The sequence below is a fragment of the Lissotriton helveticus genome, chromosome 4_1, assembly GCF_964261635.1.
Source record: "Lissotriton helveticus chromosome 4_1, aLisHel1.1, whole genome shotgun sequence".
Classification (NCBI taxonomy): Eukaryota; Metazoa; Chordata; class Amphibia; order Caudata; family Salamandridae; genus Lissotriton; species Lissotriton helveticus.
In genome coordinates this window covers 571,345,242-571,417,330 of record NC_136063.1, presented here as the reverse complement: position 1 = coordinate 571,417,330, position 72,089 = coordinate 571,345,242, and the positions used below count along the sequence as shown (strand labels likewise).

The window sequence follows — 72,089 nt, the reverse complement described above, 5'->3', positions numbered from 1 at the left end:
CTGTCCATCATAGCTGGGAAAGGGCGGGAAGACGGTTGACACCGCTGGTGTGTGGTGCGGGGCCATACGGGCCGAGCTTCTATGCGTGTCAACATGCAAAGGGTCAGAGAGCGAGCAGGGCAGCAGGTAAGGAAAAAGCTGCGTCCTGGTCACAGGAACTACAAGGGGATCACGCTCGAGAAACTCATGGATACAAAGACCTCCCAGAAGTATTAAAGCTCATTTTCGACGTCAGAGACGGGGTTAAAGCACACTTGCCCAGCCTCGACCGTGCTCACTAATGTTTTGGGATGATTAAAACGTTACTGAATTTGAGCTTCAACTCGGGCACCTGCTTTATTTATATCTGTAAGTGCTTCCTGTTGAGGTTTAATTTTTGTGACAGGAGCCTCGTGCCAGAATGAATCCTGCCCTGCATAGTTCTCCACGAAGATGCCACCGTTTTGTGCAATACCTCTACTCAACTGGAGTACTTTCTACTGGCTAATCAGTAAGTGCTACCTCGCTGGGTAATGTATAGTGCTTTTCCTACACTGCAGCTGCGCAAAGGGCCAGAAGATTTGCCTCCAGTGACCATGTGTGCCTGTAACTTTGCCACCACGCCAAAAGGCGCCGAGGTCCCTTGAGTGAGCTGTCTATCATAGTTGGGAAAGGGCGGGAAGACGTTTGATACCGCTAGTGTGTGGTGTGGGGCTTCTATGCGTGTCAACATGCCTCTTGTGTATAAAGGGTCAGAGAGCGAGCAGGGCAGCAGGTGAGGAGAAAGCAGCCTTCCTGGTCACAGGAACTACACGGGGATTGCGCTCGAGAAACTCATGGATTCAAAGACCTCCCTCGAGTATTACAGCTAATTTTCGATGGCAGATATGGGGTTAAAGCACACTTGCCCAGCCTTGACCGTGCTCACTAATGTTTTAGGCTGATTAAAACGTTACTGAATTTGAGCTTCAACTTGGGACCTGCTTTATTTATATCTGTAAGTGCTTCCTGTTGAGGTTTAATTTTTGGCCCACAGGAAGCACTTACAGTGTTAAGGCAGGTGCCCCTGTTGAAGCTAACTTTGTGACCATTTTAGAATGGTGCCGGCAAGCTGCCAGAGTTGAAGTTGCTTACTTGCAAGTTGCAACTATTCTCTGACCCTGCCTTGGGCACCCGGCTGTTTAGGGTCAGGATAGGATCAGAGAATAGTTGCAACTTGCAAGTAAGCAACTTCAACTCTGGCAGCTTGCCGGCGCCATTCTAAAATGGTTACAAAGTTAGCTTCTACTCGAGCACCTGCCTTAACTGTAAGTGCTTCCTGTGGGCCAAAAAAAAATCCGCCCGCGAGCGGATTTTTGGGCAATTTCACGAGATTCACGGATCGCGAAATTGCCGGAAATCCGCAAATTCCGTGAGCGGAACAGATTTTTGGCCTACACTTAGTTAATAGACCCCAGAGCCACCCTGAGAGGGACCATGAACCATTATCCTGGTGGATGTCCGAGGCAAGTCTGTGTAATTTCTGTATTGAAGAGTATACAGTAGGGACGCTATCAGGGATGTATATACAGCAACTACTGCCGATGGCGTGTCAGGCTCCACCCCTATCAGCCAGAATGACGTCTAAAACGACCTGGTTTTGAAGAGCAACAAGTCTTGTAGCCTGAAGCTCGACTGTTATATTGGTCAGTATACCTGCAGTAGTATCAATGACTCCCTCAACTATTCTGGCCAAGCGCTGAATAATACGGCTATTGAACAGGGTACCCCAGAATGGCAGGATTCCTTTCATTATGTCAGTGAATTGTTGTAAAGAGGTATCTGTCTGATCAATATCATCTGTATTGACTATTCTCTGAAACTGGGGAGCCAGGGCACTCCTGCTCTGTAGGCGGTGAGTCATGTGGTAGTTGGGAGGGTCTATATAGACTGGGGGAAGGAGGTAGGAAAGGTAGTACCTCCCAGACCATCCTTTAGGGAGCCACACATAACCACGAGCACCACAAACAAAATAAACATTAGGTGGTGGAAACAAGGGCGGACTTTTGGGCATTCTCAATATGGAAGTGGTGTTGCATCTACTGTCCTCCACCTCTACGTCTCCCATCCCTTGAAAACTAAAAGGAGCCAGTGCATCAACCACTGCCAGGTGTATGGGTAATATTCTGATACCCTGACCTGCAAAAACCTATCTCTATCCATCTCTGTTCTGTTTGCCTTCCTACCTTGATCTGCGACCCTGAGGCAAGAATTCAAGAATACTCGAGCAAACTGCCCAGCTGCAGGGCAAACACCAGGTGGTAACCTATGATGGGAATACACATTCTTTTGTCAAAGAACGAGAATTGGTACTTCTTTTGTCCAAGGATTCAACTTGCGAGGAGGGGCAGATCAAACTAAGTAAAGTGGACTACCCCTCACAACTATGAACATAAGATAACGGCATAGGCCGCAAATTCTCACTTCGATGCGTGACAGAAGGTAACAACCCGCACACCCAACATTTAGTTATATTATTAACAGCATGTGTTTGGTGCAATCTTTGAATAAAAACATTATCCTTGTAGGACTTCGAGTGTTCCTCTTTGTGAGGTGCTAAGGTACCAAAAATATGTTCAGAAGGTGTTGGCATAGTACTTATCCAAGCATGCACAGGATATTTCTCTTCTAAGAAGAACAGTTCCCAAATACAACCAGCAGCGGAAGCAACATTATTACAACAAACACTATCTTATTCTTAGTGGACCAAGAGGACCAAACAGGCCCATCTGAAGTGGGACACAGAGCCACAAAGGGTTGCTCCTCATCCCAGATAGGACGACCAATGGGATACATTTAGAAAACTTCAAGAGCAACTTATATGTGTCACAAGGGAAAGACATATTCACAGGCTCGGACAACTATTGCAACAACAGCACCAGAGGGGCAAATGTCTTCCAGTGTCCTTCTAAGCCTTACTGGCAGGCTCCTATTGTTCATCAACGCCGGTGCTATGCAGCACTACCACGGGGGAGCTGCGCCAATGCAGCCCTTGCTGAAAAAATAAATCCTCTTCTTTCTGGTGTATTGGAAACAGCCCTTATCTCCGGGGGAATCGCCTCAAACAGAACTGTGTCACTCTCTTTGTACGTCTGTGCCCACCTCAATCGGGGGTCAGAGAAGGGAACAAAGCGTGGCACCTTTCCGCACTCCTGATCAGCGATGCTGTTGTTGACCCAGCAGTCTTACAGGAGTGGAAGGGGCACCCGCTTCACGTGAGAGGCATGAATCCAGTGCTTTCTGTCGTCTACCTTAACAGCGGTGCAAGTGACGAGTAGAACTATGAGAGGTCCTTTCCACCTCTGCTCCAAACATTTTTTCTTTGAATGTTTTTAATTAGAACGTAATCCCTGGGCTGGATCCAGTGCACGGGCCCCTATGGTACTGGCTGCAACATGGCACGTACCTGTTGGTGAAGAGAACAGAGGTCTTTAGACAATTCGTATAAATAGTCCACAAGCAGGGGGTACTCTATCTCGGAAAAGCGCTTGGGTCTTGGGACGCCCCAGACATTAGCAGGTCATCCGAAGACCACTTCGTACGGGGACAACCCTGTTCTAGAGTGCGCTGTCGCTCTGGTAGATAACAAGGCCAAGGGTAACGCATCTGGCCATCGCAATCCTGTGTTTTCTTGTATCTTTGCTATTTTATGCTTCGAGGTAGCATTATCCTTTTCATCTAGGCCTGCTGACTGGGGGTGGTGCGCTGCATGAAACTTCTGCTTAATATGCAAGCCGTTGCACACCGATTAAATTACTTTTGAATTGAAGTGACTTCTGTTGTCTTTCCAAATCACGCGTGGCAATCCATAGCATGGGAAGAACTCTTCTAAAAGTGCCTTCGCCATCACCATGGCTGTATTTTCATTAGTGGGGTAAGCCTCAATCCATTTACTGAATGCGCAAATCACTAACAGCACATACTTCAAGTTATTCACTTGTTCCATTTCGATGAAATCCACCTGGAGAACCTCGAAAGGGAAGGAAGGCGGTGCAAAGATACCAGTGGGTGTAGGAGTACCTTTTCCAGGATTATGCTTCAAACAAATGATACAATGCTTGACTAAGTAAGTGGCTACCTTAGCGATATTATCATTCTGCCATACTGGGTCTAGTAGGTTACATATTCCTTTGACACTGATATGCGCTGAGCCATGGGCCATAGTAACAACAGGGAGCACGTAGGAATTAGGCAGTAACCATCGCTGTTTTTCAGACAAGTCAGTCCAACACCCATCCTCGTCCAAACGACCTATTCTCTCCTCCCACATTGCCAATTCATGTAGAGGTGCCTCAGCCTGAATTTCCCTGACATTTTCCAATGTGTCCTTGAACATTCCATTGTCTGGGACCCACCTAGCAGGACCTGCCACAAACATCTTTTTCATCTTTGATCGAGCTGTCTCCTTAGATGTCTGGTCCGCAAACAAATTCCCTCTCCCAACATCATCTGTGATGGCTTTATGAGCACTACATTTTACTATTGCTAACTTATCAGGAAGTGTCAATGCGGCCAGCAATCTGTGTATCAATGGGCCGTTCTGTATTCGCAGTCCGTGCGAGGTTAAGAACCCTCTCTCCACCCAGAGGCACCCAAAATTATGCCCCCCCCCCGAAGGCGTACTGGCTGTCAGTGTAGATATTAACAGCCAGTCCCTCACTCAACTCACAAGCCCTAAGAAGGGCAACCAACTCCGCAGCTTGGGCAGATGGGTTTTGGATATGGGATGTCTCAACTACAGTGTGTAACATTGTGATTACATAGGCTGCAGTGGTGGTGCCATCTGGTAGCTTAAAACAAGAGCCATCGACATATAGTTCCCCTTGGGGGTCAGGTAAGGGAACATCAATCAGGTCTACCCGACCTTTAGTTTCTTCCTCAGCCCGAAATAAACAATCATGGACATCATTGTCCTTTTCTTCCGAAGGGAGGGATAGTAACGTGGCTCAGTTCAGAGTGGCACATCATTTGATGTTAATGTGCGGAGAAAACAAAGTCAGCTCATATCCAGTAAGACGTGCACTAGTAAGGTACTGTGTCTTTGTCTTGTTCAAAAGCGTATCCACAGCATGAGGTACCATTACTGTGAGATCAGTATCAAGGACGAGCCCTGCCAATTGTCTGATAGAAACTGCCACTGCTTCTGCAGCTCTTAGACAGCTCCGAGAGCTTTGGCGACATTATCAAGCATGGCTGAGAAGTAGGTGCAGGGTCTCTGTTTACCACCAAAACCCTGTGTTAGAATAAAAAGTATGAAACCGTCTGCCTCATGCACATAGAGCACAAAAGGCTTCTGGTAATCAGGAGTACCAAGCACAGGAGCAGAGCAAAGTGCAACCTTTAATTGCTCAAGAGCTTGCTGGTATGAAGGTGTCCAAGGCAGGGGTTCATGCACACCTTTGGTGGTCAGGTAAAGAAGGGATTTTATTAGTAGGGAGTAGTCAGGGATCTAATGCCGACAATACGGGTCTCAGGAACAGGCATATTAGTAATAGCAGCTATGCATTCAGGTGTTAGTCTGTGACCCTCCTTCGACAGTAGGTGACCTAAGTAGGTGACCTCCTGTTGACAATATTGAAATTTCGAAAGCGACACCGTGTGTTCATGATGAGCCAAATGCAACAATAGTTTAACTGTGGCCTCTTTGCAACCATCCTCAGTGTCCAAAGCCACAAGGAGGTCATCAATGTACTGCAACAGCACATTTCCAGGGGGAAGCTCCAAAGAATCCAATAGAGCTTTCAAAGCTTGGCTATAAATACTAGGACTTTCTGTATAGCCTTGTGGAGCAATGCAGAATCTAATCTTCCGACCGGCTATTGCAAAACCGGACAGATATCGGCTATCTGTGTGGATCGGTATGCTGAAGAAAGCATTCTTTAAGTCAATGACAGAAAATAATTTTGCAGATGGGGGAATCATTGTCAGGATCGCGTTAATGTCTGGGACCACAGGGTACTGAGGAACCACTATTTTATTGACCCCTGTGAGGTCTATCACAAAACCGTAAATGTCAGGGTGAGAATCAGAAGAATCCAAAGGCGTCTTTTTAAGAATAGGAAGAATAGGGCTATTACACAAATTTGACACTGTCTCTTCAACCACACCAGACTTAATCAGATCCTGAATTATTTGTAATAAGGCCTTTTCTCCTGTCTGCGAGATCTTGTACTGGGGAATGCATGGCAATTTGGCATTGTCCTTTATCTGGATAGAGACTGGTGGAATCTAAAGCAACCCCACATCCGTGTCCCCTGTAGCCCACAATGTACAGGGCACATTCTTGAACTCTGCAGTAAGGGGAGCGTCTTTTGCGAAACATTGCTTTGCATGGGCCACCTGTGGTCCAATAGTCATGTATGCACCATCAGGGGAACAAAATATCGTCGCATGTACCCAATTTAGCAAATCTACCCACAACACATTTTCCCCACAGTTGGATGTCAATAGAATTGGTGAGTCACCCGTGAAGGGACCAATAGTCAAGGCAAGAGGTTTGTAAATGGGGCTAACAACCGGCACACCTAAGAAACCCACTAAAATATCATTTTGGCCAGACAGAGCTGCCCCCAGTGAAAGGGAAACAGAGCTATTCATAGCCCCTGTATCAATTAGAAATTTCTCTGTGGTGCCCTGTAAATCAGCAGTGACGTAGGGTCTGAACTGATGTATAGGCATCGGAACAGGTCCCTCGCCCTGTCCTTGGCTGTCCTAGCTTTGAGACAACCCAGTCACCTTGTCCATGTCGTAGTCATCGTGATAGTACTGTCAGCTCGGGGGGTCATCAAAATAGTTCCCGCTCTGCCTATTGTACTATGTAACCTCTGACTGCGTCCCTTCGCAACCTCCTCCTCCTCTTCCACGTCCTCGAAACCCTCGACCTCTCGAGACCTCTCCTTTCTGCAACAACTCAGGAGACTCATTTTGCAAATGTCCCTCCTTCTTACAATATGCACATTGATTAAGCCTAAGGGGCGCACTTGAAGCACCACCCCTATTGGACCTGGGCAATCGCTGAGCTGAGCCCGAACCTCTACCTCTACCTCTTCCCCTCGCAACCTCCTGCATCAACACCCTCGTCTTCAAATCCTTTTACTTTTTCTCCATCTTCTCTTTGTCCTCATTCTCTCCATGCTCATAGTACTGTGACATACTCAAAATCATGACGGGGATGATGTCATCCAAGTACTTTCTGAAGCCTGCAACCTGGTTGCAATCTTGGAAAGCAAATTAGTGGCAAATCTGTTAACAAACAACTGAACACCACCGTCCTGTGACAGGTCCTGACCACTAAAGTCTAGAAACACCCCTTCCAATCTAGTAAAGAAATCCAACACACGTTCATCCTTCTTCTGGCAACACGCAGTCAACTTATCCCAATCCACTCTTTTTGGTGGGATGAGGGAGTGCATGCAAGTGATAATATGCCCAAGCAAAGCTAGGAGCTCCGCTTTTGGCTTATGCTCCTTATCTCATGCCTCCGTATGTCCACCGATACCTGCAGACCAAAGAACAATTCAATATCAGCTAACGTAATTACAGTTCCTTATAATATGCAGTGGGTTTTTTCCGGGAGTCTGGCAGCTGACTCTTTAGGGATAGGACCTCACTCCTCTTCCAAGGAGTATAAATCCACTGCTCCTGGAACTGAGCATCAACCCGTGGACTAAAGACCGTGTCCTTTGAGTTACGCAATTCTGGTATTTCAGGATGGTAAATTGGATGGACCTCCCTCATAGGGTATTGTGCCCCTATTGTCGGAACCTTTTGGAGCAGTCAGCCACAGTACCCCACCAGTGTCATTACATTGACAAAAACCTCATTAGGAGCCATACCTGTAGCGCATACCCTGCCCCTTATGTCGTAGGAGATCTGCGGTGCAATACCCTGAAAACACTGTTCCCACAGTCCTATTAGCGTGGCGGACATTTGCTTAAGAGCATGTTGCTGCACAAAAAGCTCATAATTTTTCTTCACACTCCACACATCTTCCACACTATAGATCAGGTTCTGAGCCCACTGAGCTCCTTGACTCGCCACCATCTGCTTTTCTTCATCACCCACAGCAGAATGCACCAACCATTTCTCCATGTGGTCTCGCACTGCTGCCCAATTCACTTCATGCATCCCACGCACAGGCGTCTCATCATTTGACAGTATTTGGGGGGGTCACACCCAAGCAGAAAAGAGCAGATGCAGAGGCATATCGCCATTGTCTAACCCAGGGTGGTGTGGAGTGGAAAAACGATGGATTTGGGCCCAGATCTTTGGACTGGGGTGAATGTGTGACATTGATCCACTTTCTGTCCATCACTGTTGTGTTTGCAATCATGTAGGGTGTAGCAGTTGAAACAGAACTAATAGACAGGACAGGAGAGCTAACTGCTCCCGCCCTGTAGCTGGCGTGGGTGAAGGAGAAGCGAGTGGGGCCAGGGCTGAAGCAGTAGTGCCAGAAAAGGAAACACTAGAAAGAGCGGCACTAGGGGCCGGAGACTTGGATGATGCGACTGTCGGGTATAACTGTTCAAAGGCATAAGGAGGTGGGGGAGAGAATCCAATAGCTCTTCAACAAAATCATCACCTTCCTCTCTACTAACATAACATTTATCAGTCTGCAATCAGAACTTTCTATCTGCACATTCTATACCATTCTCTACCCATTGCCTCTTGTAGGCCACTGCTTTATGTGTTACAGTTTGCATCTGTCTCTTCTGGGCCTCCTTCTCTAATCTCATACGGCACTGCTTTGCTTCTATCTGCCACACTCTTAGAGAATCAAAAATCGACTTCCTGCACTTTTTAGCAAACAATTTGTCCTGCAAGAAATTCAATTTCTGTTCATCAAATGAGCTAGTAGGCGGCCACTGCATTGTCCTTCGTATATTTATGCCACTACGCGCTAAACATAATAGGACCAATACCATGCTTGACGTATACATTAACATTTGGAGAACCCTCCGGAGGCGCAGGCTGACTCTTCCAATCGAGCATCAGTAGAACAACATCGACATCCAAAACATCCAAACTTACTTAAACAAGGCATCTTAATATAAGACACATACGCTGTCCTCAACGGACGAATACAACACTAACAAAAAAAGTAAGAAAATGAAAAAGAGAACAATTGTCCTAGAATCAAAACAAAACGGTCCGCAAACCGCTCACTTCAGTCTGGAGACTGTACCAAGTTCAAGAAGACAGGCTCTAGACCCAGACCTTTTGCGAGAAAAAGAAACCAAATTACCAGTTGGTCTGGCAGACTGTTCGCAAACACTCGAAAAAGGTCTGCAAACCAACCAAGTTCAAACCAGAACAGAGCAAGACACAGTCCGTTGTCTTGTGCCGCTCAATCAAGACAGTCAAGAGACTGTATCAAGACACAGCCCTCAGGATCATGCCTTTCAAGAATGGCGCCATTTGCCCAAGAATCAAATCAATCACCTGTGGCACTCAGGTCGAGTCAATCTATTTTTCACTGTCAACTCTTCGGACCAAACAGTCAACTCCAAGTTTTTGCCTTCTCAGGACCCCGGCCGGTGACCACCAGATGAGGAGTCGCCCGATCAGACAGGCGGGCCAGCTGCGAGAACTAAGCTTGGTCGTTGTGGGAAACACCAATCCGCCCGACCGACCAGATGCACCCCGACCCTGCAAATCACCTTGCGTGGTACCTGTTCGGGCACCAACTGAAGAACGTGGCCCTTAGGGGCTACGCGGGTTACTTACAACCACCTGGTAAGCCTTCCCAAGAATGAAGAGTTGGTCAGACAGTAGAGAATACAAATAGTTTGTTTATTAGCAATACCATGCAGAGGAGTCCATCATGATCTGCACCCTAAGATGTCTGGCGAGGGACTGGTCCCCCAACAGCCTACAGTGGATAATCATTCCTCTCGTGAAGCCCTCAACCACGTCCACCGTGGAAAACTACTGGCCAGGGCCGAACATGAACAAAGAGGCACAGTAGAATGAGCTTACACCTGCTAGATGGGTACACATGATCAAGGCCTCAAGACCATGGTGATGGGTCTCAGCATCTCCTAACGTGGGAGCAGAAACTAAACATTCAGATAAGTATGTGAGGGCAGAATAGCCTATTCATTAGCAAGTCGGAAAATAGCCTTGAGCAGCAGAGAACATAATAACGAAATGCAGTGTTCTGCTGAGGCAAGCTATATGAGCAATGAGGCCTAACTCGAGCACAGTCTAAGCAGCCTAATAGGGATTACAAAATGCAAAATGGAGTCACACTTGCTAACTGAAGCTTGCACATTACGGGGATAACTCAGTGGGTTGCATAATGTGAACATAAATGTCGTCTATTTAGCCATGCACTACTAACATAATGTAGCATGAAACTTGTGCATTGTAGGAATGGGGATTTTGAACCTAACAGGGACTCCCCGACTCAGTGGTTCCTCAGGTCTAAATCCACTGATTACAGTTTCTGTGGCACGTTACCTCACAACTTTGTATGAGCATTTAGTTCTTGTTTTCATTGTTGTGTTTAGTATTGTTTTGTTCATCCCCTCCTTCTCCTTTGCTCTTTTTGTCCTTTGTTTGCTCTCCTTTTTTTCTTTCTTCTGGTTAGCTATATCCCCTACCCCACCTGCCCTTCTCACCAACCATCCCTCTTTTCTCCTGCCTGACACGCGGGAACTCACCCTTTCCTTAGTCCTGCATCCCACGGTTAGCTTGCAGGATCTGACAAGTAGGCCCAACCAACTCGCATTCTTTGCAGGCCTCGGGCCCCCTCCTTCTAGGTTTCACAGCCGGAGATGTTTTCGCACTCAACTCGTTATATTATTTCTTGTAAAGTCAACAGCCTCACACACTATGTTAAGTATAAAAAGGTGCTGAAACACTTCCACTCCAAACACAATGTTGCCCTCCTCCAGGAGATGAACCTCATTGCAACAGAAGCAGAGAAGCTCCGGGGGTAATGGGTGGGCAAGGTGATCAATAGCAGCTGTCCCTCGCAGGCAGCAGATGGCTTGTCATCCCCAAAAGCATAGCGTACCTGCTCTGATCTGTAGGTCCCTCCCCATGTAGTACTAAAGGCCTGGTTTGACCCTGATGGGCGATATACGTTCGTCCAGCTCAAGATACGTGTGAAGGTGCTGTGTGTCTGCTTGGTGTATGCACCAATGAATAATAAGTGCCCCTTTTTACTTCAGCTTAGTGTTAACAGAAATTGACACAGCAAACATTCTGATAGGGGGTGACTAGAATGTAGACAGGGACGAGATCTTGGACCATTTGGGTCGTATTGATACCTTCATAACATGGACCAGGCTCTTCTAGCAGACATTTGGGATGACCATGGTCTCCAAGATGTGTGACACCTTCTATACCTGACGGACAGAGAGTACACCTATCTGTCCCTGGTCCATGGCATGCTATCCCCGTTAGACCTTTTTTTAATGGCCCAAGCCCAGCTCCCCCTCATACATGAGGCTTCCATTTTTAAGGGTGCAGTCTTGGACCACTCTCCGATCAGCTGTGGTCTGATATAGGCCTGACACGGGCGATCTGGAAACCCTGGTGCCTCAACCTATGCCGTTGCAATCATCCAACTTATTAGGAATTGTTAAAACAGCACTTCTGCACCTATCATGAGCACAATAATGACTCAGCTGACTCAGCCCAGACCGTATGAGTGGCAGCAAATTGGACCGTCAGGGGCCATCTGATGTGAGAGTCTGCCCTATTTAACTGCCAGATATAAGAACTGTTGGCTGCACTGGAAGGGGGTGTAGCCTGCCTCATTCATACCTACATGACCCACCCTCTCAGATCTTATCTGGCAAAGATTAGAGAGAGCACGCATGGAACTCAACATCCTTGTTACCTCCCAGGCAGAATACTCACTCCAGAAACTGAGGCACAGGCATTATGACCAAGGGAAGAAGGTGGGAAGGCTACTGGTAAAGCAGCTGAGACAGATGGAAGCAGGGATGGCTATACTCATCATCACCACTGACTCGGGGACCCTTGTCACAAAACCGCATGAAATCACAGATGCAGTCGCTTTCTACTACCGAGTCCTTTACACCTCAGAAGTAACCCCTAGGGAGACAAAGTAGCCATCTTCCTGGATGACGTCCATTTACCCTTCCTCGCGGATGAAGGCAGGGAACTGTTCTGACGTGCGATCTCCAAGGACGAAATCATGCAGGCCATCTCAAACATATCCTATCACAAGGCCCCAAGGGAGGATAGCTTTTCCACACATTCTACAGATGGACCACGTCCGAGGTAGTGGATCTTCTCCATGATGCCTTCCCTGAGGCTGATCGGATGGGTTCCATGGTTCTTACATCTAACAAGGCACTGATCTCGGTTCTCCCCGAGCTGGGGAAAGACCCCTCCTCTGCAGCAGCTACCATCCCATCCCTGCTGAACAGGGAAGGTAAAATACTGGCATACTGGCTACCTGTCTCAAGCAGATTCTCCCCTCTCTTATCCATCACACGTAAGTGAGGTTTACTACTGGCCTCTCATTGCGCAATCACCCATGAACTCTGGCCCACAATGTCTGGATGACGTAGCGGCAATAGCCAACGGAGAACCTGTATCCACCACCATGGTCTCCATCAACCCAGCGTGCAGCTGAGGAGACGAAGATGGAAGAACAGAAATGCCCAGGAGGGAGAGCCCCAAGAGGAGTTGAGATCAATCTATGATTCTTATCGCTACTTCATTGTAAAGTCGGAGATGGAAGAGCTCACGGCCGGCGTGCAAGCTGGCCGCCATGTTCCCCCATTCTCAGAACTTTGAGGAGGCCCTGGCACTCTTGTTGGGTGCTGAGAAGACCTTCAACAGGATAGAATGGACCTACCTGTTCACCACCCTCTGGAAATTTGGCCTAGGCGTGAATGTTATCTTCAGAGTGCGCTGTCTTACTCCCCAATGGTACAGGTTAACTGTGGTGGCTTCCTCTGTGACCATTTCCCAGAACGCCAGGGTGCATGACAAGGGTGTCCACTCTCCCCTCTGTTTTTTCGCCTCACAATGGAGCCCTTGCCGGTATCTTTGCACCAATTAGGCATGATCATGTGTATACCCATGCCAGGATGCCTCTCGATTCTATACCTATATGCAGATGACTTTCTGCTCACCCTGTTGGCCCTTCCCTCCTCCATCCCCGCGGTACTGTAGGTCATCAGTGCCTTTGCTGCGGTATCCAGCTATAAGGTCAAATGGGGTAAAAGCAAGGCCCTCCCGTTATCAAAAATTACCATGTGTGCTGTCGCCACCGCCAGATATCCATTAAAAAATTCTAATCTCTAATACCTGGGCATCTTTGTTATTAAAGTGAGAAGCACATGGTAGCGGACAACCTGGACCCACTTATGGGGTGTATGGGGCTGGATTTTGTTAAATGGTCCCAGCTGACTTTATTGCTGTGGAGTCAGACCCAGACGGTGAAAATGGTGGCCATCCAGCGATTCATGTATGTGTTGGGTATACTCCCTCAACTGATGCCCCACTTGACACTGCAGCAAGTGGACAAAGCCAGTGAAGCTGCGAGGCCTCGTCTGGCCATCAGGAAACTCATTGCCCATAGATCCGCAAGGGGCTTGAGCCTCCCTTTCTTGGAGCATTACTGCTTGCCCCTCCATCTGGCACATCTCACATGCATGTGTGCCTGGGTCCAAGACACCAAGCTTTGGTGGCACGATTGAGAAACGGCTCTAGGGCAGCTCTCCCTCTACCTACCTGGTCCTTCCAAACACCGGTACTCCGAATCCCATTCTCCTGGCAATGTTAAAAAGATATGCGCAAGCCGACAAGCTCCTCTTGGTAGACACACACCTGCATGATAAGGCACCCATCTGGAACAACCACAGTATCTATGTTGGGGTAACATGCTTAATTGGGGCCTCTGGCATGTGGCACACTCACACTTCTGCACTATCATGGCGAGCTCAAACCCTTCATGGTGCTGCAGGACAAATTTGGCCTGCTACCAAATCAACAGTGGAGGTATATGCAACTGTGTCACTGCCTGATGAGCACACTTGGCCCACAACCCTAGTCTGTTCCTCCTTCCTCAGTGCTCACATACCTTAACACCTGGGGCCAGTTCAGGAGTGTGATATCTGGTTTCTACAATATTCTGATTCGCTGTATGTGGCAGTGTCTGCTTCTGAGTCTTTCTCTATTTGGAAGTTGCTGATGCGGGTGGTCCTGGCAACCTACGGGGACAGGGCTGCTTTGTGTAATGCGGTCATCCTCTTCTTCCTCGTGACCACCTTCTTCTTCCATAACTATGAACTGAGCTGCTTCCTCTCTAATCACAACCACCAGCAGCATTGATCTTTTTAAGTTGCTCCCCCACTGGATTGTGGGTATGTTTTTTAGATGGGACTGTACTGTGAAACTGGCTTTCCTTGACGAACACTTGCATGGAAAATGGAGCATATTGCAATATTAACCTCCTTCTTGCTAACCATAAAGAAGTTGAAAACTCAGGAAGATATATTTTACAGTGTGCAACTGCCAATGCCTAAAGAACTGGAGGTAGGTGGCTGTGTCATTTGCCTCTCTGAAGGGCATACTTTGACTGTGGTAGTGTTGGAAGCAGGTCTTGATGGGCATCTTATAAATATGGAAGTAGGTGGTGGTGTAACCACACCCCTCTGAGCTGGCTGAATAGGAGGGGTCATCTTGGTGTCCTCTGAGGCACCCTCCCTACTAACAGTCACTGGCTCATCATTACCAATATCACTTTACACAATTTGAATGCTTTCAGGAACTTACCTTTTCCCTTATCCTTGGGGCGGGTCTCGGGCTAGGCCGGGATCCAATCCATATCATCAGGAGAGGGGCTTGAAGAAGCAAGTGGAAAACCCTTTTTTTTTTTTGCTGGAGATCGCGAAGTCAATGGTTGAAGAGCAACATATTGCTCAGTGGGAAGCTCAAACTCCTGTTATGCTACTACTCCAGGAAGAACTGTAGATGGCTGCAGCTCCTGTTGTCCACATTCCTGCAATGATTCAGTACTTTGCGGCTGAGGCAAATCCAGTTCAGACTCACTGCTTATTACCATGACTGCAATGGCTGCATTGCTGAGAGACAAGGGCTTGGGCTTAGCCTTAGGTTGGGGTAGTGCCATTGATGCAGGAGTGTTGCTCTCAGTGTTCTGCTGCCAAGAGGAGCAGGTGGCAGGTACACCACATTTCCTGAAAAAGATGGAGTTGGACTTCTTCTCCTCACTGTCCACATTCTTGGCAGAAATACATTTCTTTGGGACATCATCAAGTTCTTTCTCAGCTATGGGAGTTGCCACTTCGCTACACAAGCAGAAGCAGAGAGGGCTTGGTGGTATCTCTGCCGGCCTTATGTCTGGCCGTACTGTATGTGCTGTCTTTTTTTGTGCACCCAAAAACAAACAAACAATAAAATAATTTGATGACATGTGGCATTTGCAGTTTGAATCTATGGATAATATCATTAAGTGAGGTCTTCACAAATAATTTAAATACTCATTCCAAACCATACATAAGAATAATATTTCAATAACATACAGACTCAAAAAGGTTACCTTAAGTGCCACTAAGGCCTATGAGATGCCTGTGGCAGGCAAAGGTGCAGGGGACAATGGAATGATTCTTAAAGTATGATTGATGGTGTGTGTCTATGGCCTATGAAGCACCTTTAGCAGGCAGGGGGGTGCAGAGGGGAATGAAATAATCATAAAATAATTATTGCTACTGTGCCCCTTCGAGACACCTACTATGACAGGCTGGGAGTGGAGGGAAACATTTAATAATTCTTAAAAAACTTTGCTAGTGTTCACATTTGAGGCACCTATGGCAGGCCGGGGGAGCAGCAGAAAATGTAATAATCCTTAAAATAATTATTGCCGGTGTGTGCCTATGAGATACCTACTACGGCAGGCAGTGGATGCAGGGGATAATTGAATAGTCCTTAAAATATTATTAATGGTGTGCGTCTGTGTCCTGTTAGACACCAATGCCAGGCAGAGGGTTCAGAGGAAAATGGATTAATCCTTAAAATAATTATTGTTGGTGTGCATCTGTGGCCTATTTGACACTGATGGCAGGCAGCAGGTGAAGGGCAAAATTGAATCATTCTTACAAAAGTATTGCTTTTGTGCGCCTATGGCATATAAAAAACCTAGGGCAGTCAGGTAGTGCAGGGAAAATCAAATAATTGTAAAAAGAATTGCAGGTGACTCCATTGGAATTATGAGAATTCTTAAGGCATAAACAACAAAGAACACATGCAGGAATTGGCAAAAGCAAAGCACACTGGCTACATAAAAGGGCAGCTCTGCCACATGGCCACCAAAAGGGAAGGCATTGACAACAAAAAACACAAACAGGCCTATGGCAAAAGCAAAGCAAAATGGCTACACAAAATGTCCACCCAGCTACATGGCCACCAATTGCAAAGGCATGGACAGCAAAGATCACATGCAGGCCTATGGCAAACGCAAATCAATCTGGCTACACAAAATTGCCTCCCTGCCACATGTCACTGTGAACCAAGTAGGCCTACAATAAGGAAAAAATGATAGCCTAACACAAACGCACAGACTGGCCACACAAACATGGCCACTGTGCCGGCAAAGAAGGGAAAGGTGGCAGGGGCGGCTGGTGGAATTTGAAACTGGTGTGGCGTATCCAAACTAATTAACGTATGCAAGCGAGTGCAGCGAGGGTTGTTCGTGGTGGTTCTCCCCCGTGAAGATTTTTTTCTAAAATTGGCATCTTTTTGGTGCGATTTTCAGCACTATTTCTGTGATAAATGGACAATAAATTAAGTTCTTCTAGGCATTCATAAAAGAAACCTCATACATTATTTCAGAGAATTTCTGGGTTGCCAAGCAAGTCTGACTTCTGAAGAGGGCTAGGGTACTAAGCAAGACTACTTTTGGCTCTACCCTTTCTAATAGAAGACACTAGTTAGCGATGTGAACAAGTTCAACGGACAAACCTGGGGTCTAGGGAGAGTCCCTCTCCTGAGAAAGAAATTTAAAAAAGATTGGCAAATGGTGCATTTTAAAGCAAATGAATGCAGTGATAAAGCAAGGCTTATTAAGCAGTGGGAATGTATAGTCTTGAAATATTAAACACACTAAAAACTGCCCCGTATCTTCTTGCAATAATTTGTTCAACAGTTACTGCTATTTCTGTTTCCAGTAATTGTTGCATTTATCTCTCCGTTTTTTACTGGTGTGTTCTAAAAAAGGATTTCGATAATTGTGGCCTACAATCCAGATATAGTCCTTTATAGTGACCTAATGATTTCGAGGGAGACCAGATCGGTGATTTGAAGGTTTTTGAAGAAACTGGTTTATTAAGTTTGGAACAATTATCCAGCTGTTTGGACTCCCATGTTTGCGACTATTTCTCTCAGATTTCTTGAAACGTCTTAATCCTATTTCAAGCAAACATGTCTTCCAGATAGATGAATCCTGCTGTACAAAAGGTATGCTAGCTTAAGAGTTTGCTGCTGCATTGTATCACAACAGAATGAATGTAACATGTGTCAACATTAATATGTTTCCTGGCAGAGGGAATCTGACTTGAATCGAAAATAAATATGAAACCGGGCAAATTGAATATGCTACTTAGTGATTGATATGAGTAAAACGCAGTCCAAACTGAATAAGAGCAGTACCGAAATATATATCAATAATACTAAAATAAATATGGCCCTCACCGTAAATAACATAGCTATCACTGAAAAGTATACAATATGCATCCAACAGAATGGGACATTTCTTGAAATGACTGACATATGCCAAGATGTATACGGCATGCATTGAAATGAATATGACAGATTGAAATTAATGTAAGTTACTGAAATCAATATATTGTGTCCTGAATAGAATATAAAGCACATTAAAAATAATATAACATAAACTGAATTAAGCATTACACATGTTGCAATGAATATCAATTGTGGTGAAATGAATGTTACCCAAATTGTAATGAATATGAGATATACAGAAATAAATAAAAGATGATTTAAAATGCATATGGCTTGTGTTGAAATGATTATAAGCCCTATTGAATTGAAGTTGACATGCCTCAAAAAGAGTATGAACAAAGCTGAAATTCTTATGGCATTTCTCACAATGAATATGGCATGCATTGAAATGAATATGACTTATAGTCAAGTGAATATGATAAGTGCTAAAATGGAAAATTTGCATCTTAAAATTAATATGACAAGCGTTAATATGCATATGGTATCCATTGAAATAAATATAACCTTGATTGAAAAGAATATAACACATGTTAAAATGAATACGAAATGTGTTGAAATGAATATGAGCTCCGTTTAAATTATTTTGACATGTTTTAAAATTAATACAAGTAGCGTTAAAATGAACATGCTATGTATCAAAATGAATACGGGTTACATTAAAAGTATTATGATACACAATACCATGATTATGTTACGTGTTGAAATGAATATGTTTTATGTTAGAATTAATATAAAATGTGTTAATATGAAAGAGACATCTATTGAGAAAAGTATGACACTTGCTAAGATGACTATGACATGCAGTGAAATGAATATGAGCCCTATTGAAATAGTTTCAACATGTCTTCAAATGAGTATGAATAATGCTGAAATTAAATTGAAAGTTGTCAAAATGAATATATTAAGCTTTGAAATTAATCTGCTACACATCAAAATATATATTGCATGTACTAAAATGAATATGACCTATGTTGAAATGGATATGACTCTTGTTAAAAATATTATGGCGAGTGTTAAGGTGAATATGACATCCATTCAAATAAACATGACATTCATTGAAAGGAATAGGACACATGTTAAGATTAATATGAACCACTTTGAAATGAATCTGACACCTAGTGAAATTAATAAGGCCCACATCAAAATTAACATGACATTTCTTAAAATTAATATGAAATATTTTGAAATAAATATGAAACTACGTGAGATGAATGTAGCATGCTTTGAAATGAATAAACCACATTTCAAAATGAACACAAGCCATGTTTAAATGAATATGACCCCTGTTCAAATGAATATGGGTTGCATTGAACTTATGTTGATCAGCTTTAAAATTAATATTACATGTTGAAATTAATATTACATATTTTGAAATGATATGATAAGGACAAAAACGAAGTAACTAAAATTAATATAACACACAGGAACCAGCCTTTACCATACATCCATTACATGCATCCATTTGCCACACAGTTAAGTATTTCTACACTTGTCACACAGTACTTTATAAGGCAGGTAAGTATTTTTGCAAATAGGATATTTTTTTATGTGAGCATAGAGATAAAGGGCGTTAAGGATAATTTTAGGGTTTAAAGGTGGTTAGAGGTAAAGGGAGGTGAGGATAATTTGTGGTTGTAGGAAGTGGGTAGAGGTAAAGGGAGGAAAGAAATGAAAAAAGGGGGTTCTCCATTAAAGAATAAACACACACATATATTTGTATATATATATGCATAGATATATACATATATGTCCCACGCGCCTACGTGCAGACTAAAATGATTTCCCAGGTATTTTTGCACTGCAGTGCGAAAGGGATGACAAGAGGTGTTAAGTCTCCTCTTGCCAACTTGGGACTCTCTGGCATTGTGTTCAAAGATATGGTGATAGCATGGGCAGCACATCATGAGGACTTTAAACATGGAAGGTAAACGTTGCACAATTTATACGTGACATTTATGTTTTGAACATTACAGTGCACTCAGACTTTTAAACTGTGATTTGGGATGCTATCCAGCAAGATCTACATCACGTCACAGTCTAAGCACTGGGAAATGATTTTAATCAGACTTTGACATCAAGACGCTATATAGCATTATTGTACATCTACCAGAGTTTGCAGCAACACACCGGTTGCATTTTGGAAATTGTAGGATTGCCCCAGGTCACGTGATCATTGAGATTTAAATTGTGCAAGTTTATTCAATGAGACTTTCCTCACCTGTGAGCAAGGCCATGACCAATGGCCGAAACGCGTAAGGATTGATGCCCTGCCACCCTTGAGACACAATAAAGCCAGTGATTTATCGAGTTGGGCTTCACTTCTCTTTTTCTTTGGTGTGCCAAATCACGGGATGATCCATGCCCGTTTCTGTGAAGCCGCCCTGCAGGTATAGGGGCTCCTTTGTGTGTGTGTATATATATATATATATATATATATATACTCATATACATCTATGTGTGCACACAATTATGTATATATCTTTATCATTTCAGGATTAGAGTGCCGCATAAACTATGCAGAAACGGAAGCAGGGAACTCTGGGTAGTTCCCAAGTTTACGTGGAGAGCAGTTCCTTTCTATGGAGCACTCTACAACACCACCGACCACTGAATCTGCTTACCTCAAATCTACATTTTTCTATGAAAGTTGTTAAGCTTACGATTTGTAGACTTCCATCCACACCAAGCTAGAAAGTTACAAAGGGCCTCATTACAATGCCGGTTGGTCGAGTGTCCAACCTGCATCATGTCGGAAATGGGCCTGCCCGAGAAGGAGTCACGGTCCGGCTTCCCTAATTTGGATATGACCACCTTCACGTCAGTCAGAAAGTGCATATTTCTTATTGTGGCTCGTCCTGCGGGCTGCAGCAGGTGCCGCAATAGGAGAATTACACTTTTTAAACATCCATGCACTATCTGGCAGTCACCATGCGATGCCTGCCACACATTGCATTTATTTTTGAGGGGGGCACCAGGCCTCATTGTGAAGGGTGCGGAGGGACGGGGGCCCTGCTAGGTGCCCCCAAAGTCCATTTCTGACAGCATTTCTATAGCAGTTTGACCACCATATGAAGACTGCAGGAAATGTGCATCATAATCCCCACAGTGGTGCCTGAGCAGGCACCACCTCCATTTTGGGGATTACGATACGCCATCAGTCCCAATGGGCTCCTTGATCCTGTTGTAGGCAGATCGGATTCCCACCGCAGGCATCAATTAGACTGCCTGTATCCTAATATGGGGGTCGGACTGTTGCCTCAGATGTCGAGCAGAACGCTACCGACAAGCTGCCAGATGGCCTTCCGCATAAAATCGTAATGGGGCACTAAGTGTTTTCCCATTTTTAAAGTAAAGTCTTTAAACATATGATTAACTACTGCCATCCTTGCTGAGCTAAATACATTTCAGAAATGGCACCCGTTTGAGCAACGAGAAACTCTAAAATCTTAAAAGTTCTGCAAAGCACCAGAAATAGAAGGGCACTGAGGAAGTAAAGAGATAGCAAGGGACATGCTGAGTGGCAAAGAAGCATTCGCCCTCGCTGGTGGGAAGATGAGCAGCATGGGCACTGCACATGACCTAGAGTGCTTGCTTGTAAGCACTACCATCAGACACAAAAGAAACACCAGAGTGTGGAAGGGGGACAGCAGAGTTATAGAAATTATGACAGCGCTGTGATCAGTTGAGCCAGCAGAAACTTGAGCTCTATGCAGCCCATCCATGGCATAGAGAGGGAAATAAAGAGCGTGGCTGTGGTGGGGAAGCTTGGTTTCCTGGAAGTGTGAAGCGACCCGGGCTGCTTGCAGAGTTTAACAGTGATTTCTGCTCACCACCTACCATTCAATTGCAGCGAGCATTAAATGAAATGGGGCAATAAATGCATTTAACCATTTACAAACCATGAGCCTTCAGAACTCATTTTTTAGCACTTTAATATGGAGACGTTTTTGGTTTTAAAATACCAATAGTTACAATTTTTAAACCGTACATTCCTGTAAGAAGATATAAAAGTAAAACATTATTTGTGGCCATGAGCGGGAGCCAGTTTACCTTGTGGTGACAGGGAACTCACACTTTCAGTGTGAACTCCCAATCGCCCATAATACAAGTTAGAGGTGCCCGGGCTGACTCGACCACTTGCAACTGGATAGTTCAACCGCCAGGACTGACAAGTCCCATGCGGACTCATCTAAAACTTATTTATTAGTTGGTGACCAGTCCTGTATCACAGCCACTCTCACAATGAGGGCAGGAACCGGTCTCCCTGAATGTTTGTGCTAGAACTGGAGAGAAATCCACTTGACTGGTTGAGTGCAAGAATGTTGAATCCCATTGTTACAAGGAAGGGAGGGACCAGTCGCTCCAGTGAAACATATAATAATGGCCGCCCATCAACTCAAACTGGCTGTACAGATAAGCCTTAAGCTCTTTCTAAACAGAGGAAGAGACAGGACTGCTTACTGCGGTAAGGCACTTCGGAACATGGTTCCACGCAAATCTTAATCTGAACAGCTGTGCAAGCTCTGCGAGGAGCAACACTTTTGGGTGACAAACTCAGGCATTGCGATAATGCGGGGACATTACTGAAAATGTGTTATTCTAATGTTAAATGTGTGCCACTTGGCAGGGCTGATCAATAGCATCGTAACCGATTACAAATTTGGCCCAACTTGAAAAATGGAAGAGGAATGGAGGCTTGATGGGAATGTCTATACACACTTATTGCTGGACAAAAGCGCTAAAATTAATATTACCCAAAGTGCCACCTCGGCCACATTTCATCTTTGATTAATGCCACTGTGCTTTGGAGGTGCTATCCTGGGGTGCAAAAATATGTTGTGGGGAAAAAAGGGTTACTGCTGGACTGGTAATGTATTAAATGATATACAGCTTGGTGTGTTAAGGTGTTGTCATTTACTGCAGGCACTTTTACTGTTTTTCAAAAAAAACAAAAAATTACCATTACAGATTGGTTTTAATATGACACATTTTGAAATTGACATGAATAATAGTGACGCAACTAATTCTGCTTTCAAAATGAATATGGGCATCACTGAAATAGGAAACAAATCACATTGGTTTTCATAGCATGCTTCATGAACTGGATAAGAGTGTGAGTGAATTGGATACGGTGAATTGTGTGTATAACATGCACTGAAAAGCACATGACACTAACAGCCAATTACAGAGAACTTCAAGGCAAGCTCTGTAAGAGGAGGGGTTGTGGACAGGAGCACATTGAAAAACACGTGCAGAAACAAGAACACAGTCCAGTCACACCCATTTCTGCTGTGCTATTTGGATCACAGGGCTGTCAATCTCCTAGAGTCAAAGCTCTACCAATGAGGCCCCTGCATGTGGTCCTGCCCCCGCCCTCCAACCCATAATTCTATTCAGGCCTTCTTCGTTCTTTTGCAGTAGCACGAGGTCCCTTGCTGAAGTTTCCAGCCGTAGGCCTCATCTAAGAGGAGCATAAGACTTTGGTGGCAGTGGCACTGATCAACTGCCTGCCAGTGCCCAACAGCCGCACCCAGCCCCAGCCTAGCTGAGCCCCGCAGCCCCAGTGCTGTGTCGAAGCAGCAAGGACAGAAATTAGGACTGGAAGCCACGGTACGTAGATGGGATGCAGCCCTTTCCCAGAGGCCACAGTGTTAAGTGTGTGAGGGAGGAGGGGTTACATGGCAGGGTGGTGTGGGCTACGATAATCTTATTTCGTGGGAGAGCCCAGATGCTTCTCCCCGTCACAGGCAGCGCCGCTGTGCCGTTCTGGGGGCTACAGCTCAGTGGGCAGGCCTGCGGACGGAAAGAATGGACAAGCCACTCGGATCCGCCTGGAACAGTGCTGAGCATCGGTGTAAATGCACCAAAGCCCTGCCCAGGGCGGAGCGAGGGTGAGCGGAGAGTGTCACGAGATGCACGAAGCATATCGCGCAAATAACCACTCCACGCATCAGTTAGCGTAAAAGGCCATTTATTAGGACAGGCATGACGTTCAACAATAAACATAACCTCGTTAACTTGAACAATCCCCCCAACATCCTGCCATTCACTCCATCATCCACTCACGTGTTCCACCAGCCACTCCCAATTCACACCATGACCTCTTTGCATCTCATTCACTTTCCCCTTTCACTTTCCAACTCCTCCGTCATCTCCATCCATCACACTCCCGTCTACCACTCCCCCCATCCTGCACCTGTAACCCCCTCCCTGAAAGGGTGATTCTGCCCGTCATGGACTTCCCACCCCTCCCAGTTCCCGTCAGCACCCCTATCCCGCCATCCTGTCCTAAACTGGCACGTTGCCTAACATGACAACTTCCACAAAAACGCCCACGGCACCCCTTTTTAATGTAGGGTGGGTGGGTGGTACAATTCACTTCTCTCCCTGAGGCACCGGGGACAGAAAGAGGAAGTCCTTCCCCTTCCTGTCCCCTTAAATCCGCCTCCTAACCCCTCCCACCCCTGACCTAAACCCCCTAACTACTTCCTGCCTGTCCTGCTATCGCGCGAACTCCCCGGGGAAAAGACTGGTCTGCCGACCTGCTTTCCCCCGGGGGCCGCATCGCGCAAATAACCACTCCACGCATCAGTTAGCGTAAAAGGCCATTTATTAGGACAGGCATGACGTTCAACAATAAACATAACCTCGTTAACTTGAACAATCCCCCCAACATCCTGCCATTCACTCCATCATCCACTCACGTGTTCCACCAGCCACTCCCAATTCACACCATGACCTCTTTGCATCTCATTCACTTTCCCCTTTCACTTTCCAACTCCTCCGTCATCTCCATCCATCACACTCCCGTCTACCACTCCCCCCATCCTGCACCTGTAACCCCCTCCCTGAAAGGGTGATTCTGCCCGTCATGGACTTCCCACCCCTCCCAGTTCCCGCCACCCAGGGAACCCCCGGAGGGCGGTTACCTGCCCCACCACACGTGCACCTTTCGAACTCATACTCTCGGGCACCAGATAGATTCATTCCACAAATGGCTAATCAAGTCGCGCAACTCCATTAGGTAGAAGGCATTCCCCATGTGAGAAAGGTGCACGCCGTCGTCCCGGAAAAGAAGTGGCTGCTCCAGCTGAAGCCCGACATGAGCCAGCACGTGGATCCCTTTATCTGCACAAAAGAGTCTCATAGCCCTGTTCAGTTTCCTGCGTGCCCGTTCGACTGCCGCAGGCTTGAGCGCACCCCTCCAGATCCGTCGTGGAACAAACTCGGTCCACACAATACAGGCGCCAGCCAGATTGCGTTTCATCGCATCCAAATCCCTCTGCATCAAATGCAAAAGTGACACCCCCGACTGCTTCACTAAGTCATTCTCCCCCAAATGGATGATGAGCATGTCCGGGCAGCCCAGCTGCGCCACTTTCTTTGTGAGCCATGGTAGCAATTCTCCCCAGCGCATTCCGCTCTTACCCCACCATTGAACTTCATGATGGCTGCTCCTCAGGCCCAGGTTACGGCCGTACACCCGCCTGGCAGCATACTTCTCCCCCCAGTGCACGAAAGAGTGCCCAACGACCCAGGTGACCGTCTTGGCCCCCGGCCCACGAACACAACCTACGAAGAGAAAGAGATTAGTACCTCAGCAGCACAAGAGAAACAACAACAAAAAACAGTGCAGCCGGCCAAGCAGCACGCCCCACCCTCTATTTACGCACATAGCGCTCGCAGCAACGCGACCTCCACCGACCAATCCTCCGGATCTCCTCCCATGACCAACCCAGACCCGCCGCAGCCGTGGCCGCCCCGATTCGAAACGAGTGCGTGCCAAAACGCGCCGGGTCCCTGCCCAACTTCCGCAAAGCCATCCGCAAAACCGCCAACAACTGAGAGGACGTCAATCGCTTTCGCGACACATGCACAAAAATCTCCCCTTCCAAGTTCCGTACTCGACCACAAAATGCCAACCACTCACGCACCGGGCACACACCCTCATACCCGCTCTCCGACAACCACACCCATTTGCCCCGACCCAACTGGTCTGTCTTTGAACGTCCCAACCATATACCCAAACGAACCCCATCCACACGCACGTCCGCAAACACTCGGCCCGGCGCCCCCCGCGACCCCAGCAACTCTGACACCCGAAATGCACCAAAAAACATCCAAATCATGCATAAACGAAAGAGCGCCACCTCTTCCCCGTCATAACAACAGAAATGCAACTCCCTCAAAACCTGCACCAATAAATCAAACGTGACCGCCTCCCGTGGCAATTCCCCCCCACCCATCTCCGCCCTCACCCGACCCCAACCTTTTAACATTCGGCTCAGCAGATCCGCCCTAGCCGGATCAAAACCCAAATACACCATGCTGTAGAAAGATACGCCCGCCAACTTGCCAGCAATCGTCGTCTGCGACAGCCCTTTATCCATGCAATCCAACACAAAGCGCACCACCCCCCGCTCACACTCTTCCTTGGACAATCGTCCCACTCCCAGCTCTCCCCCCACCAAGGACCCAAACTCAGCCCACGCCAACCTGTACGCCCGCCTAGTGGACCCCGCTATCGACCTCTTAACCAACCCAACCACTCTCACTCCCCCCAGGCCCAGATACCCTCCGGCACCTTGGTCTTGCAAGCTTCCGCTCCCGGCGCCAGCTCCCTGAAGCGCTGCCACTGCGAACGAGATAACGCATCCGCAATTTCGTTACTCACTCCAGGCACATGTTGCGCGCGGAACAGCACATTGTAACGCAGACACAGCAGCATGAAACTTCGCAGCAAGCGCAGCACCCGCAGGTCCCTTTCCTTTTGATTGTTCACCAAGTCCACCACAGTCATGTTGTCCACATGAAACAACACTGACCTGTTCCTGAACTCCGGGCCCCACACCAGCAAAGCAACCAACAAGGGGAAGAACTCCAAAAACGCAATGCTCCTGCCCTGCCGCAGCCAATGAGCCGGCCACTGCTCTGCACACCAGCGGCCGTCCCAGAAAATTCCGAAACCGGCAGCACCCGCCGCGTCAGAGTAGAGCTGAATCTGCCACACCATCCGGTCACGCGCAAAATCCAAGGACACACCATTGAAGTCCTCCAGGAAAACCAGCCACACTCGCAAGTCCGACCGGACCCCCAGCGTGATCCTGATCCTGTGATGCGGGAGGGCCGCCCCCGACATGGCCATGCCGAGCCGCCTGCAAAACGTCCTTCCTGCCCTCACCACCCGGCACGCAAAGGTCAACAACCCCAACAGTCGCTGCACAGACCTCAACTCCAGCTTCTGAACCTCGATCGCACTCCTCAAAGCCTCCTGCATCTCCCCCACCTTCCGTACCGGGAGCCGCGCCTGCCAAGCCACCGAATCCAACTCAATCCCGAGAAAAGTCAGGCAACAACTAGGCCCTTCAGTCTTCTCCGGTGCCAAAGGCACCCCAAAATCCTGTGCCAACAACTGAAACTGCCGCAAGGCCGCGCCACAAGCGCCAGAGTGACCCGCGCCCACAAACAGAAAGTCATCCAAATAGTGAGACACCAGCCGGTGTCCACTGCGGTCCACAAAGGCCCACTGCAAAAAGGAGCTGAAAGTCTCGAAAAGCGCGCAGGAAATCGCACAACCCATCGGGAGAACCATGTCCACGAAGATGGACCCGTCAAACTGCATACCCAACAGTGAAAAATCAGCGGGGTGAATGGGGAGGAGGCGAAAGGCCGACTTGATGTCACATTTGGCCAACTCCGCCCCCTTCCCACAGGACCTTACCAAGCCTATGGCATCATCCACCGACGCATACAGTACTCTTGAGTCCTCTTCAGCAATGAAATCATTCACCGACCCTCCCTCAGGCCAAGACAAGTGATGAATCAATCGAAACTCGCCAGGTTCTTTCTTGGGCACCACTCCAAGAGGTGAGACAATGAGATCCGACATCGGCCAATCCGCAAAAGGACCTGCAATCCTGCCCTCCGAAACCTCCTTCTCCAATTTACGAGCCACTACCTCCGGCAACTCCTTGGCTGACCGCAAGTTCTCAGCCCAACGTCTCTCCCTCGGCCCCTGATAACCAATCCGAAAACCTTCCATGAAGCCCCAGTATAAACGCAGCGCCGCTTCCTTATCAGGGTACCGGGAGAGCCATGGACACATGGCCTCCAACCTAACCGGAGTATGGGCCCTTCGGCCCAGGCTGACCCCTACCCTTGGCAAGCTTCCACTGCTCTGACGGCGAAGCCAACGTGAGGCACTGTGTAACTGCATGCCGCCCCCCGCACTTTGAACACTCATGCTTGAACTTACAGGAGGGGCGGTTGCAGAAACCCTTATTAAAACCCCAACAGGCCCCTGAAGACACTGGCTTGTACTGTTGTCCTGCAGCCCCGGACCACACTGCCTGGTTTCCCGAACCTCCTGAACTCCCTTGGCTACCCGCCCCAGACTGGGCGGGGCGCGACTGAAAAGACCGATAAGTCACCGGAAGACCGCTAGCCGTATGAGTAGAAGCCGCCGCCTGCGTCGAAGACATCCATTGAATCCAAAGCTCCTGGTCCACCTCCCCCCATGGCTTGTCCGGATTGACGCTGATCCTGGCCCTAAACTCCTCGTCGTAGCTCAGCCAAGCAAAACCCCCGAAATGCAGCTGCGCCTTCCTAATCACGTCCATATACTTGAACAGAGCAATCGCCCGGTCACCATGCTTCTCGCAATATATACTCGCGTAAATCAAGAAAGCCGACGTCCAATTCTCCATCGTAACCGGCACCCTCGGCCGCCTGGTCAACTCCCATTCCTCCTCCTTAGACCCTTCCTTCGCCTGAATCTCCCTATGTAGCAGTTTAAAAACATCCACATACTCATGCCTCCAAATTTTCCCTCTCGTTTTCTCTGACAGATGCGATCCCAGGGGCACGGCCAAACCCATATAAGGCAACTTCTTGGGGAGCTTCCCCACTCCATCATCTTTGCCCCCCAAATCCTCCACCTTGTCGGTTTGTGCACTGGCCGTCGTGACCTGCTTCCCCCCGGCAGCCGCCACCGGCTCCTCCCCAACATAGGCCCCCGTCCTCACAGACCCATCCCCCACCCCCACCGACCGGCAGGGTTTCTTCCTCCCTCCTTTCCCCCCATCAGTCCATGCGTTCCACCAAGAGCCCTCACCTGATAAGGTTGCAGGAGCGTCCGTCTCCCGTCGCCGTGCGTCCGCCGGCTTCATGGTCCCCTTGGTGGCCCGACTGGCGCCATCTCGTGCCTCATGGGAAACACCTACCGTGGCGGATGCCACCTTAGCCCTGTCCACACACTCCGACTCGCGCAACTCACCCTCTTCCAACTCATCCTCCTCATCCCCATAGTCCAACCACTCATCCTGAACATCCAGCGGCACCACTTCCGTCACCACTCTCTTGGCACCCTTCCCTTTCACACCAGGCATAAACTCGCATTCCAGCATCGATGGTGCCCGCTCCCTCGATGGAGGGCAGGCCGCCGCGGACCCCCCTGCTGCTTCGTCCCGGCGTTTGGAGGCCGTTTTGCGCCCCGCCGGCCCACCCCGGCCTCTGCCAGCTGACCCCGCTGGCTTGTCTCCCCCCCCCCCCCGAGCCGTATGCGCTCGGGGAGGCCCCGGTGCCAACAGGTCTCTGATCCGTCAAGGCAGTCCCTGAACCTTCCACCCAGACCCACTGCCCGCGCTGCCCGGGGGATCCCCTGCCTCCACCTCCAGACGCCCCCCTGCCACGCGCAGGCGCCAGGACCCCATCGCCCTTGAGCGCCCCACCCGCCTTCGCCTCACTGACCTCCTGCAAACGCTGCCACTCCTGCTCATACTCGGCAATGATGCGCCGCTGATCGCGGGCCCTCTCCTCCTCGGACATGTGCACCCACCTGTCATAGATGGACGACCGACCAGGCACCCCCAGGCCTCCCCCCCCGGGCACGGGTGCCGCAGCACCCTTCGCCCCAGTCTGCTGCTGCGCCTTCAACGGGCCTTTGCCCTTGGAACCCTGCTGTTTGACAACCCCCTTACGGCCCCCCGAAAGGTCGACCGGCTGATCCAGGACGGAGAACTCCTCCTCCCCCCCAGACTCCTCACCAGACAGCGTGAGTGCGAAATCCTCACCAGCCGCCACCTCCCACTCACCCAGGTCCTCCCCCCCGCTACCCTCACTACTCTCATCGTACCCCACCAGCTGGCCCACACTCCCCGACCCCCCGGCACGGGACGCCAGCGGAGTCCCGTCCGCCCCGCCCGCCCCACCGGGAACCGCATCCTTGGCCTCGATCTTGGCCGGGAGGCTCAGACGCCGTCCCCCTTTCTTGGGTGCCTCCTGCTGTTTCTTGCCCTTAGATCTCCTAGGCGCGCCCCCCCGAGCCCCAGCGGGCTCGTCCAGGCATGCAGCGACAACCGCAGCCACCCCCGCCGACGCTGACCGGGGCGTGCGGGTCATTCCGACCCAAGCCTGTTCCAAGACACCGGGCTGGAGGAGGTCTGTCCTCCCCGCCCGGCCAAGCACGAGCAGGGCAGCCCTCACCGCCTCCGCATCAGGCGTTGCCATGCTTCAGCTATAGTTTACAGACCTTCCTCGAGATGAGTGAGGTTCGGCACCCTAAATTCCAGCCCGTCCGCGAGATGCGTGAGGTTTGGCACCCCGCGAGATGCGTGAGCTTTCGCCCCGCCGCGCACCGCACCGAGATAACAAGGGGTCACGCTCCGCAAATCAACTAAAATGGCAAGCCACCTAACTAAACTCAACTCAACCTGCCTAACACGTCGCTCTGGGGCACCAGAAGACGACCTAAGCAGTAACTCACACACCGCCTACCTAAGAGCTCCCTACAATTCACTTCTCTCCCTGAGGCACCGGGGACAGAAAGAGGAAGTCCTTCCCCTTCCTGTCCCCTTAAATCCGCCTCCTAACCCCTCCCACCCCTGACCTAAACCCCCTAACTACTTCCTGCCTGTCCTGCTATCGCGCGAACTCCCCGGGGAAAAGACTGGTCTGCCGACCTGCTTTCCCCCGGGGGCCGCAATGTGACCATAGGAGATGCCGGTCTAGGCAACGGTGTGCGTGGCCGTTACACTTGACTCGAACACATTTTAGAATGATGAGCAAACAAAACCCGTTCCCCTACATTTTTTTCATTTTCAAAATGTGTTCTAGGACGGCAGAATTAGCGAAGGCCGTTCGATAAGGCTCGGCCTTTCGAGATGGTGGGTGCGCAGCACCCGTGTAGCTAGGTGGGTGGGGGGGGGGCGGACCGCCCCAGGCGGCACTGTTTTGGAGGTGGCAAGCCAGTGTACAGTGCGTGCGGAGGAATGTGAAGTGACCCGCCGCGATGCACAACTCCGTGAGGGCCCTTGGCACGTGCAGGAATGCGCCCCACATTTCACTCTAAACTCCGGGAAAGCAGGCCGCGCACATCTCCCAGCAGGCTGAAGAAAATGAAGGTTTATTCAGACAGGTAAGACTCACGTGAAACATCCGCAAATATACAATGTGCACGCCTTATTGCAAAATATGCTTAATTCTTGTGTAATCGCAATCTTACAGAAAATACATTTCTCAGCAAGTGTATAGTTTACACACAAAACTTACGCCTGCAACCGGCAGGATACAGGTTCCAGAAGAAAATGTCTTTTTGCAGAAATGCTGTCTCTCAGCAGACATTTTCTGCTCAAGCCAGCCAACTACAGGAAAAAACTACTAAATCATGTTTTGGCAACTTTTCTATGAACTGGGCATTGTGGGTAGCGTTTGCACAGGCCTGCTTCTGAGTCGATGCAAAGACGAGGTTGTCTCTGGTTATTTATTATGAGATATTTTGGTAGTGGGGCTGAGAGAGAAACACTACAGGATGGGGTGCCTTTGGTTAATAAACTCATGTCTGCACACTATGCGAGGCTCACTCCCAGCGCCGCAATAAGCAAAAAATCAGTTCATTACATTTTGTGGACTAGCAAGAAGGACCCCAAACATGTCTCACGTGGAAACCGGAAGCACTCCCACAGCCACAGAGGAAAACAGACTGCTGGGTAAATAGAACAGGAAAAGAAAGAAGGAATGTTGGAAGAAAAGGGTGAAAAAAAGGAAGTAGGGATGATGGAGTAGGAGGATGAATGGATATGTGGATGAATGAGTGGATGAAAGAAGAAGTGAATGATGATGGATGGACACATGAAAGTATAGCAAAGATATGGGTGAGTGCGTGAATGGATAGGTGGATGGACAAGTGAAAGGATGGCAGAGCAAATGGATGAATAGTTGAGTGAATGAATAGGTGGAGGGACAGCTGAAAGGAGGATAAAGTAAAGGGCTGGATGAGTGGGCGAAAGATCTGTGAATGGAAGTCGTACTTGATGGATGATGAATGGATGGCAGGGTGAATAGATGGGTGGCAAAGTGAATGATTGTATGGATGGATGGCAGATTGGCTGGATGGCAAAGTAAATGAATGGATGCGTGGCAGCGTGAATGGATTAAAGGCAAAGTGTCTGAATGCATGATTGGATAGCAGAGTGATGGATTGATGAATGAATGGCAGAGTAGATGGATGGATGGATAAGCAGATGGATGGCAGAATGGATGGATGGTGGAGGGGATTGATGCATGGCAGAGTGGATGAATGGGTGGTTTAATAGCAGAGTGGGTGGATTGACGGATGAATGAATGGCAGAGTGGATGGGTGGTTAAATGAATAGATAGAAGAGTTGATGAATGGATGGGTGGCAGAGTGGGTGGATGGTGAATGGATGGCAGAGTGGATGGCAGAGAGGGTAAATGACAGAGTGGATTGATAGATGGATGGAAGAGAGGATAGGAGGATGGATGGACGGCAGAGTAGGCTGATGGATGGCTGAGTGGATGAATGGAAGAGTTAATGAATTGATGAAAGGATGTCAGTTGATCGATGAATGGCAGAGGTGATGGTAAGATAAAAGAGTGGAGGATGGATGCAAAGAGAATGGATGGCAGAGTGAATAGATCAATGGGTGGCAGAGTGGATGGTTGGTTTTTAGATTGTATGGATGGGCAGATGGATGGCATAATAGATGGATGGCAAATTGGATGGATGGATAGATAGATAAATGGATAGAATGGGGAAATATTGAATGATGGATGAAAGAATGAATGGATGACATAATCTAAAGGTGAAATAGTGGATGCCAGTAGGTGGATGGAAGGGTGAAAGAATGAATAGATAGATGCATGGATGGAAGACATAATGAAGCTGTTCTATTGCTATAGCTTTGCTTATGTTTCTAAATACTGTCGTTGTTTGGTAGAGTGTGGGTGTAGAGTGTGACCTATGTGGGAGTTGTCTTGGTGTTGTGCTTGATGTCTAGCGGGTGGTTTTATTGCTGTGGTCTTGTAGCAGCAGTTCAGTATGGAGAGGTGTAAGAGGAGAAAGGGAAGGAAGGGATACATTTACTTATGCATTTAGCTACCATTTTAGTGCTGGTGGGCCTTCATCAATTGAGACTTGACCTTCGAGGTTTGCTCTAGGCTTACGCCGCAGTTTCACACCATTTCTTATGCAGTGGAGTATAGAGTGGCGTTGTAACTTAAACCCTGCCAATCCACCCCTGCTGCTCGTCGATATTTTTCCCCAGATTCACCCTCCCCGCCGCTACCTGCCATGGGCGGCAATCTGGGGGATAGCCCCGGGCGCCAGAAGCTCTAGGTACGCCTCTGGTGCGCAGAGAATTAAATGAACTCTCTTTCCCTTTTTTGCCCAGAGAAGAAAAAGACAATGTCCACTTCTGGCAGCTACCACCAGCGTTTCTCGCTTTCTTTTATTCTCTCCATGTTTCACTCCTCCTCATTTGCTGAAGACAGTGACTACAAGAAACGGTTATCACCCTTTCTTTTCTCTCCTTTATTTTTTCGCTTGACAAAGAGTATGCAAAGAAGAAACGCTTTTGCCGCACATGTAGTATTTTCCTACGTTATTCTGTACCAAATGGCATCCTCGGGACGTAGAGACGATAAAGATTTAACATACGGAAAAAATTAAATAAAGGAAGATAGAGTGCTTTTAAAGTCGACAGCTTTGTTTTAAACACACCCAAACACCTTAGCGCCACTTGAAAGAGTTTGCCAATGAAACTCTACTTTCATTTTCTCCTCTTTCTTTGAACAGCATTGTTTTCCCTAGATGTGGAAGTGCACTGGTACCGGAGGGATTGCAATATGTGGTTAATGCATGGAGTGGAAAGCTAAACTTTTAAATGTGCTCCTTATCAGCTGTTTTTCTTATTTTGGTTTATGAAATGTGTAAGGCAGCTGTGTGTTCAGGGATTGGGTCTTTTTAAACTATACTGCTTCCATTTTGTAAGTATATAAGCAATGAACACTGAAACTTGTCCCTTCCAGGCCCTGTAGTCGTGCCCTTATCTTTTCAGCCAAAAACACTAATTGATTGCTGGATGAGTATAAACGTGTTGTACCTGCTTACATTTCACATGCTTTACTTAATCTTGCATTCCCTACAAGTGTTTGCTTTTTCCAGGATGTTATTACTTAATTGTTTCAGGCAGCATAATACTCATGTCTAGTGCATGATTTGAATTGAGTCACATCGGGTGTTTATAGCAGTCCTAGTTTCTCTCAGTGGAGCAGTATGGTGTTCAGTTGAGGAGAGGATGTGGCACTATGGCCAGAGCTGTCGAATTTGGAACTGGGGAACCAGGATCAGCCCTTATGATCAGTCCACCAGACCACTCTCCTGAGGGAGCACATTCCTATGCAAGCCCTTAAAAGCCCTGTTTTCTTGGCCCTAGCAGTGGCAAGTGTGCCTTTACCTTGAAGGCCTGTCCACCACAATCCATACTTGAGTTTACCTCCAGTCTTGCAGGCAGGCCTATGAAGCAGCAAACCCTATCGCAACAGCAACTCTTGTCAATGAGGCCTCAGGACCTTTTAGACCAGTATGCCTCACCCATTGGTACCTCTATTGGCCTTGTTCCAGAAGTAGCACACCAAACTAAGGGGCATATTTACAAGTCCCTATTGCCACCAGAAGTACTTTTTTTCTTATTACATTGTGGTGGCGATACAGGCTTTGCCTTCTTTGCAAGGCAGTGTCCGAGGCTTAACGCTGCCTTGTCAATAAGGCACCCTTTTACACTATAGTGTGCAAGGGGTGGGCAATGGGTGTTTTGCGGTAGGCATTCTGCCAGAGCACCATTAATTTGTACGCTGCTACATATTTACAAGAGTGACATAAATATGGGGCAGTGCCAAAATTAAGACGGGGAAAACCTGGTCTTAACAGGGCGCAATGAGCAGAAATACTTTACTTCTCATACTTCTCATAGTTTTTGCTGTTTTTATGTGTACTGCAAGGTGCAGCGCATATAAAAACAGCAAACCACCATTATGTATGTGCAGGAATGCGTCCCTTCCTGCACATAAATTTATAATATTTATAATGATGTGTTTCAAATTCTATGTATACTGTACAAAGCAGCACACAAAGAAGTTATATATCGCCATTTAAGATTGTTTATGTGCAGGAAGGCACACCTTTTCTGCACATAAGCAATAATTCCCCACAACGCAGGCACTTATGCACTATAGGGTGCAAGTGTGCCTGTGTTAGAACTAGGCAGCTAAATTTTGCACCAGCGCAGGGGAAACGCAGGGCTGCACCTTATTGTTGTAAATATGTTGCAGTCCTGCGTTTCAGAAGTGGCGGAGTGCGGTGTTAAACCAAGAAGGCTAACACAACGCTCCGTTACTCCTTTGTAAATATGCCTCTAAGTTTGCAAACTTTACAGTCTCTCTGCTTCATGCACAAGCACTTTTAACATGTGCTGCATGTTTTAGGCCCACTGGAATTATGCAGCAAAACTAAGTCGCAGTGTTGACTAAATTTTTAGTATCTTTTGATCTGTTCAAACTACAAAAAGCTTTTTTTTTTAAATCGTCAGATTACGCAGCAGATGATGTATTATATGGCAGAGCCATAATTATGTGGAAAACATTTGCCAACTGGGATACTTTGCCAGTCATGTTTCAACTGCTCTTGTTGAAAAAGAAAGGAGAAGTGCTGATGACAGAATCGGCATGGCTCGGAGTGCTGATGACAGAAACGGCATGGCTCGGGGGCAAATGGGTTGTGATTCCACTTTTAAGCATATTTGGGACATTCTGTGATTGGTAAGGTATCCCACTTTGTGGATGTATTTTAATGTCAATAACTCATATTAAACCTTAAATATATGTGTTCATTGGTTGAATTAAATAACATAATAAGCTTTAACTGGTCGTTGAAATGCCAAACAAGTACTAAAACTTTGGATGTGCTTTCTGGACAGACCTCTGACTCTACCCACTCACGTAATCCTCAGGTTATTCCCACTATCTGATTCTCCTCCCACAGTTCCCCTACTTTTTCCACCCACTTCGTCACCTTCTGATTGCTCTCAGAATGTTGTTAAGAGTTAGCGTGGATGCCTGAGAAGCCTGTGTCTAGGTTTCTTTGTGTATGAATGAGAGGCTGTGGTCTAGGCATCAGTGTGTGTTAAATACAGGGTGTCGTCTGGGCATCAGTGTGTAAATCTGAGGCTGTGGGCTGGGCATCAGTGCTCACCTTTAGACCGGGCCCAGAAAGCGTGTATTAATGAGAACCTGCTGAGTGCACATCAGTGTGAATGAACGAGAGACTGTAGAGTGGGCATTAGTGTGCATGAAAGAGAGACAGTAGAGTGGGCATCAGTGTGCATGAATGAGAGACAGTAGAGTGGGCATCAGTGTGTATGAATGAGAGACTGTAGAGTGGGCATCAGAGTCTATGAATGAGAGACAGTAGAGTGGGCATTAGTGTGCATGAAAGAGAGACAGTAGAGTGGGCATCAGTGTGCATGAATGAGAGACAGTAGAGTGGGCATCAGTGTGTATGAATGAGAGACTGTAGAGTGGGCATCAGAGTCTATGAATGAGAGACAGTAGAGTGGGCATTAGTGTGCATGAATGGCAGTAGAGTGGGCATCAATGTGTATGAATGAGAGACAGTAGAGTGGGCATCAGTGTGTATGAATGAGAGACAGTAGAGTGGGCATCGGTGTGTATGAATGAGAGACAGTAGAGTGGGCATCAGTGTGTATGAAGGAGAGACTGTAGAGTGGGCATCGGTGTGTATGAATGAGAGCCTCTAGAGTGGGCATCGGTGTGTATGAATGAGAGCCTCTAGAGTGGGCATCAGTGTGCATGAATGAGAGACAGTAGAGTGGGCATCAGTGTGCATGAATGAGAGACAGTAGAGTGGGCATCAGTGTCTATGAATTAGAGACAGTAGAGTGTGCATTAGTGTGTATGAATGACAGTAGAGTGGGCATCAGTGTGTATGAATGAGAGACTGAAGAGTGGGCATCTGTTGGAAGGGGCTATCTCAGCGGGCCAGGTTATGCTCACCCGGTCACCCCCAAGACCCACCTCTCCCACAGAACCTGCCGAGTCTTTGATCGTGAGGTCCCCACGGGAAGGACTTCGAGTCTAGGATCGTACACACTGAGCTCACACCACACTACGAACAGACACCACACCGTTGGATTCAAGTAAACAGTTCTTTATGTACGAAATAAAATGAGAAAGGCACTCTTATATACACCGTGGTTGCGGGACCACTAGATCGTTGCAGGTTCGGGAAGGGGGAAGCGGGACAGTCTGTTAGTCTCTGGGACAGTATGAGGCGTACCCTACGCACAGCTCTCAATCCTCGAGCCGGGGGATACGGGATGATGATCGTACTGGTTGCCTCACTTCCGTCGAAACGGCTCAGGTCGTGATGGGGATCTCGAGGGTCCAGACGGACCCGAGTACTCTTCGAGCCGCGACGAGGTCGGCAGGGCTCCGATGGTTCAGTTCAGCTTGAGCCGCGACAGCGTCAGCAGGGCTCGGAGGATTCAGTTCAGCTTGAGCCGCGACAGCGTCAGCAGGGCTCCGATGGTTCAGTTCAGCTTGAGCCGCGACAGCGTCAGCAGGGCTCGGATGATTCAGTTCAGCTTGAGCCGCGACAGCGTCAGCAGGGCTCCGATGATTCAGTTCAGCTTGAGCCGCGACAGCGTCAGCAGGGCTCCGATGGTTCAGTTCAGCTTGAGCCGCGACAGCGTCAGCAGGGCTCCGATGATTCAGTTCAGCTTGAGCCGCGACAGCGTCAGCAGGGCTCCTATGGTTCCAGATCAGTTCGTCTTAGCGTCAGCCGCGATCAGATCAGCCGGCTTCAGGTCCAAGATACAACTGCCCGCTAGCTGTTGGGCGGGCCCAGTTATAGTCCTGTGGCTCTTTGATCTCCGGGCCCTCGCAGGCGGAGGTCTCAAGCCCTGGGGGCTGGTCGTTGGTGAGGTCCGGCGGTTGGCTCTTTGATCCCTTTGAAAGATGGGTCCGGGAATTCCCAGACGCCCAGCGGGTCTGGAGCCAGCCCTCGGGGAGGCCAGAGGGGTGATCGAAACTGGGCCACAGGGGAGGCCCAAAGGTGTGACAGATACCGGCCCCTCAGGGGAGGTCGGAGGTGCCATCGAAACTCCCTGGCTTATCTCACTCGGGGAGCCCTCTACCCCCTGGCTGGGACCGGCGCGCCTTTGGAGTCTGGGTTTCGCTGGGGCCGGGGTCACGCTAGGCCCAAGGAGACAGGGATGTCGGGAAGGGAAAATGGCGTCCGGGCCTCGTGGGGCCTGCATGGTTAGGCGCTCGGAGCCGGGCGAGGAGCGGGGAAGGCAGGCCTGGTCAGGGTTCTCGGGGGGATCTGGGTTTACTGGGAGGGGGACGACCAGGCTCGGGGGGTAGGCTACACTAACAGGGAGGCTGCGCAGGGGACTCGGGGTACAGGCCTACGCTCGCAGGGTGTGAAGGGACAGAGGCGAACCACGCCATGAGGCCGGGTCCAACAGCATCAGTGTGTATGAATGAGAGACTTAAGAGTGGGCATCAGTGTGTATGAATGAGTGACAGTAGAGTGGGCATCAGTGTGTATGAATGAGTGACAGTAGATTGTGCATTAGTGTGCCTGAATGAGAGATGGACATCAGTGTGTATGAATGAGAGACAGTAGAGTGGGCATCAGTGTGTATGAATGAGAGACTGAAGAGTGGGCATCAGTGTGTATGAATGAGAGACTGAAGAGTGGGCATCAGTGTGTATGAATGAGAGACTGAAGAGTGGGCATCAGTGTGTATGAATGAGTGACAGTAGAGTGTGCATTAGTGTGCCTGAATGAGAGATGGACATCAGTGTGTATGAATGAGAGACAGTAGAGTGGGCATCAGTGTGTATGAATGAGAGACTGAAGAGTGGGCATCAGTGTGTATGAATGAGAGACTGAAGAGTGGGCATCAGTGTGTATGAATGAGTGACAGTAGAGTGTGCATTAGTGTGCCTGAATGAGAGACGGACATCAGTGTGTATGAATGAGAGACAGTAGAGTGGGCATCAGTGTGTATGAATGAGAGACTGAAGAGTGGGCATCAGTGTGTATGAATGAAAGACTGAAGAGTGGGCATCAGTGTGTATGAATGAGTGACAGTAGAGTGTGCATTAGTGTGCCTGAATGAGAGACGGACATCAGTGTGTATGAATGAGAGACAGTAGAGTGGGCATCAGTGTGTATGAATGAGAGACTGAAGAGTGGGCATCAGTGTGTATGAATGAGAGACTGAAGAGTGGGCATCAGTGTGTATGAATGAGTGACAGTAGAGTGTGCATTAGTGTGCCTGAATGAGAGATGGACATCAGTGTGTATGAATGAGAGACAGTAGAGTGGGCATCAGTGTGTATGAATGAGTGACAGTAGAGTGTGCATTAGTGTGCCTGAATGAGAGATGGACATCAGTGTGTATGAATGAGAGACAGTAGAGTGGGCATCAGTGTGTATGAATGAGAGACTGAAGAGTGGGCATCAGTGTGTATGAATGAGAGACTGAAGAGTGGGCATCAGTGTGTATGAATGAGTGACAGTAGAGTGTGCATTAGTGTGCCTGAATGAGAGACGGACATCAGTGTGTATGAATGAGAGACGGAAGAGTGGGCATCAGTGTGTATGAATGAGAGACGGTAGAGTGTGCATCAGTGTGTATGAATGAGAGACGGACATCAGTGTGTATGAATGAGAGACGGAAGAGTGGGCATCAGTGTGTATGAATGAGTGACAGTAGAGTGTGCATTAGTGTGCCTGAATGAGAGACGGACATCAATGTGTATGAATGAGAGACAGTAGAGTGGGCATCAGTGTGTATGAATGAGAGACAGTAGAGTGGGCATCAGTGTGTATGAATGAGAGACAGTAGAGTGGGCATCAGTGTGTATGAATGAGAGACAGTAGAGTGGGCATCAGTGTGCATGAATGAGACGGTGTGTCAGGGCCGCAGTGTGCATGAATGAGAAACTGTGGACTTGGCATCATTGTGCATGAATGCACATTTCAACCCACCCACCCCCTTTTGACACGTATTCAGCCTCCTCATGTTCATCGACTAATGAGGGGCGGAGGGTCTATTGTCGTTTCAAATATATTTCTCCCTCCCTGAACTGTATATTTTCCATTCACTGTAATGGGTTCAAACTGTTAAACATCAGATTTCACCCTGATTGATATTGTTGTCAGATCGAGCCTAGTACACAGCACATGCACTGTCTGTTGCAAGGCATGTTGTGACTTAACAAGTACATAAAGGGCTTGGAGCTTCACTTGATAATCATCTGGTTGGCTGGCATGTGGATGAGAAGCTGTGCACTGGGCGGTAGGGTAAATCAATGATAGGCTGTAAAATATTCAGCAATGTACATGATTGAGAATCTATGGGCTTGGAGACAGTGTTTCAATGAGAAGGTGTGACTGGGCTGCAGTGTGCATGAATGAGAGGCTACTGACTGGGTAGCAGCACAGCATGCATGAATGAGAGGCTATAGTCTGAGCAGCACGTGCATGCTGGGCTGCAGTGTGCATCACTGACAAGGCGTGCATTAAGTGGCAGTGTGTGTGAAAGAGAAGCTGTGGTCTAGGTGTCAGTGTGTGGGAAAGAGAAACTGTGATCGGGACACCAGTGGCCAGTGTGCATGAAAGAGAGGCTGCAGTCTGGGTGCCAGTGTGCACGAGTGAGAGGCTATGTAATGAAAGTGAAATACTGTATTTGCTGCTAGGGAGATCATTTTACTGTCCAGCAATATTTACCTTGTGCCTGATTTGTTTGTTTTCCTTCCTCAGTTGTCTCCTTCTTCCTGCTGGTGGTGCCTATCCATCTGACCGTCTCCTGATCACAGACTTAACATAACACCTCTTCCAACAGTGACGGGCTAGGGTGTCCAGGTTAAGGGTAAATGTTTTAAGGCCCTTCCTGTGGCATCCATCTGGTTTAGGCTTGGAAAGGCCAGTTATGGTCTAGGGCCGAAATTTCGGTCCTTAACTGCCTGACGACCCGACCACAGTCCTTTTACCATTTCACCCATTCTCTCACATTCCGTCCATTTTTACTTAACCTAACACCTTTTCCTACAGGTGCCCTTGACCCAGCCATTGTTGTGGTATGATTTCTGTTAAGGCAGTCATTATTCGGTTATACGCAAAGGATTACTCAGCGGTCTGTACTTAAAGCCCTTTGGAGGCTTATAGTTGTTGGGCATATTCCACACAAGGGGGGATTCTGTACAATACTTAACATTGCTTTAGATTGCCTCAAGAGATTGGATACCTGTCACTCCTGGGTGGACTCTGTGAAGTACTTACTGGTGGCTTGAGAGTGCTTCAAGATGCTGGGCTTATATCTGACATGGGTGCATTCCATATAGTATGTAGTGGTGACCACTTTAACAGTGACATCAGTGGTTGGGTTTATGTCACTTCCAGATGCCTCCACATCATAATCTCCTCTGTTGTAGTTCTTCCTCTTTCTTGACTTGCAAGGCCTGGATCACACCTCCAAAGAGATTAGGGATCAGCAAGATCCATTTACAAATCATAAAAAACTCCAATGTGCCACTGCAACACGTCTAAAGCACATATACTCACAGCTGACACCTCAACCGACATCCTTCTCTAACCATGTGAAACAAATAGACTTGCCACATACTGGACCACTCTGAAAGAGCTTTGGCAATTCGTCAAGTTTAAAAAAAGCGCTACAGAAATACTACGCTACAATACGATACTTAGCAGCAGTGTGCATGAATGTGAGGCTATGAACTCAAAGCATAGTGCATAAGCGCAGGCAAATGGACTAACTATTTATTGAGACTGTGGATTGGGCTGAAGTGTCTATGTGAATGAATGACAGGCTGTAGATTTGTAGCTTGTGCATAAAGGAGAGGTTGTGGACTGGGCGTTAAGTATGTATAAATGAAAGGCTGTGTAGATTGCAGCTCATGCATAAGTGAGAGGATGTGAACTGGGCTTCCCCTGCAAAATGTAATGAGGGGGCATCAACAATGGCAATTAAAAAGGAATTCGTGTAGATATAGAAAAAGTTGTGCTGAGCATGGGTCCCTTGTGTGATGGGATTCCCAGCACTCCTACGGTTGTAGGTGCCACTGTTATGGTCCATGATTTACCTCCAGGAAGACACTCTCTTACCCGGACCTGGGGAGAGGCTCATCCACAGAGGCAGACAGCTTGTCTACCTCCATGGTCCTGTGTTCTGAAACAAATAATATCTTTCATAAATTGAAGGTACGCAAAGGACACCCAATAAAAGGTAGCAAAGCCACAATAATCCCTGCTTCCTTCTTGCCAGTGGGAACATTTAGCTTATATGCCATGCAGTATGGTAGGCTTGGTGCAAATACTGAAACTGTATGAACTTAAGCCTGGGACACCACAATGCTCTTTCACATATTGCATACCTCATCCCTTGCAAGTAGGTACTGGCAAAGGAGCTGAGTACAGTGTTACCGCGTATTGCAGGTAAGGGGATTCTACTAGTCGGCTATGCTGTGCTTTGTCAATTTAAGCTGTGATTTGTTATGCTACAGTAAGAGAGGCTCTGCAGTGAACAATATGTTCTTGATGTAACTAATTTTTGGGTCTTGCCTGGCGTTGAAGCGCATGCGAGAGCTATAGTAAGCAAGATTTAGAAAGGGACTTGAATCCCCACCCCTCTTTCCGATTGGCTTGTGTCATCTGTTATAGTTAAAGGTAGGGTGTGATTGGATATCGGGCTTTGTTGTTACCGACTTTTGAGACGGCCATGGCGACTGGCCCACGCCATCTTTGTTTCGGTAGCTTGTTTTAACAGTTATTATTAAGGATCTTGAAACTTAAGGAACAATCACACAGTCTCCACTTAAGGGCAGCTATATATGTATATAAATCGCCATCCTCGTTGAATTACGAATGAAGTTATGCCCGCAGTCTCCTTGTTGTAAAACGTTTTTTAAAAATCCAGTCCAATTCTTAAAAGGCAATGCACAGAAATCCACATTCGATGATATAAAACATCCTTTAATGTTTTCCTAATTCTATTCATACATTTGCTAGGGTGAGTGAGTGGCAGCAACTTCAAAGCTCCAGCAGCACGTTTTACTACTTGCTCTGGTGCGGCCAGCAATCCGTGCACCAAGCGAGCACAAGTTCGCCAACTCCTTGCACGTTTCACAGGACCCACCGCGCAGGTAAGTTCCTAACAGTAAATTAAGTTGATTCACGTTTAGTGTTAACTTGTTGGCCTTTCATATATAATGTGATCTCTCTCACCGGTATTTCAGTCTGCCAGCGGTCAGAGCCATCTGTAATATTTTAATTTGTTTTGCAACATTTTATTCGGTATTTACCCAATCGGTATTTAAGGAATTCACAAGGGTGCAGGGGGTGTCACTTTGACACCCTCTAACACCCCCAAAACGGCCATGTGTGCAATGTGGCACACAGACATGCCCTAAGGGCACGTCTGTCTGTCACATGGCACATGTGTACATGCACAGATGTGCATGTACACAGGAATCGTTTTTTTACCATGGATTTGTATTCCATGGTAAAATACCGATTCTGTAAGCCATGTGCAGCCGGAACATAGGCTACCTACATCACATTTTCGGTAATTTTACCGAATCGTTATCATTACCGAATCGGTAAATATTACCGACTCGGTAAATTTACCTATTCGGTAATGATAACGAATCGGTAAAATTACCGAAAATGTGCCCCTACATCTCCATGGCCCTTTACCGATCGGAAACGGCCGAAAATCGGTATTTTCGGCCGATTCCGATCGGTAAAGGGCTACCTACATCGGGCCCTTAGTCTCCCCGGGCCTAAAAATAATATGTCTGTCTGTAAAGCAACTGATGCTCATGTAAAGTGCTCTGATATCTTCGGGTATTGCACTATATAAACAACAAAAAATTGCACTTTACCATTGATAAATTCAAATAATGCCTACACTAAAAAAAACGTTAATATCGCCAACATAAACGTGTTCACAAGATGTAGCTCTAGGTTAAAAATCCCGTGTACCCAGAGTTGCTGCTAATCGTGAAACAGGAAAAAAGTTCACAGATAGCTGCCGCGTGTATCATCCAGGTACTGTCAACATGGCTCGGCTCCAGATAACATAATCAGAGCTGACGAGTGGCCTCGTCACACCGGTTTGAAAGTGGATTACCCGGCAGGATAAGGCAACGAGAAAAAGGATACAATCAAAACACCAGCGAGTAACAGTCGTGAATGAACCTGGCACTGCGTGGTGTCACCGCAGAAACATGGTATTAAACATGCTAACCGAGTCCCACGGTCTCGCCTTTGATTAAGTTAAAGCCATTTGGTTTGTTAATGGTATTGTATAGCAAAGCAAATGGCGTTAACTTAAAGAAAGTCAAGGCCTATTGCATTTTTAATGCTTGTTCTTGTAGTGTTTTATATCACATGTTTCCATTTTTTAGCAGTGAAATGATGTGGTACTGTAGAGGTCTGGGCCCTTCTTTATGAAATGGAGCGATCTAGTGGATGATCTTGATTGCGGTACGATTATAGAAGGCCAGACTGGACTAGATGAATGTTCTTTTATGCTGACCGCATACATTACACAATTACATTGTGCTCAGATTCTCAATACCTCAGAAGGCCAACACGTGGAATTGGCCTTTCCAGGTTTTAACCATGTGGCCCACAGTATTAATAAAGATGCCAGCAATGAGCATGTTACTTACTATTTCCCCAGCATATATCAGGCAGCTGCATGTCTTCAAAGTGGTTACCCTCCAGATTTTATTTATCTTGTTAGGGACCTGTTTTCAAGAAAGGTGAAACTACAATTGTCCACAGTGAAGATACATTAGCACAAGTCAGTAACTTACAGATGCTATTGCTGCTAAACCTGAACACTAACTGGATATTGATGCCAGTTCTAATACACTCAATCATTGGGAATTTTAAAGGGAGCACACTATGATGATGAAGAACAAGCAGTAGGCGTAAGGGGACATGGTGTTCATGGTATCTGACACGCACGGATGAACAGATAGTTATACACAGAGTTCCATGCTAGAAGCTGAAGGCACTAGGCTATTGAGTCAGCTTATTTTGTATAGCTATTTAGAAAGGTTTGACGCAAGGTCACAATGGAAGAGGTGTGGCGCCGCGGCCAGGGCGACTGACGCTGGAATCTGGGGACCACGGTTCGATCCCCGGCTCCGGCAGCAGATCAGCCCAGCACCATGTGACTCTGGGCAATAGCTCGCTTAATCTTCCCGACGGCCCCCCAGCGCCTAGAGACCCTGACGGGTGATTGTGCGCTTTACAAATGTGGACTTTACTTTACTTTAGCATGCCTAGCTTATTGCAGCCTGGTTTTAGAGCAGGAGTTTCAAATTCACGTCTTGGCGTTCCAGCTCTTGTCTTGGTCAGCGCTCTCGCCACCTCAGCTCTCTCGCCACCTCAATTCAAACCTGTGATGCACCATTACCCCATAAGACATCTATATAGCTCTGAAAGTTCTCCTCTACCTTGGCATGGTATGCGCTGCTATGGAAATGTTGATACCCATACTGACCTGCACTCCGAATCGGAGTCACATCACTAAGTCATTCACACAGCTCTCATGATGACCCTCTGTCAAAGAGCTCTGACAATGCCATCTGTCCTCGCTTGTACTGTACTCTGGTTTCATAGTAATCAAATGTTTACAGGATTATCAATAATGAGATTTTGTCAATGCCTTACAATGTAAACTTGAAGCACAGCTCACTTTAAATAGCTCAGAGGTCAATGTACTTGCTGCTGCCATCTAGTCTAAACCCTGAATGGGCTGATGCATACTTTCCTTTTTCTATGTGAGTAATATGAGCACCCATGAGTTAGAAAACAACATCACCACTTTTTACCACCTCAACGTAAATTAGTAAAAATTGTGAGGTTGGAAAATGGGGTGCATATGGAGGGTTTGACCCAGTGGTGGGAATGGGTAAGTGTGTGGTGGAAGGGAGTGCTTTAATACAAAGGTTGTGTCTCAGCTAATCAGGGATTCATGCAGTGGCGACATGCAGATTTCAGATTTCTCACAGCTGAAATGCACCTGGTGCAAAAACAAGTGCATAGTATTTAAATCTTGTCTCGCTTCGGTTTTGGGCAGTCCGTGCCAGTTCAGTGTGACACTGGATAGTTCACGAACTCCGAAGACCAGTTACTGAAGAGAAAAGATGCCTAAACAACAGGAGCTGTACCTACCATGGTTAATGATGAGCAAGCTAACAGCTCACGTGCAAACACAATCTGTTAATGTTTGCAATGTAAATCATACAACACACATCACGTAAAATATTAGAACGTTTCTATAAATCTTTTTACAAAATGTGTTTTCCTTTAACATGTGAAAATTATGATATTAATACGTCACATGATAACACTGCACTGAAAAGTACATATTAAAGGTGATAGTTTCAAACATGAACCATTAGTGAACTAAGAGGCAAAATAGTTGTCATATAGACCTTTACTTGCTGGGATTATTATAGCCTTTACAGACTAATGGGGTTACCCAATCAATGTTCAAGGACCTGGGTAAAGTGTTATAAGAATAACAACTGGATCCTGACAGCTGTCGACAGGATAGGAGCGTTTTTCCCCATGAATCAACTGCAGTTTAAAGATCTACAAGAGTGATTGCTTTCCCTTTTGAAGGATGTTAAAATCGATCCCTTTTCCTTTTGAACTGATACATTCACATTGGATGGTATTTGGTCTATAGATTACCAAACGTGCATCCTGATTGATTTTTACACAGCCCCCTGTCCTGAAGAAAACTCGCAAGCGGAGGTTGTAAGTTGCCCTCTACGCCTCAAGCCATGGCAAAAAGCCGACATATACCACCAATCCTGGGCCTGTCCTACATTATATTTCACCGCCCCATCAATAGATGATGCATTTCTGTGCTTAATAAAAAATAGATAAAAAATGACGACCAAAGAATTGCTTTGTTGACAGGCAGAACCACACTGGTGTACTTTCCATTAACAGCCAGTGTTGGTGATAATTTGTTGAAACTACCTTCTTTAAATTGCCCATTCTTTGATGCCTGTTTTCCCTATTTACTCCACACACGAGCACCTATTCTTTGCACCCTTCCTCTTGAGCAACCTCCAATTCTGATGTATTGATATATATGGTAATGCCTTTACCAGTTTGTTAACAAGAGTATGTAAAATGTACTTCTTTACTGAAAACAATGTGGTTGTTTCTTCTGTCTCCCTGGTGCGTACCTAAAAGTATTTATTTCTCTCATGTATTTATCATTTAAGCTACCAAGCATATTTAATTAGAGAAATTTAAAAAAATCGCCTTGGCTTGCCAGAGGAAAACGTTTAGTACCACTTGTTATTCTTATTGGGATTATTATAGGTCAACATTATAGTCTAATAAATCAGATCAAACAAAATCTGTTATGTACAACTAGAGATTATCACCTCACATATTTGAAAGTGCCCTGAAATACAATTATGAAGAAAAACATAGTTTTTTTTTTTTCACAACAGATTTTATTAAAGAATTCAAGCAAGGCAATCAATGTGGCACCCCACAATCAGGAGAAACCACCAAGCATTTGGATATATTACATCTAGCAGGATCAAAGGTCGAAATGAAAGCATCTCAAATCTCATTTATTTGTAACAGCCCCCTACCCCATCCCATCCCAACTCCCCACCACCCTCAACTAATTCCATCCCACAATCCCACCCTAATCCTGTGCACGTAAAAAGGGGGAAAAACAGTGTTGTGTGAGTATAGTGTATCCGGCAAGGCGCAAGACACAGGCCCATGCAATGGGGGAGCTTAGGGTTCCTCTTCGGGGTCGATCGGGGGGTCCAGTGGCAAGTCCCTATAATCGGCCCATCTCTTCCATATCTTAAAGTGCTTCAAAAATCGGGCGCTCCAGACCCATACAGAAATCTAGTCCCGCTTTCCATACACACAAAGGAGGTGCTCGTTCGTCTTTCCATGCCCGTGCTAGGTCTCTTTTGGCTAACACAAGTCCCAGCAGCAATAGATGGCGCTTATAGCAGTTCCCCCCCACTCCTGCAAGAATATGGAGCAATCCCAGCCGGTGAGTGCGGGGTAGGTCCCAGTGTAGCACCTCAGACAGGCAATTCCACACACCTCTCCAAAAGCCAGCTATCCCAGGACACAGCCACACCGTATGAAGCAGTGAGCCCATCTCCGTCCCACAACACAGGCATTCCGGCGATTCAATCAGTCCCGCTTTCTAGAGGCGTTCACGGGTAAAATAAGCCCTGTGGAGAATTTTAAATTGAATAAACCTGAGCCTCATTGCGATGGCAGCACCTCGTGGGGATTCCAGGGCCTCCCGCCAATCATCCTCATCCATGGGACCAACATCTGCCTCCCAGGCCGTCCGCAGGGGAAGTAAATCAGAGGCGCAATGAGTGACCATCGTTTGGTATATCCGGGATACTTTTTTGTCCCCGAGATCACCCATGAACAATTTCGCCTCAATAGGGCTGAATTCAGGGAGCGAGTCAAGGTCGGCAATGTGTGGTGTTAGTGCATGCCGGAGCTGCAAATACCGGAAGAATTGGGACCGTGGCATGCGGAACTCCGCACTGAGGTCCTGGAACGACTTAAGAGCAGTACCAGACATCACATGGCCCAGCGACGAGATCCCGATCGCGTCCCACCCACTGAAACCCGACAAGGAGGCCAGTGCAGGCAGTCTACCGTTACGCCACAGTGGTGTTTCCGCAGTCAGCTTACTCCACCAGCCCATGCGCTTCAGAGCCTGACGCCAAACAAGGAAGACCGTCTTCGTGACTCTGGGCAACTCCCGCCGCAGCCGAGCAGAGTAGAGGAGCATGTGAAAAGTGTTGTCACCCATCCGTGCGCGTTCCAGGGCATAGGCCGGGTCACCCCTATCACCGTACCACCAGTCATTTAGGATGAGCAGGTGAGCTGCTTGGTAGTAGGATAGGAGGTCCGATGTGGCGAGGCCCCCACAGTAAGTAGATAAAAAGCACGTACGCAGCGCCACCCTGGCAGAGCCCCCAGCCCATAGGAACCGCCCCAATACCGAGTTCACCTGCCGAAACCACGAAGTCGGGACCGGATGGGGATAATTTAGCAGTTGATATAGAAGGCGTGGAAGCGCTACCATCTTAAAGATGGCAGAGCGGCCAAAGATATTAAGAGGCATTCGGGACCAAGTTTTCACATCGGCTTGCACTCGCTCCCAAACCGGAAGGACAGAACGTTCCCACGTGAGGGTCGCAGATTCCGACAGAAACACTCCCAGGTATTGCAGGCCAGTGGTCGCCACCTGCAAGTCCAATGTCCAAGGGTCCGACACTGTGCCACCTCCAAGGACCCACAGGGTAGATTTACTCATGTTCAAATATAGGCCCGAGACCTCCCCAAAGACCCGCATAATTTCCAACACTCGCGGCCCGGAGCGTCGCAGGTCTGTAAGGAAGAAGAGAACGTCATCCGCGTATAGCGCGATCCTATCAGAGAGGCCCCAGGGCCACACAAAGCCACGCATCTGCGCGTCTATACGGACCCAGGCGGCCAACGGCTCCATAGCAAGGGCAAAGAGGTATGGGGATAAAGGGCATCCCTGCCGGGTCCCCCGGCCAATGTGGAAGGTCTCCGACACCGCCCCTGCAAAACGCACAGTAGCAGTGATGTCCGTATAGAGCAGCTTAATATATGATAGAAATACGGGGCCCAGGTTAAGACGGGGCAGGAGCGCGAACAGAAATGTCCAGCTCACCGAGTCAAACGCTTTGTTAATATCCGCAAGCAACAAAGCCGCCTGCGCACCAGTGGCCCCCATGGCATCAATCACAGCCCACGCGCGCCGAATATTATGGCGTGTAGCCCTGCCGGGCATAAAGCCCGATTGATCGGGGTGTACCAGTTCCGTGATATACGGAAGCAACCGATTAGCCAGGGCCTTGGCCAGTATTTTGGCTTCTATGTTAAGTAGCGAGATAGGGCGATAAGAGTCATGCCTATCAGGGGGCTTACCCGGTTTCTGGAAAACCACAATCTCGGCATGACGCCAATCAGGCGGCAGCCTACCCTGTGCACGCGCCGCTTCAAGCGCACGCCGAAAGTGGGGCCCTAGTTGCGTGTGGAACTTTTTATAGAATTCACAAGGGTAACCGCTCGGTCCGGGGGCCTTGCCCGCGTTAAGCTGTCCCAGAGCGTCTCCCAGTTCTTCCGCTGTGAGAGGAGCATCCAGAGAGTTCCTGGCTTCGTCAGACACAGCATTAGGGGGTAGGTCATCAATGAATTTAGCCACCTCCTCGCCCGATAGGCTATCACACGGAGCGTATTGCGTCGCAAAGTAGGTTGCAAAACTCGCCGCCAGGCTGGCGGGGTCCGTGATAACCACTCCATCTTCCACAATAAGACCAGGCAGCGTGTCGGGTTTGGTGTTATATTGGCACAGTCTATAGAGCAGGGAGCCCGATTTGTCCCCCCATTGGTATATCCGGCTCCGCGTGGCCAGCCACGCCTGCTTGGCCTCGTCCAGTAGGACTGACGTGTAGGATTGCTGTGCCTGGAGAAGTAGCCGCACGGCAACCTCGTCCCCACCCCCCGACTCCGCCGCTCCAATGTCTCCACCAGAGCTGCAGCCATCGCGATCGCCTCACGACGCCCACGACGAGCCGCAGCGGTCCAGGCAATATCTACTCCTCGCACAGTGGGTTTCATAGCCTCCCATACCACTACTGCGTCCACATCCTCAACCAGGTTCTCCCGCCAGTAAAGATCAATGGCTTCCCGTAGATGCTTGACATAGCTAGGCTGCTGAAGGTGCCACGAGGACATCCTCCACCGAAAGGGCTGACGTCTCCTAATGAGTTCTACTTCAAGCAATACTGGGGAGTGATCAGACAGTCCCCTCGGCAAAATCTCCACTGCACGCACCCTGCACATACATAACCGGGGAACAAACATATAATCCAAGCGGGAAAAGGAGCCATGCAGAGCAGACACAAACGTATATTCGCGCGCAGTAGGGTGCATATGTCGCCAGGCATCAATCCAGCCCACTCCATCACACATCGCTCGCAGCCTAGTAGAAGGAGGGGAAGGGGAGGTCAGCCCACTCAGTTCTCGGCGCCCCCTGCGGTCCATACAGACGTCCATAACCTCGTTCCAGTCTCCCCCGACCACCGCCAGGGACTCCGGGATATCACTCCACACCTGGAACAGTCTCTTAGCCAGGGCCCACTGCAGGGGGGGGGGGGGCATAGACACTTCCCAGAACCACGGGCTCCGTACCTACCATGCCCTTGACAAACAAATAACGACCCTGCGGGTCGGCCCATGTCTTCTCGTGCACAAACGCCACCCTACGATGGATGAGGATAGCCACCCCTCTAGATCCCCTGGTAAAGCCGGCATGGTACACCTGTTGATAACCCAATCTCTGCAGGCTGAGCACCTTCGATCCCATCATATGAGTCTCTTGAAGCAGAAGCACATCTGCGGCGGCCCTCTTTCCCCAGCGCAGGACAGCCCCACGTTTCACTTTGTCAAGCATCCCCCTCACATTCCATGTAACTACTCGCAGAGACTCCAACGGGAGTCCGTGTATTGTATCAGCCATAATCAGATGGAGGCCACCATGAATGCCCCTGCACCCACACCACCCACCACTCAACAACTGCATTTCCATAATGAGTACGTGCACCCCCCCCCCCCTATTTCCCCGGAACTCAATAACTTCAGGGACAGCAACCGCCATTCCCTCCTCTAACCCCCAAACTCCCTCTACTGCAACCAGGTTCATAACCCCCCCTCTCGCCTCCCAACATCCCCCCCTATACCTCACAAAACCATGAAGCATCTGTCGCGGCATGGGCACTCCCAGGCCCAAAACGTAGGGCCTAGGACCAACCATACCAATGGATCCCGAAACTTGAAAACCCAGTTGTCATTACCCCCCCCAACAAGTCCTACCAATGTAGGAGAGGGACTGCCCCCAATCTGCGGTCCCCGAGCCATCTTCACCCCCCCATTTCAGGTCACCAGCACAGTCTCGAATGTCGCGGAGGCATCAAATAGGCCACAAGTCCAACGGGCCACAGCCGCCACCATGCTAGACCCCGGGAGCCACCCCATCAAGTATGGGACACAGAGTACCTGAGTTCATCAATGTCACTTCCCAGATTGGTCGGAATCTTCAGTTCTGCCACCTCCATGCGCACCAGAGACGGAGGTCGACCGCTTCCGTGATCGGGACCGTCGATTCCTCTTGCCCTTGGGCGGTCGCTCCCCCGGCTCCTGAGACGATCCCCTCTAGGAACCCGGATTCAGGCCCGGTTGAGCATGCGGCCGCAGCGCCACCGTTTCATCTGTCCACCTGAAGAGATCTTCCGGGGAGTCAAAAAACAGCGTCTTGGACTGAAAGATCACCCTCAGGCGAGCCGGGTACAGCAAAGAGTACTGGAGCGGCAGGCCCCGCAGCTTCGCCTTCGCATCCATGAATGATTGACGCCTCTGCTGCACAAGTTTAGTATAGTCTGGGAAGATCATTATCTTGCAATTCTCAAAGAGGAGAGCATCCCTGGACCTCGCTTCCCGCAATATGGCATCGCGGTCATGATAGTTCAGCAGTCGGGCTATTACCGCCCTGGGCCGCTCACCCTCCGGGGGCCTCTGGGTCAGGGCACGATGCGCACTTTCAATGATGAAACAGTTGGACAGGGCCTCAGGAGGCATTCAGCTCTGCAGCCACTGAGCCAGAAACCGCGCCATGTCTCCCTTCTCACAGCGTTCCGGAAAACCAATGAAGCGGAGGTTGTTGCGCCGAGCGCGTCCCTCCGCATCCTCCGCCCTAAGCGCCAGATTCTTTTGCACGGATTCCACCACTGCCAGACGCTTCTTCAATGAGCCCATATCGTCCTCCACAACCGAAATCCTGGACTCAGCTTCGGTTATCCGCTCCACCGCATTTCTCAGGTCCTGGCGGATCAGGGTTACATCCACGCCAACTGCGCCTATCTTGGCGTCCAGCATGTCCCTGGACTGAGTGATGGCTGCCATGAGAGCTGTATTGTCCGTCCCCCCCCCCGGAGGGGATTGTGACTGTTGTTGTCCTCCACTCGAAGGGCCCGGGCCCCCAGAGGGTCCCGTGAATATGTCGATGGTCGGCTGCTTAGTTGAGCCACCGCCTCCCCCTCGGGTCATGGCTGCCAGTCCCCAACAGACCAACTAGAGTCTACTCCAGCGAGGGGCGCGTGGGGCAACCGTTCCTTCAGAGGGCCCCGGATAATCTCCTTCGTGGGACAGTTCTGTGTCTAGGCCAGGTCCAGGCAGGCCCCGAGACCAGCCCCCCACTTGCCAACAATCCAGGCACCCAGTCCCCTGGCGGGCCAGGCGGCGTCACTCTCCCCCGACCACGGGCGCCACAGCAATGGGCCTCCTACGTCGTTTATGCAGTTCAGCTAGGGCTCACCCTCCACCCGGTGTTGTCCCTCGAGGCTCCAAGCTCGTGGTACGGCTCAGGAAGGCCGACCGCAGACCTCAGGATCTACTCCCACGCTGCCAGCAGCCCGCTGGGCCGTGTTGCACCCCTCGGGTAGAGATAGCCTAGTGGCCACCACTACAGACGTCCAGGGGCCCAAACGCTGGTACTCACGGTTCTATTCCGGCCACCTGGCCCACCAGCGGCCGCTCCACCGCACTCCAGGCCGTTTTCTGTGTAGGAGCTGGAGGGGGTCGTCGCACAAATGCAGCGCCGAGGCCCGACCGGCCCCGGAGGCAGCCGCCGTCCAGCGTGAGCCCCAGGCGGGCGTCGCGAAACTCGAGGCCCCCGGCTTCCCAGGTGTCACCAGGCCGCAGCTGTAAGCAGGACGGAGTCACGCTCCTCAGAGATTCAAGCGCGCCGCTTCGCGCCCAGGGGCAGTGTGCGCATCGAGCGGGTGACCCGCAGGGCCGCCCCGGCGCCCAACAACCGGCAGGGCGGTCGCACTGCGCCGGCGGTATTGCTGCCGGTGCGCCCACGCAAGTCCCCGGCTTCCCGGCCGCCCACCGGGCCGCTCCTCCTCCGCCGTCTCCCGGGGGCACTCGAGGCGCACAGGGCTCCGCCAAGCACACCGGAGGGACGCCAACACCCGCTGCAATTGTCTCCGCTCTCCGGGTAAGGCAGATGGGCTCGGGGAACAGGATAATAGAAGGATGATAGCGCGGGCAAGCGGGAGCTCTAGAAAGCTGCGACCGCCATTGCCGCTGGCTAAGCCACGCCCCCAAGAAAAACATAGTTTGATTGAAATAAAATATTTGCCTAAGATCACACAGTTTAAGCAGGGAAACCGTGATTTGTCCAGGTTTTTAGGTCGAGCATCGAGAGACCTATTGTTGCCCGTATTTGGGAATGTAGACACGAGAGGGGCACGAGCGCAGATTTGACCTCATGGGCGCGCACGGCGCCGTGCCCCTCTTGTGCCTCATATTCCCGTGCGCACACAGCCAGCCCCCCACACCCCTGCACACACACCACACAGGCACACGTACACACGCTGCCGCTGCCCCCCACCACACACACACATACAGACAGACACCAATGCATACAATGCCCCTGCACGCACACACAGACACACACCCCCGCCCCATGCATCGGGAATCTCGGTACTTACTAGTTAGGTGCCGGAGCGGTCAGCGGAATCACCACCTCTTCCTCCTCGTACTCCGGCCAGTCTAGAGTCAGGCTCCTCTGCAGCTCCGGAGGCTCCGGGTGGAGGAGGCAGTGGTGGGAAGGCAGGCCCGGCTTCGGGGAAGGACCGAGAGTGGCTGCAAAACCGGCAGCTTCCCTCAGACCGGGGGCGCATCCCCGCCAGCCTCCGCCAACATCGCAGGGAGCGGCGGTTGCAGGCCCCCAGCGTAGGAAACAGGCTCCCGCGGTGCGCACACTGGGAAGAGCAAAAGGGGACGAGACCCACGGCGTGCGACACGGCACAGGGAGGCGGTGCGCGCCAGGCCTCCGTCGCTGCCTGGAACGTGTGCGCGTGCTCCCCAGCCTGTCCCGAGCACGCCTCCTTCTGGCTACTAGCGTGTCCCAGCCGCCGCTGTCACAGAGCAAAAGTGGTGGCAGCATCTTTTCAGAATTGAGTACTAGGCACACACATACTCTCGCACCAGGGGCGTAACACAGGCCCCCGCATTGCGGGCGGGCCACTGCGCTCCAGGGGCCCCTCCGTGGCCGTGCAGCACTACACATGCGCCTGGAATGTGAGAGCGTACGTACCTTAGGCTCCGCGTCGTGGCACCTCCCTGTGGCCTCTTTTATAAATTAAATAGTGTGCAGCTGCGTAGACGATCTTCACTCTAAGGGTGGGGCTGGCTACCATTATCAAGGGCATCATCCCAGGAGATTTCAAAGTGAGCGCGAGGAGTTGAGGAATCCCGGACATAACTTAGAGGGAATGCGCGGCCACCGGCAATAGTTTACATTTGCCTTGCCCTGTCTCCTGCCGCCCATTCGCGCCTGCCACTGAAGCTGCAGGCCAGGCATCAGTCCGTCTTGGAGGAGCGAGGCGTCTCAGAGGGTGGGGTGGGATGCATCTTGGGGTCGAGATTAAAACGTAATTTAGGCCCCGCAGCAGCCCCCGTGTTTCAGACTCCAAGGGCCCCGTCCATTCTGTAGCACACACAGAGAGCAGGTGCTTCTTATCTGCGTGTACTTCGAGGTTATGGGGAATGGATGTTACATTTTGAAGTTAGTGAGGCGAGTTATTTATGTCGGTGGTGGGCATTTGGACTCAGTTTTGGGGACTGGCATTTTTCTCACGTCACAGAGAGAGAGGCCCGAGTTGTCCTGCGAGAGAGAGGCCCGAGTTGTCCTGAGGGTATTCTCCAGATTGATTTTGCCACCAGGCAGGCCTCACGTTGGCTGGCAATATGTGCTTTGTTTTTTTCTGTCAGCCGGCTCGGCAACACTAGACATCAGTGTTGCAGTTGGAGCAGGCCCCGCCCGGGTCTCCATAATTGGGCAGTCAGAGGCAGTGACTCACTGTACTACTGCGCCGCCGGCGGGAATGTTAATGCTAACTTTTATTTAACTATTAATTATTGTAAAAAATAAAAGCCATTGTTCTTTGTAATATCAATACATCTAAGTCATGTAAATACAACACATATTGCATTACAAATGCTAAAGATGTCACATTTGCGAAAGTTAAAACTATTGGCATTATAAATGACAAAGCTATTAATTTCGCTATTCTCAAAACCAACACATAAATAAAAAATTTGTCATTTAAAAAACTAATAGCTCAAACTTTCCTAATGCGAGACCTATTGCATTGCAAATGCTTGTTTGGATTGACTTTGTGCAAATCAGCCAGGAAATGGACATCTATTTGCCTTTCAGTATTCTACAGCTTTGTGTTTACTGCAGTGCATTTTCATCATTTTTTATTTAGCGCAAAGTTAGAGCTCTATTCATTAGCACTGGTAACAGTGCACACTATTTATAGACAAAGAGATGCCTAAGTGATTCACCCAGAATCATAGCATTTTGCACAGAAGCAGAGAGTTGACCATTGCTCCCAGTTTCAAACCCAGATCACTTTTAAATTCCAGCGGGGTACCTGTGGGACCCCCCACTATAGCTGAGATCTCAGGGTATTCCTACCGTGCCCCTTTTTCATTAGATTTTCCTTTTTTGTGGAACTCAGCTTCAAGACAGTCCTAAGATGCCTGCAAACACTTCCTTGTGGAAGTGTTGGCAGCCAATCAAATTTTAGTAGGCTTCGTGAGTCCAATGCAAGGGCTTGTGTCCCCGATATCTATATTTTTTAAACTTAAATATCTCGGAAACTACTGAGCATATTTACACCAAATCAGAAAAAGCATGCTTGCTGGGCCAACATCGAGCTTGCTGCCAAATTTGGTTTAATTCCGTTCAGCGTTTTGGGCTGTAGTCGTGTTCAAAAAATGAATAATCTCTACAGATAGAACATGGAGAAAATGCATTTTGAGACCCCACTTTTTTATCGACCCCCACTTAACGGATCATGCCAAAACATTCAACACGCCAGCTGAACCAAAAAGGGGATGTTTTAGAAACATTTTGTGAAGATTCGTCAAGTGGCGACAAAGTTATTGGTAAAGCAAAAACGGGTTTTGGTATGGAGAGTTTGGTCCTAACTATAAATAATCTACTGGCAATCACCAGTAGATTTTTTATACATATATTATGTGTGTGTGTGTGTACTATATACTCAAAAAAGAGAAGCAAGAAAGTCTGGGTAATTCCACATTTTAGCTGGAGAGCAATTTCTATATAGAGCACCTGACAATACCAGCAACACAGTGAATCTGATCACCTGACATTTCTGTTTTTCTATCAAACTTATAAGGCATATGATTAGCACAGTACAACACACGTGCCGAGCTAGAAAGTGACTAAGTCTTTTGCCATTTTTACAGCAAAGTCTTTAAGTATAGGTTTAGCTTTTGTCACCCGAGATAAAAAATGACCCAAGCCTATTACCACCCAGGCACAGCACTACAGCTTTCGATTGGTAAAATTCTTCCCAGGTCAATCTGGAACTAATTAAAGCAACCCCTGACACATGGTTTGCTCTTGCTATGAGCTCTTCAGGGAGGAATAGCTGTGTCCAGCCACAAGGGAACACCCAGTATAAGGCAAAAAATCACCTTTAAGGCTTAGAGTGAAAGATAATTTATGCAAAAAAGGGAAGCAAGGAACTCTGGGGAGGTCCCAAGCAACCCCACTATAGGCCTCAATGGAATAGGTGCTAACCTGATATGTTACTTTGTCATTATGTATGCACATTTAAATCTGTGTAGTTTGCAGTTTAGATCAAATGCCAAATGTAAACAAAATCATTACCAACGGCAATGCTTTCTTTCTGCCTAGTCCAAACCAATAAAAAGAGCTGATGACAGTTAAAGAATATGTCTGAGAGGGTAAATAGCCTCTATTTCTGAACCATGACACTTATGACACAGCCAATTAAAAAGCCAGCAGTTACAGTTCTTCACATTGTAACCCCTCTTTCTTATTTGTCAAAGCAATTAATTGTGTACTACCTACAGTTCCAGTAATACACACTGCATCTAAGTCACAATAATATAACAGAAACAAATAAATGGAAGCAACTGCTTATTTAGAATTTTTCAAATAACATTAAAAGTTGATTGTTAATTTAAAATATGCAGTACAGCATAGTTCTCTACAGAGTATTATTAGCAGACATCAGAGGTTCAATATGTATTTCAGGTTAATTTACAGCCATTCGGAATTGCTTTGCTAGGAAACAAGATGTAAACAAAAGGCATTCGTTAAAGGTGCCCCTGCAGTATATTTTGACAAATGGAGGCCACAATTTAATTCTTGAATTAAATTTATACTTTTCGACTACACATGGAATTCTGGACAATGTGGTGTTTTATGAAGGGTGCAGTATAACTTCATCTTTTGAAGTCCCCCACCTCTGAATGGTGAATCAAGGAGGGCAATACCATTTGTTTTCCCACATTAATTGTTGAAACCTCAGAATAATTGTACTTTTCTCTTACACAAAATTATTATACTTTGCGAAAATCGTGCAGAGAAAATCCTTTTGGGTGGGGTAATTTCCATACCTTATCTAGCTTGCTATATGTCAGATGATATGAGTTTTTTACAGTGTTATTACATACTGATATGTTCTTTTTTCCAGATCAAACTAAAAAGATGGCTGCAGAGTCAAAGGTAGTGTGTGACCTTGTTGATAGCCTTTTATCTCAGCCATCAATTATGGAGGCAATAAGCCACACTCTAGATGTACCAAGGAATCCTCAAACCCATGTTAGGTCCGATCAAACCTTTTTGAGAAGTAGTAATGCCAATACTGACAGTCTAAGCATATCTAGATCAAACTACAATACACGATACAGAAACAGAGGACAAGAGGTGGACGAAGAAGTAAGACGCGTTTTTTCGAGAGGAAGGTGTTCTTCAAACCCAATGGAATCTTCTAATTCAGCCCAACAACAGTCAGAAACACGTGTGCAAAGTTCTATGACACAATCGCCAATATTTCACTTTACACGCAACTTTGGAAGACAGAATGGTGAAAGGATGCAACAGCCAAAATATACTCGGAGGTTAGATTACATATGATATACTATTTCATTGCTTTCATTGTCTCCAAAATAATTTTGTTCTAATAAATTTCACTATGAGTTTCATTTTAAATTGGGTGTGTGGCCTACAAACCACTGGGGTGGTAGATGCTCTCCTTCCTCAGACCCAGAATGTCTCACTTGCCAAATGTAGAGTTTCTTGTTGTGTCAGTGATGATTTACCAAAAGAGCTTACTGGAGAGGAGCACATTTGCCAAAAATGCAATGGAGTGCTATTCAATGGTTAATGTACAACAATAGTTAATGTACATCATTCGTTTGCTTAATTTGCTTTATTTTATTTGCTTTATTTGAAATAAACACTTGAATTTGTGGTTTGTTCTTTCCTATTTTTTTTAATACATATATTTTTTAATACATACATATATGTATATGTACACACATATAGTGTATATAATATATATATATATATATATATATATATATATATATATATATATATATGTCAATTCAAAATCCCTCGCATCGGAGAGATAAAAACGGGACGAGCTCTCGTGTCTCTTACTTTTAACACTTTTTATTCCTTCAGCATGCAGCTAGTAGGCAAAGTACGATCAACGCGATTCGGAATGCCCAGATTCCTTGCTCATAACCGTGTAAAAAGTATGAGACTCAAGAGTTTGTCCCGTCTTTATCTCTCCGGTGCGAGGGATTTTGAATTGACATATGGAGCGGCTTGGTTTCCGCCACAGTGAAACAAACCCACAAAGAGCGCTGCATGACCCAGTAACTGGGAACCAAGGGAAAGTATATATATATATATACATATATATATATATATATATATATATATATATATTTCAAACGAAAGGTTGCCCAATGTGGAGAGGCCACACCCAAGGAGGTTACCGCACAAATGCTGCTGGCGGTTGAATGCAAGCCTGTCACACCCCATTCCGCTGGCTTGCCAAACGCGTTTCGGGCGTCATCCCGCCCTTGATCACTGGCTGCACTACCAAAGGACAGGAAACAAGGTAAAGTTGTGCACCTGATTTTATTAGAGCATAGAAGTCCCGCCCTCATGGGCTCTGGCAAGGGATTGTGGTCTTTGAAGTACCTGCCGGACCACAGGCGCGAATCACAGTGGATGCTCAAGTCCTTTAGTAGCGAAAATGTCTCTCCCAAGTGGGTGGAAAAGGATATGTACACAGCTGTCATTGCTCCAATATATACCAGCAGCTCAGGCCCCCCTCGGTCCAGTTGCAGTTCACGATAGATGAGCCACACGGATCTGCCATGAGAAAGCAGCGGGGCCTCCCCGCGACCTGGCAGGCCGCTAAATATTTCAAACGAAAGGTTGCCCAATGTGGAGAGGCCACACCCAAGGAGGTTACCGCACAAATGCTGCTGGCGGTTGAATGCAAGCCTGTCACACCCCATTCCGCTGGCTTGCCAAACGCGTTTCGGGCGTCATCCCGCCCTTGATCACTGGCTGCACTACCAAAGGACAGGAAACAAGGTAAAGTTGTGCACCTGATTTTATTAGAGCATAGAAGTCCCGCCCTCATGGGCTCTGGCAAGGGATTGTGGTCTTTGAAGTACCTGCCGGACCACAGGCGCGAATCACAGTGGATGCTCAAGTCCTTTAGTAGCGAAAATGTCTCTCCCAAGTGGGTGGAAAAGGATATGTACACAGCTGTCATTGCTCCAATATATACCAGCAGCTCAGGCCCCCCTCGGTCCAGTTGCAGTTCACGATAGATGAGCCACACGGATCTGCCATGAGAAAGCAGCGGGGCCTCCCCGCGACCTGGCAGGCCGCTAAATATTTCAAACGAAAGGTTGCCCAATGTGGAGAGGCCACACCCAAGGAGGTTACCGCACAAATGCTGCTGGCGGTTGAATGCAAGCCTGTCACACCCCATTCCGCTGGCTTGCCAAACGCGTTTCGGGCGTCATCCCGCCCTTGATCACTGGCTGCACTACCAAAGGACAGGAAACAAGGTAAAGTTGTGCACCTGATTTTATTAGAGCATAGAAGTCCCGCCCTCATGGGCTCTGGCAAGGGATTGTGGTCTTTGAAGTACCTGCCGGACCACAGGCGCGAATCACAGTGGATGCTCAAGTCCTTTAGTAGCGAAAATGTCTCTCCCAAGTGGGTGGAAAAGGATATGTACACAGCTGTCATTGCTCCAATATATACCAGCAGCTCAGGCCCCCCTCGGTCCAGTTGCAGTTCACGATAGATGAGCCACACGGATCTGCCATGAGAAAGCAGCGGGGCCTCCCCGCGACCTGGCAGGCCGCTAAATATTTCAAACGAAAGGTTGCCCAATGTGGAGAGGCCACACCCAAGGAGGTTACCGCACAAATGCTGCTGGCGGTTGAATGCAAGCCTGTCACACCCCATTCCGCTGGCTTGCCAAACGCGTTTCGGGCGTCATCCCGCCCTTGATCACTGGCTGCACTACCAAAGGACAGGAAACAAGGTAAAGTTGTGCACCTGATTTTATTAGAGCATAGAAGTCCCGCCCTCATGGGCTCTGGCAAGGGATTGTGGTCTTTGAAGTACCTGCCGGACCACAGGCGCGAATCACAGTGGATGCTCAAGTCCTTTAGTAGCGAAAATGTCTCTCCCAAGTGGGTGGAAAAGGATATGTACACAGCTGTCATTGCTCCAATATATACCAGCAGCTCAGGCCCCCCTCGGTCCAGTTGCAGTTCACGATAGATGAGCCACACGGATCTGCCATGAGAAAGCAGCGGGGCCTCCCCGCGACCTGGCAGGCCGCTAAATATTTCAAACGAAAGGTTGCCCAATGTGGAGAGGCCACACCCAAGGAGGTTACCGCACAAATGCTGCTGGCGGTTGAATGCAAGCCTGTCACACCCCATTCCGCTGGCTTGCCAAACGCGTTTCGGGCGTCATCCCGCCCTTGATCACTGGCTGCACTACCAAAGGACAGGAAACAAGGTAAAGTTGTGCACCTGATTTTATTAGAGCATAGAAGTCCCGCCCTCATGGGCTCTGGCAAGGGATTGTGGTCTTTGAAGTACCTGCCGGACCACAGGCGCGAATCACAGTGGATGCTCAAGTCCTTTAGTAGCGAAAATGTCTCTCCCAAGTGGGTGGAAAAGGATATGTACACAGCTGTCATTGCTCCAATATATACCAGCAGCTCAGGCCCCCCTCGGTCCAGTTGCAGTTCACGATAGATGAGCCACACGGATCTGCCATGAGAAAGCAGCGGGGCCTCCCCGCGACCTGGCAGGCCGCTAAATATTTCAAACGAAAGGTTGCCCAATGTGGAGAGGCCACACCCAAGGAGGTTACCGCACAAATGCTGCTGGCGGTTGAATGCAAGCCTGTCACACCCCATTCCGCTGGCTTGCCAAACGCGTTTCGGGCGTCATCCCGCCCTTGATCACTGGCTGCACTACCAAAGGACAGGAAACAAGGTAAAGTTGTGCACCTGATTTTATTAGAGCATAGAAGTCCCGCCCTCATGGGCTCTGGCAAGGGATTGTGGTCTTTGAAGTACCTGCCGGACCACAGGCGCGAATCACAGTGGATGCTCACTCATTTCGTTTGAAATATTTAGCGGCCTGCCAGGTCGCGGGGAGGCCCCGCTGCTTTCTCATGGCAGATCCGTGTGGCTCATCTATCGTGAACTGCAACTGGACCGAGGGGGGCCTGAGCTGCTGGTATATATTGGAGCAATGACAGCTGTGTACATATCCTTTTCCACCCACTTGGGAGAGACATTTTCGCTACTAAAGGACTTGAGCATCCACTGTGATTCGCGCCTGTGGTCCGGCAGGTACTTCAAAGACCACAATCCCTTGCCAGAGCCCATGAGGGCGGGACTTCTATGCTCTAATAAAATCAGGTGCACAACTTTACCTTGTTTCCTGTCCTTTGGTAGTGCAGCCAGTGATCAAGGGCGGGATGACGCCCGAAACGCGTTTGGCAAGCCAGCGGAATGGGGTGTGACAGGCTTGCATTCAACCGCCAGCAGCATTTGTGCGGTAACCTCCTTGGGTGTGGCCTCTCCACATTGGGCAACCTTTCGTTTGAAATATTTAGCGGCCTGCCAGGTCGCGGGGAGGCCCCGCTGCTTTCTCATGGCAGATCCGTGTGGCTCATCTATCGTGAACTGCAACTGGACCGAGGGGGGCCTGAGCTGCTGGTATATATTGGAGCAATGACAGCTGTGTACATATCCTTTTCCACCCACTTGGGAGAGACATTTTCGCTACTAAAGGACTTGAGCATCCACTGTGATTCGCGCCTGTGGTCCGGCAGGTACTTCAAAGACCACAATCCCTTGCCAGAGCCCATGAGGGCGGGACTTCTATGCTCTAATAAAATCAGGTGCACAACTTTACCTTGTTTCCTGTCCTTTGGTAGTGCAGCCAGTGATCAAGGGCGGGATGACGCCCGAAACGCGTTTGGCAAGCCAGCGGAATGGGGTGTGACAGGCTTGCATTCAACCGCCAGCAGCATTTGTGCGGTAACCTCCTTGGGTGTGGCCTCTCCACATTGGGCAACCTTTCGTTTGAAATATTTAGCGGCCTGCCAGGTCGCGGGGAGGCCCCGCTGCTTTCTCATGGCAGATCCGTGTGGCTCATCTATCGTGAACTGCAACTGGACCGAGGGGGGCCTGAGCTGCTGGTATATATTGGAGCAATGACAGCTGTGTACATATCCTTTTCCACCCACTTGGGAGAGACATTTTCGCTACTAAAGGACTTGAGCATCCACTGTGATTCGCGCCTGTGGTCCGGCAGGTACTTCAAAGACCACAATCCCTTGCCAGAGCCCATGAGGGCGGGACTTCTATGCTCTAATAAAATCAGGTGCACAACTTTACCTTGTTTCCTGTCCTTTGGTAGTGCAGCCAGTGATCAAGGGCGGGATGACGCCCGAAACGCGTTTGGCAAGCCAGCGGAATGGGGTGTGACAGGCTTGCATTCAACCGCCAGCAGCATTTGTGCGGTAACCTCCTTGGGTGTGGCCTCTCCACATTGGGCAACCTTTCGTTTGAAATATTTAGCGGCCTGCCAGGTCGCGGGGAGGCCCCGCTGCTTTCTCATGGCAGATCCGTGTGGCTCATCTATCGTGAACTGCAACTGGACCGAGGGGGGCCTGAGCTGCTGGTATATATTGGAGCAATGACAGCTGTGTACATATCCTTTTCCACCCACTTGGGAGAGACATTTTCGCTACTAAAGGACTTGAGCATCCACTGTGATTCGCGCCTGTGGTCCGGCAGGTACTTCAAAGACCACAATCCCTTGCCAGAGCCCATGAGGGCGGGACTTCTATGCTCTAATAAAATCAGGTGCACAACTTTACCTTGTTTCCTGTCCTTTGGTAGTGCAGCCAGTGATCAAGGGCGGGATGACGCCCGAAACGCGTTTGGCAAGCCAGCGGAATGGGGTGTGACAGGCTTGCATTCAACCGCCAGCAGCATTTGTGCGGTAACCTCCTTGGGTGTGGCCTCTCCACATTGGGCAACCTTTCGTTTGAAATATTTAGCGGCCTGCCAGGTCGCGGGGAGGCCCCGCTGCTTTCTCATGGCAGATCCGTGTGGCTCATCTATCGTGAACTGCAACTGGACCGAGGGGGGCCTGAGCTGCTGGTATATATTGGAGCAATGACAGCTGTGTACATATCCTTTTCCACCCACTTGGGAGAGACATTTTCGCTACTAAAGGACTTGAGCATCCACTGTGATTCGCGCCTGTGGTCTGGCAGGTACTTCAAAGACCACAATCCCTTGCCAGAGCCCATGAGGGCGGGACTTCTATGCTCTAATAAAATCAGGTGCACAACTTTACCTTGTTTCCTGTCCTTTGGTAGTGCAGCCAGTGATCAAGGGCGGGATGACGCCCGAAACGCGTTTGGCAAGCCAGCGGAATGGGGTGTGACAGGCTTGCATTCAACCGCCAGCAGCATTTGTGCGGTAACCTCCTTGGGTGTGGCCTCTCCACATTGGGCAACCTTTCGTTTGAAATATTTAGCGGCCTGCCAGGTCGCGGGGAGGCCCCGCTGCTTTCTCATGGCAGATCCGTGTGGCTCATCTATCGTGAACTGCAACTGGACCGAGGGGGGCCTGAGCTGCTGGTATATATTGGAGCAATGACAGCTGTGTACATATCCTTTTCCACCCACTTGGGAGAGACATTTTCGCTACTAAAGGACTTGAGCATCCACTGTGATTCGCGCCTGTGGTCCGGCAGGTACTTCAAAGACCACAATCCCTTGCCAGAGCCCATGAGGGCGGGACTTCTATGCTCTAATAAAATCAGGTGCACAACTTTACCTTGTTTCCTGTCCTTTGGTAGTGCAGCCAGTGATCAAGGGCGGGATGACGCCCGAAACGCGTTTGGCAAGCCAGCGGAATGGGGTGTGACAGGCTTGCATTCAACCGCCAGCAGCATTTGTGCGGTAACCTCCTTGGGTGTGGCCTCTCCACATTGGGCAACCTTTCGTTTGAAATATTTAGCGGCCTGCCAGGTCGCGGGGAGGCCCCGCTGCTTTCTCATGGCAGATCCGTGTGGCTCATCTATCGTGAACTGCAACTGGACCGAGGGGGGCCTGAGCTGCTGGTATATATTGGAGCAATGACAGCTGTGTACATATCCTTTTCCACCCACTTGGGAGAGACATTTTCGCTACTAAAGGACTTGAGCATCCACTGTGATTCGCGCCTGTGGTCCGGCAGGTACTTCAAAGACCACAATCCCTTGCCAGAGCCCATGAGGGCGGGACTTCTATGCTCTAATAAAATCAGGTGCACAACTTTACCTTGTTTCCTGTCCTTTGGTAGTGCAGCCAGTGATCAAGGGCGGGATGACGCCCGAAACGCGTTTGGCAAGCCAGCGGAATGGGGTGTGACAGGCTTGCATTCAACCGCCAGCAGCATTTGTGCGGTAACCTCCTTGGGTGTGGCCTCTCCACATTGGGCAACCTTTCGTTTGAAATATTTAGCGGCCTGCCAGGTCGCGGGGAGGCCCCGCTGCTTTCTCATGGCAGATCCGTGTGGCTCATCTATCGTGAACTGCAACTGGACCGAGGGGGGCCTGAGCTGCTGGTATATATTGGAGCAATGACAGCTGTGTACATATCCTTTTCCACCCACTTGGGAGAGACATTTTCGCTACTAAAGGACTTGAGCATCCACTGTGATTCGCGCCTGTGGTCCGGCAGGTACTTCAAAGACCACAATCCCTTGCCAGAGCCCATGAGGGCGGGACTTCTATGCTCTAATAAAATCAGGTGCACAACTTTACCTTGTTTCCTGTCCTTTGGTAGTGCAGCCAGTGATCAAGGGCGGGATGACGCCCGAAACGCGTTTGGCAAGCCAGCGGAATGGGGTGTGACAGGCTTGCATTCAACCGCCAGCAGCATTTGTGCGGTAACCTCCTTGGGTGTGGCCTCTCCACATTGGGCAACCTTTCGTTTGAAATATTTAGCGGCCTGCCAGGTCGCGGGGAGGCCCCGCTGCTTTCTCATGGCAGATCCGTGTGGCTCATCTATCGTGAACTGCAACTGGACCGAGGGGGGCCTGAGCTGCTGGTATATATTGGAGCAATGACAGCTGTGTACATATCCTTTTCCACCCACTTGGGAGAGACATTTTCGCTACTAAAGGACTTGAGCATCCACTGTGATTCGCGCCTGTGGTCCGGCAGGTACTTCAAAGACCACAATCCCTTGCCAGAGCCCATGAGGGCGGGACTTCTATGCTCTAATAAAATCAGGTGCACAACTTTACCTTGTTTCCTGTCCTTTGGTAGTGCAGCCAGTGATCAAGGGCGGGATGACGCCCGAAACGCGTTTGGCAAGCCAGCGGAATGGGGTGTGACAGGCTTGCATTCAACCGCCAGCAGCATTTGTGCGGTAACCTCCTTGGGTGTGGCCTCTCCACATTGGGCAACCTTTCGTTTGAAATATATATATATATATACACATACATATATCCAAGCACAGTATTACTTTGCTAGGAGCCCCCATCCCTGCAGGGTGGCCTCTTATGAACAGGCAAAGAGTCTCCTGACCTTTAAAACCACAACACAGGAAGAGATATCCCTTCCAAGGAAATGCTGCCTCTTTGTATTTGAATAAAGCTGATGTTTTACGGACTTGAAGCCTCGATATCTCTTCCTGTGTTGTGTTGTGTGTTGTGCTGTGCTTTTTGTTGCGGAAATAAATTAAGAATGCGCCTCGTTTATGGTCCGGAAAAAGGGAGCATCGTACAGCAAACTTTTTTTATATATATATATATATATCACTGAAAAAACCAAAGGTTACAGGGACGCTATAGTTACAAAGTAATTAAAAAGAAGAAATTCAGTAAAAGGTGAAAGGTTACAGGGGTGTTACTGTTCAGTTCACAATTTTACTTACTCTAAACCATAGATATTCAGCAGTTATAGTTCAAGTTATCTCTAGTTACTATAACTCATGCCCTAAAGAAACTATAGCTTTCGTCCCCACCATGCACACTTTTGTCATCAATACTTTTACAGCAAATGTTTCACTGCTATTATGAATGATTTAATAGAAAATGCCATGATTGATGTAATATGTGGGGTAATTAGCAAACCATTGCAAAGGTGCATGTTATAATCCAGGGTCCTAAAATGGCTGTCACTACTTCCTGTTTGAAGTAGTGGCAGCCAATCAAATCTTACCATGAGATATGCTGGATCCGCAGAACCTCCATGTCCCTACATATTCAGAATAAAAAAGAACAAGGATTTACTTTAAAACTACAGAACAGATTTCCACCAAATACCAAAAAAGAGATCTTTCTGGACCAAGATCTAGCTTTCTGCAAAATTTGGTATAATTCTGTTCAGCAGTTCAGGCTGTAGTCGTGTTCAAAATCACTATGGGAAATTGCATGTGAAAATAAGTTTTGGGACCCTCTCTTTTTCTTGCCCCACACAAGACACATTTCTCTGAAACTTTCCAAACAGCGGCTGAAGTGAGCGGTCAACTAGTTTTAGAAATGTTGTGTTGATTTGTCAAACAGCGTCAAAGTTATTAGTAAAAAAAAGTAAGCTTTTCCTATGGAAACTAGGTTCCACAAGTTGCCCAAGGCGAAGCTAAGTCGTACAAGAACCAACATATATATATATATAATGCAAAAGTCAGGGAAGGGCACTCTCAGGATGTTGCATAATGGTTCATGCACGCCACTTCCCATGGGTCCCACCGTTCCAGAATGGGCAATGAGAAGATTATATATAGAGAGAGAAAGAAATGATGAGCACAGTCCAAGAACTTCCTGAAAATGGTTTACTCAATAAACACACACCATGATTGGGCTAGAGGTGGTGTAACAGTTCTAAAAATAAGATCTTAAACTTGTTATTTTATGCTTTATGAACGGTTTGCTCTTTCAGGACCATTGTGCCAATCAAATGTTCCTTTTTTCTGATCTAATGAGAGTTTTTTCCTGGTACTTCACATCAACTAGTTCTTGAATTGTGACATAGTACAAAGTGTAGAATTATATTCAATTTCTAAATATATAATTGACATCTGGACATGACTTTGCATTTCAGGCATTTTCGTGGGCCTCCTACATTCACTAAGGAAGTAATTCTTTTATCTGGTCCTCACGATGAAATTGTTGTGAAACAAGGAACAAAGCAATTTCTTTATGAGAGTGGACATATCATCACAACATTTGAATTTAACAAATTATGGACTAACCATGAGGTGCAGGACCAACTCCATGTGGCTTTTAGCCCCAAAATTGACAATATTGAGTAAGACAATTTTCATTTCATATATTTTTATGCAATACTATTTTAAAAATATCAGCAAGTTGTATATGGAATCATCTATTTCCACTTAATTAGGTAACAGTCTTACATTATATCTATTTTGTAAATCAAAACCATATACTTTCTATGTATTAAGAGATTTTTGGTTATGTGTATGGAAAATGAATACATAAAAATGTAAGAAATAATGAGTGTCAATGGTCAGATAGACAGGGCAAGGAAACTAACTGCAGTTGTCAATAAAAAACCTTTTTTTTACACATATCACAATAGATAATGGAGTGATATTCTTAAAAGGAGGAGTACAAATAATTCAATAATTGTGCTAGTAGTCTAACATATAGATGCATATATTCACTACATTCCGATCCGGAGGAATCAGGACCACTGACGTGAAGGAAAAGCATAGCACATTGTTCAATCAATATAGTGCCAATTAGAATGCTGTAAGATAAGCAGTTCCATCTGTTCAATTCTGTCCTTTCAGACCACGCCGGCACACAATATCCAGCCATAAACCGACGCAGGCACCCTCACATCATGTTGCAAGGGTGTCTGCGTTGTTGGCGTGATTATTTTTGTGCAAAAAGGGGCACTTTCCTGGATAAAAACGATCATTAGAGGCATTTTTCTTGTTCTATGTTTGCTGCAGAATGCAGCACAGATGCAAAGTGGAAAATATGAGAAATGTAAACATTTCTCCTCATTACGCATGCTCTAGAGAATGGACTGCCTCTTTGACACAGAGTAAGGCAAGGCCGCAACTTGCACTTCTTTGCTTTACTCCATATCTACAAAGCCATGTAAAGTGGCTTCTAATGGCCTCGTAGATCTAGATCTGCACATGGCGCCTCTGGAAGGTCACAAAGTGATGTTTTGGCAGCGCAGTTGTGCCACAAGGGACTTGTAGATAAGACCCTGGGTTTCTGGTTGGCAAAGGCATGCACCATGTCTAAACAGGAACCCTCAATCCTATTAAGGATATCTCAGATACACACTAAAAGATTACCTGTGCTCGACCTCTGGTAGGTTGGCACAGAACAGTCAGGCGAATCAAAATAGTCAAAGTGTACAGTATTTGTGCTACACAACACTCAATAACACTATGAAAACACAACAAAAATACCACACGCAGGTTTCGAAAAACAGGCAATAATAATATAAATAAATCTAGAACAAACCAACATAAATTGAAAGAGTAGAAGTGGACTTATGAATGTATAAAGAATAAAAAGAGGACTAGCCTTTACAAGCAATATGCACCATTTGGGGTTATATGGTCACGCTGGACTGGGGCAAAGTCAACAGCTCAGGCCGACGTGATAGATTGGAGACCAAGGACAAGATCCATGCAGGTCCAGTGAACATAGTACATTGATCCTTGGCGCAACAGCGAGATGCGGAGCGCAGGGGAGCAGCATGTTGATCCCCCATTGGTGGCGATGCGTCTGTTCCGAAGACGAAGTGCGGAAAAGGAGATGCTTTGTTTTTTAGTGCGATGTTCCGAACATCAGTTTGCATAGGCGTTGCATTGGTTCTGATGTAATCTGCCGATTCTACTCCTGTCACAAGTACGATGCATTGGGTTCTTCTTCATACAAGCTAAGTATGGTTCGTTTCTCTGGAGCAAGTGTCTGGGTCCACTTCCAATGGACCAGGCACAGGAGCAAGTTTATATACTTTGATATCGCTGAGTTGCAAGCAACAGGAGGAAATCAAAAAAGCCCTTGGAGAACACTTTGGTCGCAAGACAGAGTCCAGCTGTCACTCAGCAGGGCCAGTGAGCAGCAGGCAGAAGGGCAGCACAGCAGAAAAGCAGGTTTTCAGGATCAGAGGTCCAGAACAGTGACAGTCCTTGAAGCCTCACGGCAGTCCTTCTGACACAGTTTTGTTACAGGTCTATGGGCTACCTAGGGCCTATCGTAGGGGTGACATATTTGTAGTAAAAAAGATATTTAAGGCTTGGATTTTAAATGCTAAGTCGGAGTGGCAGTAAACCTGACACACAAGCCCTGCAGTGGCAGGCCTAAGACAGGTCGGAGAGGCTACTTGAGTGGGTTGCACAATCAGTGCTATAGGCCCACTCGTAGCATTAAATGAACAGGCCCTGGGTATATAGAATACCATTTTAATGCACCTACAAGTAAATTAAATATACCAATTGTGGATAAACCAGGTTTATGGCAAAAGCACAGGCAGACTTTAGCACTGGTAAGCAGTGATCAGAGTCCTAAGTCCAACACAAACGATCATTAAAAAGTTGATGTAAAGAAGCAAAAACTATGGGGAAAGACCACTCAAAGGCTGACAGGTATAACAGATTGTCAGCATTGCTAAACGTTGGTCAGCTTGTTGAGAAACAGGTTTACTTCTCCCTTCTTGGATGATATTCTGAGTGATACAGATTTAGCATTTCTGATATTTTGAGATATGTTCAAATGTATAATTTTAAAAGTTCATGTGTAGTTAAACTAACACTCCACTTTTTGTTTTTATAGCTTAAAACTTCTGACGCCATGCCATAACAAATTAGTGCAGCCATTGCTAATGGACAAACAGAGTCTGTCAGGTCTTATAATCTCAAAACTCTTCAAACAGAAATCAGTCTATTTACAGCCATCAAGGCAAATTCTTCAACTTCCTGATTCACAGTTGCATGTAAGTAATACTTGCATAAACGATACTCTGTGGTTTCTTTTGAAAGGTATAGGAAACATCTATTAATAAATATGCATGCATTTCCATATTCCCGTAACATTTTTTATATTGCATGTTCTTTCTAGTGCAGTTAGATATAAAATTATGTTTTATAGCGTAGCAATATCTATCTAAAGCAGGAAGTAAAATACTGTACTATGTTGTTACTGAAAATAAGAAGGAGGAACATTACTTATTTAGATCAGAGTATACAACTTTATATTATAATTCAATTGGATCCACTTTGTTTTATTTTGGGCGTTAAACAGCACAGTCCAATATTTAACTATATTCATATAGCTATGTATTACCATCCTATGCGGTT

At 48.0% G+C, this 72,089-nt stretch overlaps 2 protein-coding genes across 2 annotated transcripts; one reads left to right on the top strand and one right to left on the bottom strand.

The window, feature by feature from the left end:
• Window positions 1–24,358: 24,358 nt before the first annotated feature.
• On the bottom strand, window positions 24,359–29,180 carry LOC144827240 (uncharacterized). Its single transcript, XM_078685629.1, has 2 exons — window positions 28,880–29,180; window positions 24,359–25,338 (listed from the first exon to the last, which is right to left on the bottom strand). Exons 1-2 carry the CDS (start codon window positions 29,169–29,171, stop codon window positions 24,725–24,727), a joined length of 906 nt encoding a protein of 301 aa, XP_078541755.1. The 5' UTR covers window positions 29,172–29,180; the 3' UTR covers window positions 24,359–24,724.
• A 1,896-nt stretch (window positions 29,181–31,076) lies between these two features.
• LOC144828029 (uncharacterized) lies at window positions 31,077–69,053 on the top strand. The gene is made up of 4 exons (XM_078686169.1): window positions 31,077–31,180; window positions 43,184–43,317; window positions 58,855–59,281; window positions 68,843–69,053. The coding sequence occupies exons 1-4, from the start codon at window positions 31,092–31,094 to the stop codon at window positions 69,051–69,053; spliced, it is 861 nt and encodes a 286-aa protein (XP_078542295.1). The 5' UTR covers window positions 31,077–31,091.
• The last annotated feature ends 3,036 nt before the right edge of the window (window positions 69,054–72,089 follow it).

Coding starts and splice junctions, on each gene's coding strand:
- LOC144827240 (XM_078685629.1), bottom strand. CDS start 29,171: ATGCTGGAATGCGAGTTTATGCCTGGTGTGAAAGGGAAGGGTGCCAAG. Junction 25,339..28,879: donor CGCTCCTGCAACCTTATCAG/GTGAGGGCTCTT, acceptor TTCTCTTCGTAG/GTTGTGTTCGTGGGCCGGGG.
- LOC144828029 (XM_078686169.1), top strand. CDS start 31,092: ATGCGCCCCACATTTCACTCTAAACTCCGGGAAAGCAGGCCGCGCACA. Junction 31,181..43,183: donor ATGAAGGTTTATTCAGACAG/GTAAGACTCACG, acceptor TACATTTGCTAG/GGTGAGTGAGTGGCAGCAAC. Junction 43,318..58,854: donor TCACAGGACCCACCGCGCAG/GTAAGTTCCTAA, acceptor TCTTTTTTCCAG/ATCAAACTAAAAAGATGGCT.